We start from the raw sequence: 70,663 nt of genomic DNA on the forward strand, positions 1-70,663 counted from the left end.
CGTCTGGAGCCTTGAAGGTGTTTAAACATTCGCAGAATTTTACATTCGAGATAATTCACCCCAATTTGAAAAAGATCTTCTTCAACACATACAGCACTGTTACTCTTAGGACACTGAAGTGTGCAAGGGTTTTAACAACAAGACACGTTACTGCTTTTGCAGTGAAGGATAACATTTGCGAGGTGCCTGGGTGGCTCAGCCGGCTAAGCGTCCGACTCATGATCTGGGCTCAGGTCATGATCTCAAGGTTCGTGGGTTCGAGCCCCACATAGGGCTTTTCACTGACAGCATGGAGCCTGCTTGGGATTCTGTCTCCTCTCTCTCTCTCTCTGTCCCTCCTCCCGCTCGTGCTCTCCCTCTCTGGAAAAAAAAAAAAATATATATATATATATAGAGAGAGAGAGAGAGAGAGAGAGAGATAATTTGGAAAATGTCCAATTATGGGAAAAATCCTTAAATGGCCAAACAAAAGAATGCATTCAAGCGAAATGCAAAACAAAGATAAACAAACCTCTAAAGATGATTTACTTATCTTTCAAAAAGTCTTTCGGCCACAGCTAAGGAAATCAATCCTTGAATAATTCAGTGACAACACGCACACATATTAACTTTAATGGCTGCTTGTAACTGATTTCCAAGAAAAATATGCAGCTATACTTCTGTGGTTTTTCTCCACCGGGCACTGAATCCATGGCTCATTCATTCACGCGCTGATCGTGGCAAAATTGACCGCATTACCGTGTAAGAAAAAATCCAGAGGGTTTTGCTGTGGGATACGTCCTCGGTAGCAAAAGAAGAAAGGTGTGCATCCATATTTCTCAAGCAAACTGCTTCGGGGTGGGTCTCAAATTGGACTTGTCCAATGTAAGCCATTGTCAGTGCACATGAACCACCAGGGACCTTACCCTTCAAGCCTTCTCCTTCTGGAGATCTCTCCGGAATCTTTGACCAGATGCCACTGCCAAAGAGGCCGGGGAAAATACCACGGTCCCCGAAGTCCTTGTCACCTGCAAATAGCTTGGGACCGGTTTTAGTTTAGAACGAGCAAAAGGTGAACAGATCTTTCCTGAAAATCCGGGCATCTAACAGCAGATTTTTTACATTTTTTGATGTTTATTTATTATTTTAGAAGGAGAGAGAGACAGAGCATGAGTGGGAGAGGCAGAGAGAGAGGGAGACACAGAATCGGAAGCAGGCTCCAGGCTTCTGAGCTGTCAGCACAGAGCCCCATGTGGGGCTCGAACTCACGAGCCGAGCTGTGAGACCATGACCTGAGCCGAAATCGGACGCTCAACAGACTGAGCCACCCAGGTGCCTCTCAACCCCAGATTTTTTTTTTAATTTTTTTTTCAAAGTTTATTTATTTTTGAGACAGAGAGAGACAGAGCATGAACAGGGGAGGGGCAGAGACAGAGGGAGACACAGAATCTGAAACAGGCTGCAGGCTCTGAGCGGTCAGCACAGAGCCCGACGCGGGGCTCGAACTCACGGACCGTGAGATCATAACCTGAGCCGAAGTCCTGAAGTCGGACGCTTAACCGACCAAGCCACCCAGGCGCCCCGACAACCCCAGATTTTAAGTAGAGGACAGTTTGGGGATGGGGAGGGGAGATGTCACAAAGAACATTAAGCACCAGAAGTTGGAACCCATTGGGGAAGTTCTGGGTGTCCTTGGGTATGTTACTTAACCTCTCTGAACCTCAGTATCTCCCTCTATCAAATGGGTCTATTGTCAGCCCTGGCAGGCTGTTGTGAAAGTATAGAGAGACAAAGGAAGCTGGAGAGTTCTGGAAAATGCCCAGTACCTGCTCTTGTAAGAGGTGATCCCTGTTACACCTTCTACCCACATGGCCCCCCCGGGCAGGCCATTTAGGCTTCTCAGCCCCTTATCAGCCGGAATGCTGGGAACACCCAAAATAAGAGCTGGTTGGGGCTTGTCTCCACGAGCACAGCTTAACTGGCTTTTGAGGTTTGGGACAACTGGCTGATTCTCTGATTCTATCTTGATTCTGTCTCTGAAAGGGTTGGTGAGAGGCCGAGATTAGCTATCTGGAGCCCTCTCTCCCTCTCAGCATATGCACATACTAGAGATCGGAAAACAACCCAAATCAGATAGTCTCCTGTCCACACCCAGAAAATGTGCGTCCGGGGAGAAATCGAGAGAAACCAAAGAGACCTGGAACATTTCTCAAGAGATGCCCAGTCCTGAGGGGCAGAGCCCCTGAGAGGCTGGGAGGAGGGGGGAGGGCTCCAGAATCCTAAGCAGGGTATTATTTCTTAGGGAAGGAAAGGTGTAGATGAACAAGGCTGGCCTTTACCGAAGACGTGCCTCTCGGGAGGGCGATCTTGTGGTCTCCTGGAAAATTCGACTCTCGGATGGCCCGTTCAACCCCACCGCCACCCCCCACAGCCCCACTAACAACAACCAAAATCACGGATGGCAACCCTGCATTTCCTTTGAGTGGTAATTCTGTGCAACACATTGTTCTTTCAATGTATTTGATCACTTTATCCTCATTGAAACTCCTGCCCCGGGAGAGTGTTAATATCTTCAGTGTATGTATAGATGAGGAAAGTGGGTAATTGACTCCCGGAGATTATGGGGAGCCCTTGTAGGCAGGAAGGAGAAAGGGAAGCAGGAATGGATTTTCTGGGATGTGAATTTGACTTTGGGGTGCTGGGGATGGATGAAGGGGGGAGGGGACAGGGGACCAGAGCCAGGTAGCTGGGGCCAGGGGAAGGACCCTCTGGGAAGAAGGTACCCAGTTTAATTTTTTTTAACGTTTATTTATTTTTGAGACAGAGAGAGACAGAGCATGAGCGGGGGAGGGGCAGAAAGAGAGAGGGAGACACAGAATCTGAAACAGACTCCAGGCTCTGAGCTGTCAGCACAGAGCCCGATGCGGGGCTTGAACTCACGAACCGCGAGATCATGACCTGAGCTGAAGTCGGATGCTCAACCGACTGAGCCACCCAGGCGCCCCAAGAAGGTACCCATTTTAAAGAAGAAGAACCGGGTGGCCAACAGACACTTGAAAAGATGCTCAACGTCCCTCCTCATCAGGGAAATACACATCAAAACCACACTGAGATACCACCTCACGCCAGAGTGGCTAAAATGAACAAAGCAGGAGACTATAGATGCTGGAGAAGATGTGAGAAACGGGAACCCTCTTGCACTGCTGGTGGGAATGCAAACTGGTGCAGCCGCCCCGGAAAACAGTGTGGAGGTTCCTCAAAAAATTAAAAATACATCTACCCTGTGACCCAGGAATAGCACTGCTAGGAATTTACCCCAGGGATACAGGAGTGCTGATGCATCGGGGCACGTGTACCCCAACGTTTAGAGCAGCGCTCTCAACAGTAGCCAGATTATGGAAAGAGCCTAAATGTCCATCAACTGACGAATGGATAAAGAAGATGTGGTTTATATATACAATGGAATACTACGTGGCAACGAGAAAGAATGAAATCTGGCCATTTGTAGCAACGTGGATGGAACCGGAGGGTATTATGCTAAGTGAAAGAAGTCAGGCAGAGACAGACAGGTATATATTTTCACTCATGTGGATCCTGAGAAACTTAACAGAAGACCATGGAGGAGGGGAAGGGGGGAAAAAAGAGAGGGAGGGAGGCAAACCGTAAGAGACTCTTGGATACTGAGAACAGAGGGTTGATGGGGGATGGGGGAGAAGGGAAAGTGGGTGATGGGCATGGAGGAGGGCACCTGTTGGGATGAGCACTGGGTGTTGTGTGGAAACCAATTTGACAACAAATTATATTATATAAATAAATAAATAATGAAAATTTAAAATAAAAAAAAAAAAAGGAAGAACAGGAGATTCAAACTGAAAAGTCTAGTTGTTGCCTGAAGTCATAAAACCATCAGGGTGAGTCGAAGAGTCTTGACCTTGCAAGGCAATAATCTAACCCAACAATACAATTAAATAGCTAATCTCGCTAATCTCTAGAGGCATCTTGGAGTCAGGGACTACATAAAAAAATCCTGATCTCCATGCAACAAATGGGATTAGCACATCAAAGGCTAGGTTCTTTGTACTGTAAGGAGTCCTGCCCTAAGGTGAGAGGTGGGCCAGATGGGAGATCCAGGAGTTCAGAAATGGCTAACTGGCTCATTTCTTGGGCTTCGCTCCTCACTAGCTGTGTGACTCAGGACAAGTTACCTAACCTCTCTGTGCCTTAGTTTTCCCACCTACAAAATGCAGATGGCTGGGTTCCATACCCTTATGAAATTAAGGTAACATTATTTAGGGAGCGGTTAACGTGTGCCAGACCCCATTCCAAGCTCTTTTCTTATTCCATCTCACAACCACCCCCGTATTAAGTGAGTTATTACATAAGGCAGTGGACTGTTACATGATGCTTAAAATGATGGCTCGATGGGTGCGGAATCTAGTTAGCCACACGGGAAACACACACTGAGTAAAACAAAAATCGTAAATTTCAAAATACTACGTACTCTAGGTCAACGACCGTTCTCATTTCTGAATGCAAGGGCAGGAGGAGGAAGTGGAAAAGCGAGCCCCCGACTTTTGGTAAAATTGTTTGCCGGCCAATATGTCTTGGGCTGTCGCAGCGTGATTGTTTTTTTGCAAGAAATGAAATTGATGTGTAATATTTGGATATTCTCATCGCCGAGTGGGTGGATGAGGTCTGAGAAACAAAGATACATGCAGGTACACACCCACATACACGCACAGCTATCTGGTTCCATACCCACGTGTGCGTATAGGTGCGTTTACTTCTTAAACCCGGTTCTACTGCTCTTATCACTTTGCACTTTGAGAAAAAGTTGGCCAGGAGGCAAATCCTGTAGGAAAATGTGGCTGGAATGGCTTCAGCCCACAACTGTGTGCGTCACAGACCCTTTGAAGACCTCGGAAAGGCATGTTATTCTATCGCCAGGAAGATGCCCGCTCTCAGAACCCAGAAAGTAGGTGGCCCCCCATTCATGGGAATTTAGACCCTCCCTCCCCCCAAAACCCAACCAGTGACCGTCCCCCCCCCTCCGCCGCCCCCCCCGCCGGGATTCTCAGGTGACAGACTTGTGCTTGCATTTAGGAAGTCATTTTTTTTCCCTCTGTAAATATCTATTGGGCATGAACCATGTGCCAGAGTGGGTCAGGGACACTTCAGAGTGTCACCTGGGTAGCATTCACAAACTCTCTTTTCTCTCTGGCTTTCTCCCTTTCTAGTCAATTTCTGACCTTGCTTGTGGAAACAGCAACAGAGATCAAAGAATAACTAACCTCTAGGGGGAGACATTACTGATCAGAAAGGGTTTCTTCACACAGGACCTGACCCGTGGCAACCCCCTGGGCCATGCGTAAGTAGGTATTACTATTATCTCTGTTTAACGAAAAGAACACAAAAACCCGGAGAAGGTAAAATGAATGACAGGTTTATCTGCAAGTGGAGGAGGCAAAATTCCGAACCCGGAGGCTGGGTTTTTGACTGCAGAGATCACAAGGGAGCCTATCGGCTAGTGGGTAAGACCAGAGTTTGAATTCAGACTCCAGCAGGTGCTGTGTGACCTTAGGGGAGTTACTGTCACTCTCTGAGCCTGTGTTTCCCTAGTAAAAAAACACGAATAATAATGGCGACGTTGGCTCATTCATAACAACGAAAACAATAGGAAGAGTAGGAATAACCACTAGCAGGAGATATGGTGCAATTGTCATCCCATTTAGAAACCAGTGACAGCAAGGACTGTGGCATAACTCGTGACACAGTGCTCAAGATAGGATAGCGAAAATTAAAAATCTCCCTTCCGTGATTTTTTTTTCATCGGGAGGGGAAAATCTGGGCTGAATCTGTGACAATTCCTCCTCCAGGCCCCTTGGACCTAAATTTCCATTGTCGTGAAAGGTTTTTAATTAGTGAGGACGCCCTTTTTGTTGATCCAGGTGTCGTTTGGCGTCTCCGAAACAGGGCCGGTCTAACCACCGGACACAAAGTGAATACTTGTCCAAATTAAAACGAATGAAAGCTTCCGTGTGGGCAAAATGTAACTTTATGTCAGCTCGCCAAAGCTCAACTCAATGAACCACCGAAAATTGTATGTATTACGTAACACGGGTGCATTTTAACATGTGGGGCGAGGGTCGCCCCAAAAGTCAGACTGCTAGAAAGGACTCCGTGCAAAGTTATGATAATTGTTGGAACTAGTTGCTACGCATGGGGGTGGGTGGGGGGAGTTCATTATATTCGCATACGTTCCAGATTTTCCAAATCAAATTAGAAAAGGCCCTTATCCCCTAAATTCCATTTCCCCCCAGTTCTTCCCTGTAAAAGACCTTTTGCTTAGTGGCGTTTGACGTATCTTGTATTTTGGTGCGTCCGTTCCTCCCGTCATTAGACCTGAAGGTCGTTTGAGATGGCAGGAGACAACCAGAATGAATGAACGAATGTTTGTTTTCTCCTCTTTTAAAATTCTGGAAGGCACGAGGCAGTAGGTGAATAAACTAGTAAGTAAACTAGTAAACTGTGTCTCTTACCTCTGTTTCTCTAAGACTCTGAGGCTTTGTCCCCAGTCAGTCAGTAACAAAGCCATCCCACCCTTGTTTTCAAAGACAGCAGGTTGCATTCAAGGTCGAGGAAGGTCTCCCTCCGCAGCTGGGAGACCGGACCCCCTGGCGTCGCCTGGGCTCACAGAGACAGAGATGGTTAGCCCCAGTTAAGTCCTCCCCAGCTGGCCCACTGGGATGGGAGGGAAGTCTTCACAAACACGAAGGGAGAAAGTTCTCTTTGGACACCCTCCTCCTTCAGGAGGGTGAACTCCTGAAGGTCGTTTGGGTGAAATGTATCATAAACCTTAAAAAAAAAAAAGGCTTATCTCGCCTCCTGCCCTCCCACCTCTTGGAATTGATCCTGGAGGAATCCAGGAGATGGGATTGCCAAGATGAGGCTCACTGGGGTTCAAAAGAGGGAAAACTCGTGAATTAATTGGGAAGTTAATACCAATTCATATGGATATAATGGGGGACACAAAAAGCTGCGAGTTGCCCAACTTTGCAAGTGTTAAACGAAGGGGGAGGCGCATTGCCGTTGCCTGGGTGGACTTGAAAAAATGTGTTTAGTAGTCTAAAGAAATCAATTCAATTGCAAAACAATAACAATTTTACTAAAAATAAACTATGCCAGGGCTTGTGCTAAGCACTTTTTGGTGCCTATTTTCTTTTCGGTGCATTATTTTCCTTAATCTTTTTAAATATATTTTTTAAGTGTTTATTCGGGGGGGGAGGGGCAGAGAGAGAGGGAGACACAGAATCCGAAGCAGGTTCCAGGCTCCGCACTGTCAGCACAGAGCCCAACGCGGGTTCGAACCCACAAACCTAGAGATCATGACCTGAGCTGAAGTCGGACGCTTAACCGACTGAGCCCCCCAGGCACCCCTAAATCTTATTTAATTTTTAGATTAAAAAAGAAAAAAGAAAGATCCTGGATTACATTTCAATGACAACTAGCAGCGAAGTGACTGGGAGGGGGGTCAGAGAGCCTAGAGATTTTGATCTGAACCCTTCCCCTGGCTGTCTTTTGTCTTGAGTTGTCACCTTAAATGTCATCTCCTGGAAGGCCTCCCATGAGATCGGCCCCTCCCTGTCACTCTCAGGTCACCCTGTTTATGTTCTGCGTAGCACTTACCACTGTCCGTGTTTATCAGGTGCATTTTTCACTTGGTAGTTTACTCTCCCTGCCCCCTCTGCCCTGCCAGCCGTGACCTTGGCCACCTTGTTCACGACTACGAGTCCTCAGCAACCGCATGTCATGTACGAGGTCATGAAGACAATTTATGGACTATTGCAGAATAAATCAGTGGATGAATATGAGAGTGTGTGCGCCTATGAGGGAATGAATGAATGAATGAATGGGCAAATAAGTGAAGGAGTGAATGAATGAAATTTGACTTCAATGTGAAAACCCTTTGTGCAGGACTCGGCAATTTTGGAATCTCCCAAATGTGGTCACCCTGCACCGTGACGGTCGGAACGTGAGGGATGCGTGGATGTCCCAAGAGTCTGGAGGCCCCTCCCCAGCCCCCTGCACCCTCTCAACTGACCGTGACTCAGGTCCAAGTAATGCCAACAGAAGGGGACCTCTGTCCCCTGGGATGGACCTCTCATGAGTGCTTTGCACACACCTCCTCCTTTTGCCTTCACGACCACCCAGAGGGGTGAAGCGTTTCGTTCAAGTTCACAGAACGAACAGGAAGCGGTCAGAAGTCTGCCCTCAGGCGTTAGGGCTGGATTCAAACCCCATCCTTCCCACCTCCCTATTATTGTGGGACTTCAATTCGCCTGAGCCTCAGTTTCCCCATCTGAAAAATGAAGGCAAAAGGCTCATCATGATAGTTAACCAACACAATACTCCATACCCGGCACGACATAATGTCTGAAGACACGGAGGTCTGGAGCCTCTTGTGGTGGATAAAAGGGAGGTACTGTCATTTCTGTCATTCCGTTTCATCTGGAGCCTGTCCGTGCGTGGCACCATCGTGTAGGGAGCCTTGGAATCAAGCAAATCCGAGTTCAAACCCCATTTGCCCTGACTGGCTGAGCGGCCAGGGGCTGCACACGACTTTCCAAGCCCGTTTCCTCATCTGCAACTCCCCAGGGAAGGCACCCCGGACAAGAAGTGCTGAGACGTGGGAAAATTTCAAAGGTGCTCCGCATACAGTCGGCCCCCAGGCAAATCGAAGCCTCTCTCAGATCCCCGTCCCAGCCAAGGAGGCCCGAGAGCCTTGCCAGAATATGTTGGAAACCTGGCATAATTTCTAAAGATAATGAGTGTCGGAATAAAGTGATCGGTAACGGACGGAACTGCGTGTTCCCAGGATGGCCTTTCCAGTAGGAGGGACAGGTCACAGGTCAGAATGGCAGCCGCTGTGTTCCTCGTCTCTGAGTCCCTGGAGCTCAACACACCTGGTATTAACACCTGAATTAGCCAGTCGTCCACTGACGGCATCTTTTCGGTGAAGCCTGAGAACTGAGCTCTGGGCTGATGACCTAGGATTCAAGGTTAGTGGGTCTAAGCACTTTGCGTCGTCTTACATGAAAATCCCAGAAGACAGAGAAGGTGACAGATCCCTATGCATTCTCGATAATGAAAATGACAAACAGGGACCAAATACTTGCTAGTGGCCAGATGCTGTTCTAGTGACTCTAGATGCGTTGAAGGAAAACACTGAGCTCAGAGAGGCTAGGTTACTGGCTCTAGGACACACAGCTAGGAAGCTACAAAACTATGTGTTGAATGCAGACTCTCTGACAGAATCTAGACATTCCAGGCCATTGTTTCCCAGACTTTTCATTGTTTTGTACCCCCTCGGGAGCTTTTTTGGACTTTTTTTTCCCCTAAAGGTGTCATTTTTTTCTCATTTCTAATGACGTTTTAATATCATGGATGCTGTTCTAGGACACGATGCGTATCTGCTTATGTATGTATATGCATCTGTGCTTTCTACATAAGCAGAGTAAGATGCTTGCCCCCCACCCCACCCCACCCCATCTCAAATCCTTCTTCGCCCCGATGAGAACACAGGCTCTAAACTGCCCCCCCCCCCGAGCTAGGAGCTCACTGCCTTTGCTCTCGTTCTGATGCTGGCTGGAGGGGCGGGGGTGGGGGGCATACTGTGGCTGCCACGTCCCCCCCTGCTCCAGATACAGACCAGGGTTAGCTAAAGGTCCCATCTTGGGGGCACCTGGGTGGCTCAGTCGGTTAAGCATCCGACTTCAGATCAGGTCATGATCTCATGGTCCGCGGGTTCGAGCCCCGCGTCGGGCTCTGTGCTGACAGCTCAGAGCCTGAAACCTGCTTCAGATTCTGTGTTTCTTCCTTGAAACAGAACAGGTGTCCCAGTCAACACCTCACGCCCTCTCTCCTCTGCAGCAGCCGCGAGGAGAGGCCCAGAGCTCCCACCACACTTCCCACTTGCCTTTCATGCACCTCGGAAGACTCAGGGGTCTGTCTGAAGAGGTCGTCAAGAGCCCTGCATTCTTACCCCATTTCTGCCCAGCCAGCACTCTCTCTCCTGACCCGCAGAAAAGGGACTGAACACAAGCCCCTGATGGGGGGGAGGGGTTAGGGGGCTGACATTGTAATGCCAGCCTCTGTGACCTTCCCAGAGTCGACAGGATCTGCACCCTCCCCCCCGCCCCTGCTCTCGTGCACTTCCTCCCCACTCCCATTAACTGATGTCAGCGCAGAAAGGACGGATTGTTCTCGGCCCGCCTGGCGGCCGAGCGCACAATCCCAGCCCGGGAGAGAGAGGGTGTGGAATCAAGGAAGCACCCACCACCCTGGAGACGGAAAACTCATTAAACCTCCTGCCAGAGACGCCCCCATCTGCGGGCGCCAATCCTGACATTCAACAACAAAGCCGGGCCTGGCATTCCTGATGAGGGAGGGGACACTTGTCCTTGCCGAGCTCGTAAAATGAACGCCGCCACGGAAAGGAAATGGAACGGGGGTGTTTTTGAAGTCGAGAGGAAAGAGCACATGATAGTTACGGGGCTCCTTGGCTATAAATGCGTGCCTTCCTTTTTTTGTTGGAGCTCTCATGGCCCACCGCCAATGAATCATGGCGCTCCATTGGTGACACAAGAGTTTGGGGCTAAATAGAACGAATCTTCTAGAAGAAGCAACCGACCGACATGGGCAAGACGCTTGGCCTTGGATCTCACGGGGACACGGTCGCCAAGAGCTCTGAGAATCCCACTGGTCCAACGCGCCCGTTTCACGGGGACAAATAAGGAGGTTCCAAGGAAAGAAGGGCTTCCCTGAAGCTGCCTCCCATAGCTCGACACTTGGTAGGTTCTGGTCTCTTATGTACAACCGGGAGGCTCCTTCTTCCCACCGCCTTCCGTCGCACTTCACATCGGGAATTCTGTCCGATGGTGAGACGCAGGGTCGCGGGGGAGGGCGGAGGCTCTGAATCTTAGGCTGCTCGGTAACGGTGTGACTTTGGACGACGGACCTGGCTCTCCCGGTTCCCGTCTTCCCACGTGGGGCAGAGAAGTGCTATCCGTGCTTCACAGGGTCACGGGAAGGCCGAGAATGGCGTTGCGTGACAGGTGCACCCAACGCCTGGCATATTCGTTCACTAGGGCTGCCGGAAAAAAAGAACAACAGACTGGGTGACTGAAGCAACCGAAGCCTCTTTTTTTTGCTTCTAGTGTCTGTTTATTTTTGAGAGACGGACTGAGAGCGTGAGCAGGGGAGGGGCAGAGAGAGGGGGAGACAGAGGATCCGAAGCAGGCTCTGAGCTGTCAGCCCAGAGCCCGACGCGGGACTCGAACTCACGAACCGCGAGATCCTGACCTGAGCCGAAGTCGGACGCTTGACCGACGGAGCCGCCCGGGGCCCCCCAAAACGCCACCTATGTTGCTGTGGCCTGCGAGCTGAGAGTGGTCCTTTCGTTGTTTCCAGGGGTTGGAAGAAGTCCAAAGAAGAGTCATATTTCACGACATGTAAAAAATTATATGTCATTTAAGTTTTACTATCTATAAATCAAATTGTGTTGGGGTAGAGTCACCCCCGTTCATTGACATACCGTGTATGCCTGCTTTCGCCACAGCATCAGCGAGCAGTTGTATGGAATCTATATTACCCGTCTGGACATGTGCAGAAAACGTCTGCAGACCCCTGATTTAGAGAATCGCCAAAGGCACTAATTTAAAATGCGGATCTTGGGACGCCTAGGTGGCTCAGTCAGCTAAGCGTCTGACTCCGTCGAGGCTCCGGCCATGATCTCACAGTTCCTGAGTTCAAGCCCTGGCAGCGTGGAGCCTGCTTGGGATTCTCTGTCTCCCTCCGTCTCTCTCTGCCCCGTGCTCGCTCTCTCTCTCTCTCTGTCTTTCTCAAAATAAATAAATAAACTTCAATTTAAAAACAAAAAGAAAAAGAAAGAAGAGGAAAAAGAAGACACTCTTGGGGAAGGTGGAAGCCATTCAGCAAGTTGAATGAATGAAGGAGTCTGGTCATCACACCCTCGGGACGTGGAGTCAGGGTTAGATGCACCTCGAGGGTCACGGGTGCGGCAGCCCGGGGCCTCACCTTCACCTTGGAGATCTCTTCCAAGCCCAAATAACGAAGCTATTAAGAAGTGTATTTCAGGGGCGCCTGGGTGGCGCAGTCGGTTAAGCGTCGGACTTCAGCCAGGTCACGATCTCGCGGTCCGCGAGTTCGAGCCCCGCGTCGGGCTCTGGGCTGATGGCTCAGAGCCCGGAGCCTGTTTCCGATTCTGTGTCTCCCTCTCTCTCTGCCCCTCCCCCGTTCATGCTCTGTCTCTCTCTGTCCCAAAAATAAATAAACGTTGAAAAAAAAATTTTTTTAAATAAAAAATAAAAAAAAATTAAAAAAAAAAGAAGTGTATTTCAATATACTTGGCTTCCTTTGAAATCCTACGTATTTCACCGTATTCGCTTAAAAGCGTTCGTCTGAAGAATCCATCCACCAATCTAGCAGATGTGTTTGTGGCTTTAGAAAGATCAAGAATTTCCAGGGAGGTGACATTCCTTCCCTCAAGCAGGAACTGAAGAGACATTGAGCTCCATCAGTGTGTATGGTCTGGCCATGACTGAACAGGGAAGGGCTTATAGTAAGTAGACACTCAATAAATACTTACTGAACCAATAAAGAAATGAACTTAATTTCATTCCTTTTGTGGCTATAATAATCCCATCTAGGGGCGCCGGGGGGTTCAGTCCGTTAAGCATCTGATTCTTGATCTCAGCTCTGGAATTTGATCTCAGGGTCCTGAGTTCAAGGCCCACATTGGGCTCCACGTTGGGCATGGAGCCTACTGTAAATAATAACAGTAATAGTAATAACAATAAGAACAATAATTCCATCTATTTGACTGCAGCCTGATTCATTCTCTCCATTCTGGGCTGGGCCAACATTTGATTTCTCATTTTCCTTTAAGAGAGCTGTATCCCTCCAGGATGCATTGATGGGATAGGCTGCTGCCCAGCTTTCCTTGGGAATCCGCTGACCGCCTTACAATTCATCCCTTCAACACGCCTCTACTCATCACTTGGTTACCCCAGTTTGTCATTCGTGCCCCAGCCCTACTGACTTCTTGAGGGAAACCTTCCCACATCCTCCTGAAATGTCCATGTTCTTCTTGGATTTCTCATGGACACATTTGTCCCCAGTGGGACCGTGAATCGGTCTGTTGTGCCTCGACCTGGAACGTCATTCTCTTCTTTCAGAGAAGCTCTTGGCCTATGTGAGTTTACATCCGTGTTTTTTTGCGCAATGACTGTCTTCTTCCGTAGGCTGTAAATTCCAGGAGGGCAGAGCTCTATCTCCCCTGGGCATCTCCGTATTCCTGACGCTTAGCATAACGCCTGGCACAGAGAAGGGGATCGGTAGATAGCTGTCAGAGGGCTGGAAGGATGCGTATCAGTCAATGATACAGGAAATACAGAGACAGAAGGGCTCAGTTTGGGCAGGGGGGAGCAGGGATATTGGATTCCGGTTGAACATACTGCCGTCAAGATATGATTGAAATATCTAAGTAAAGACGACCATAGGTCCATGAGCCTGGAGCTCAGTTCAGAAGAAAGATCTGTCCCGAGAGGGACCAGCTTTGAAATGGCGAATGTGCTGATGACTAGAGAGCCCTGGGAATAAGGAGAACATGTTTACCGAAAGGCAGAGGGGGGCCGAGGATGGAAACTGAGGGCTGCGTCATACAATGGACAGGCAAGGAGAAAGACCTGCCCGTGTACTGAGTAGGAAGACGGCCAGAGATGTAGGGGAGAAGCAGGGGCCATGGGATCAAGGGAATTGAGAGGCTTCAAGGAGGCACGGGGCCAAGAGAATCAAAGGAGTGAAGGCCATGGCCTTGAGCAGTTTGGGCCCAGTGTTGGACGTGATGGCAGAAGACTTGGTGGCATGAGACATAGTTTGAGCCCTCCCCAGTCTCCTTCCTGGAATGTACTTGGTTTGACTTCGTTTTGGAGCAGTGACTTTTATTTTTTTTATTTAAAAAAAATTTTTTTTTTCAACGTTTATTTATTTTTGGGACAGAGAGAGACAGAGCATGAACGGGGGAGGGGCAGAGAGAGAGGGAGACACAGAATCGGAAACAGGCTCCAGGCTCCGAGCCATCAGCCCAGAGCCCGACGCGGGGCTCGAACTCACGGACCGCGAGATCGTGACCTGGCTGAAGTCCGACGCTTAACCGACTGCGCCACCCAGGTGCCCCGGAGCAGTGACTTTTAAACTCTTGGGCAGAAGGGCATAGCTATCCACTTACTCTCAGAGTTTGATGAAAACCATGGGTCATCTTTCTAGAAAAATGTACATCGACATATCGTCAGCAAAGTCTGCATCAGGGCATCAGGGGCCCACTGAACATAGAGCCCAGGGAAGAAAACTAATACACGTTAGGGCCAGGGGCTCAGGTCTTTTTTCTTGTTCTTTTCTTTTTTTAACTTTTTAAATGTCTGTTTAGCTTTGACAGCGAGAGAGAGAGAGAGAGAGCACACACATGAGTGGGGGAGGGGCAGAGAGAGAGGGAGAGAGAGGATCCTAAGCAGGTTCTGAGCTGTCAGCCCAGAGCCCGACACGGGACTCGAACCCACGAACCGCGAGATCATGACCTGAGCCGAAGCCGGACGCTCGACCGGCTGAGCCACCCAGGCGCCCCTGACTTGGAGAACTTTCAAGAAAATCCTGAAGCCAACGCCGATCCCCCAACCCCGGATCCAACCAGCCTGGGGGTGGATCCTTTCAAAGCTCACCAAGGTGAGTCTAGTGCACGAGTGGGGTAAGAGTGTCTGTTCGGATCGGAAGGTTGGCGTGGCCAGGAGGGCTTGGTTTTGTCATCAAGCAAATGTTTTCATTCACGTTCCTCGCTCTCATACCCCCCCTGTGCTTGCTGAGTCGGCCTTATTTTCACCTCCTGCCGAGCCCTCTGGTCCTGACGCGCAGCCTTGACCCTTCTGGGTCTCCATTTCCTTATCTCTAACCACGGGCTCCTGGTTCTACTTGGTGTCATTGGACACCAGTTTGCTTTTCTCCGGAGCCTGTTCCGTTTGAACTAGGCTACCGCAGCCTATAAAACTTTAATGCACGGATTTCCCATTGTTCGGGCGTCAGTGGGGCACAGGCCTTCCTGTATCGTCGTGGTATGCTGACCAGGAAAGAAACTGGCTGGGAGGTCTGGGGTAGTGGCTGCCTTGTTTCTGGAAAGGCGTGTGATTACGTCCACTTTCGCCGATGGGACCTCAGACCCCATCAATAATAATAATATAATAACAATAATGATAGCAGGTGCACATCAGACGTACGGTGGGCCAGCCCCGGGCTCTATGCTGGATCTATATTATCCTCCAACAGCCCTATAAAGCAAGGGTCATTATCAGCCCTGTTTTAAGAGGAGGGAAGTGTAGGTTTCCAGAAGGGTAAGCTTTTTTTTTTTTTTTCTTTTTTCAGGGTCAGAAGAAAATTGGAAGCATGGGTGTGCGGGTGGAGGGCAGTGAGGAGAGATCGTAGGTATCTGGCTCCAAACTTCACTCTCTTTATCTAAGAAATTATAGACCTGATTTCAGTTTTTAAGAAAATTCTCCCTTCATTGTCTAATTTTTTTTTAAACACACACAGGCCGCGGCTTCTTTGATGTTTCCTGCCCTGGGAGCGTGTTCACAGAGTCGACCGTCTAGGGCTTGAGTGTGCCTCCTGGATGGGGTTTTTATGGAAACACAAAGGTTATTGACCTCAAACACAAATTGCTTGGCCCTCCAGAGTTTGTCCGGCTGCCTCTCTCTCCTGGAGTTTTGTTCAGCCCCCTCTCCTTAGCTACCGGCCTTGTTCAACCCGGACAAAACAAACAGGGGCTGTCGGGGGCTGGGGGGTGGAGAACGGCCTCTTCAACCTCACAACGAGAAGTCGGAGTGGAGACAATTACTCCAATAATTCAGACGTGGATGTTAAAACACTCACAACACAACCCCAACGTTTACCTAAATTATCTGGGTAATTGCCTGCATTTTCAGCTTGAATTTGGGTTCTGTAAATCCTGGGGCTTCGCGTCATAAATAAGGAGACCCTCACGTGGGCCAAAGCCTAGAGGGAGGCAGGGTATCCTTAGAGACAGGGCACAGAAAGGGAAGCCCCAAGCTTTGTGACCAAGTCCTGCCTTGGGTGCAGACTCTTGGGCGAATCTCTTATATTCTCTGTGCTCCAGTATCGTCCTCTGCCCCTTGGGGTGAAGGCTGTTATCTGACATAGGGAGGGAAGGAGAGAAGGAGAGAAGGTACAAAGAAAGAGAGAAAGAGGGAGGGAGGAAGGGAGGAAGGAAAGAGAGAGAGGAAGGAAGGAAGGAAAAAAGGAAGAAAAAAAATTTTAAGAAGAAAATTGTCAGTGCACCTGGGTGGCTCAGTCACTTAAGTGTTGGACCCTTGGTTTCAGCTCAGGTCATGATCTCACAGTTCCAGAGTTCAAGCCCCACGTCTAGCCCTGTGGAGCCTGCTTGGGATTCCCTCTCTCTCTCTCTGCCCCTCTCCCCTGCTTTAGCTCTTTCTCTGTCTCTCAGAATGAATAAATAAGCATTACAAAAATTTTTTTAAAAAGAAGAAAATTGGGGGCACCTGGGTGGCTCAGTCGGTTGAGCGTCCGACTTAGGCTCAGGTCATGATCTCACGGTCTGTGAGTTCGAGCCCCGCGTCGGGCTCTGGGCTGACGGCTCAGAGCCTGGAGCCTGCTTCCGATTCTGTGTCTCCCTCTCTCTCTGACCCTCCCCCGTTCATGCTCTGTCTCTCTCTGTCTCAAAAATAAATAAACGTTAAAAAAAAAAGAAGAAGAAAATTGTTGCGGCCTCTTCTGTGTTTTAAGTTGCTAAAGCATTAGTCAAGGAATAGACAAGACTTTAAGTCTCCTCCTTTCAGCGAAAAGAAAAGCGAGTCCCAAAGTCATCCCGGCAGCTTTCTGCACTGTTTTTATTTCACTAAGAGCAGGGTCTAGGGCGCCTGGGCGGCTCAGTCTGTGTTAAGCGTCCGACTTCGGCTCAGGTCGTGATCTCGCGGTTTGTGGGTTTCAGCCCCGCATCGGGCTCTGTGCTGATGGCTCAGAGCCTGGAGCCCGCTTCGGATTCTGCGCCTCCCTCGCTCTCTGCCCCTCCCCTGCTCGTGCTCTGTCTCTCTCTCTCTTTCTCTCTTAAAAATAAATATAAAAAAAAAAAAAGTGGGGTCTACAACAAAGCCGCTTTCACCTCGAGTCTGCAACCATTCCATTCACTCCCTGTCTTCCGACTCCTGCAATGTTCTTTTTTTCTTTCCTTTAAAAATTTTTTTTATATATTTGATTGATTTTAATTTAAATCCAGGTCAGTTAACGTACAGTGCAATAATGATTTCAGGAATAGAATTCAGTGATTTATCAATTCCATACAATGCCCGGAGCTCATCCCAAGGGCCCCACCTAATGCCCATCACCGGGTTAGCCCATCCCCCCTCCCATGGAGGTACTTTCAACAGAAACTTGCCTCTTCTCCAAGATCCTGGGCTCCTGCCCTCCGAAGTGACCTCTGGCGAGCGAACGGCCATTTTCTTGAGGCCCTACTAAGTGCTGGGTGTCTTCATGTGCTGAGGCCTGTTTGCACTTCAGGGCAACTTTTCAATGATTCTTATGAGCTTCACTTAACCCGTTTGGAGTCCAGCCTTCAAGAAACGGGACCACTGGTCTGCCCTTTCTGGTTCCTCCTTCATGTAAAACAGAAACCGGGCTCCAGCCTTTCTCGGGATCTGTGGCAAACTGGGGGCAGTAACCATGCCTTCCTTTAGACGTGGGGTGGGGAAGATGTGTTCCACAAAAATGTATTTAAAACATTAAATATTTCGGATTCTGCCGATTATATCACTTGCTCTGTCACTGTAGAGAGAAAGCAGCCATGGTACTATGTACGTGAATGGGTACGTGGGTATGTATGTGATTGGATTCCAATAAAACTTTATTTATGAACACTAAAATTGGAACAGCAAGTCATTTTCACAGGTCATATACATCCTTTGATTTTTTTTTTCCTAACCATTTAAAAATGTAATGACCTTACCAGGCTCACGGGCCCTGTGAAAACAGGTGGCAGGCTGGATTGGACGCCCGGAGGCCCTAGTTCGTTGACATCTGCTTTAGGCCATCGAAGCCTTGAAGGACATCAGAGAGGGGCTGGAGTGACAGGTGGAAAGGGTCCCAGTTGCCCTAAAAGTGTCCAGCAGATGAAACTCCGCTAAAACAAACTTCCAGGCCAGCCCTAATCAGTAGCACATAACCGTCCCAGAAGCCTTTATTAATCGCCTCTTGTTTGCAAGGTCTCCTCCTACTGAGAAGCTCAGTGAATGAGACCCTTGTGGTCGCTTTCCTTCTTTCAGGGGAGGCAAATATGAAAAACCGTTCTCTACGTACAACTGTTTTCTGCTCAATGGAGGAGACATTAGGGGCTCTGAGAACCCCTAAGAGGGGAACCTACTCTGGTCTGGAAGGTCAGGAAGGGCTTTATGGAAGAAGTGGCATGGATATAGGCACGGCAGTGAAACCAAGGAGAAAGACAGCAAAGGCATTCGGGCCCAGCCAGTGGTTTTCAGTCAGCGGTGATGTCCCCCCTACCGGCCCCCCTCCGCGGGACACTTAGCGATATCTGGAGACATTTTTGATTGGGACCACTGGAGGATATGCTATTAGCATCTAGTGGGGGGGAGGCCAGGGAGGTTGCTCATCACCCTACAATGCCCAGGACAGCTGCCCGCCACAGAGAATTATCGTGTTCAAAATGTCAGTAGTGAACCAGATAATTCCCTATTAAGGAACGACACATTCAAAGACCTTGAGTTGGGTAGAAGGCGTCGGGTGACTTGGCCAAAATAACTTTATTTTGTTTTGTTTTATTTTATTTTATTTTATTTTTGAGAGAGAGAGAGAGAAGCAGAGGGAGAGAGAGAGAGAGAGAAAGAGAGAGAATCCTGAGCTGGTTCCATGCTCCGGGTGGAGCCCAACGCGGGACTGGATCCCACGACCCTGAGATCATGACCTGAGCTGAAATCAAGAGTCAGACGCTCAACTGACTGAGCCACCCAGGCGCCCCTCGCTTGACTTTAAAGAGCAGGGCGAAGGAAGTTGGAGAAATGAGCAGGGTGAGACCAGACCTGCCTCTTGGTGCTGTGGGCCAGGCCTGGGAGTCTCTGAAGCTGAAGGTGATGAGGGTCGTGACAGGAGTGTGGGCAGGATGGCAGCAGGAGCTGGGACTGGCATCGTCAATGGCGACTGCTCTCAGCCCCTGTGTGACTGGCAGGAGGGTCCAGAAAGAGGGTGGGGGGCCTGAACACCAACCTCCTCTCCTTCTTCTTGGACTCTTTGAAGCCCATACCCAGAATCCCCACTCAATAAATACTGGTTGGATTCATTGCTGGAGATAGCGTCATAGGGGTAAGGAAGCAGTGTTCCAGAACGATCCGGAGGAGAGGAAAGCTACCGTAAGCAAACTCTGCTCTCATGGAAGCATAGTCATGTAATTCCAAACAGGGAAGACGGTGTTGATGGAGCTGGTACTTTGCAAATAAAAGTGTTCTTTGTCCTCCGCTCTGTATAGCACACCTGCCTGTGAGTACCGTCATTCCAGGTTTACTTTGGGCAGAATCGAGACCCGGGAAAGTTAAGTCACCTGGCCCAGAGACACCCAGCGAGCCGATGACAGACTCAGAATGCTAGTTCCATATCTCTGGCTCCAACTTCCAGGTCTTACCTCTAACATTTTACTCCCTCTGTAGCTTACTTTCAAGGGACGGCCATGAAGCTTGCTTTCCTGGAATACAAGTCTCATGAGAACAGAGACGGTGTCTTGGCCACCATTATTTGCTGGATGGACAGACGGATGGATGGATGGATGGTTGACAGCCTCCCAGAAATCTTGGAAAGGGCATGCACTTCTCCATAAGACCAGCAGATGGCGGCAAAGGAACGGCCAAGCAAAGGCGCGGGAGGAAGTTGGGGGAAGCAGCTTTTACGGATGGATCCTCCCTTCCCGGAGCTCTGCAAAACAGGTAGCTTGGTTTTTTTTGTTTGTTTTTTTCTTTTCTTCCCCTGGGAGGAACCTAGCATTACTGTTGATTGGAAGTGGAGGTTGTCGGAGGATCTGCTGATTTGGGGGGGGAGTGGAGCTGAGGTGGTGGGGCGGGGGGAGAGGTAGGGAGGCTCAGCTTAAATCTTACATCGTCGTGTTTGAAATCAACCTTGCCTTGACGCCAGGAAGAAATCCATCCCCAAGTGGCCAAGGACGACCAAAGAGGATTTATTTAGGCAGGACGTGGGGTGATGAGGGGCTTCCCCTGGGACCCTATTTTATCAGAGGGGAGGAAAGAGGGACCCTACCCTCTCCCCTTGAATAGTCTGCAATGCGTAGGATGTTCCTTTGAGTGCTTGCGAATTTTCCAGTGCTGTCGGGGTGTCTGCCTGAATAACAAGTGAAAGAACTCAAAGAGGGAAGCATAATAGAGATGCGGAGGGCTTTTTAAAACGTATCCAAAGTAGTGGGATCCCTGAACATGTTTAGACTTGACCCAGACACAGGAGGTGGGTAGGTGTCTACCTTGTGCTGAGCTCTGCTGGGCAGTAAAGGTAAAAAGAATTATCAGCCCTAAACTAGGTCCCAGCCTTCGCCTTGTTAATTTCTGCCCTGAGAAAAAGTTTCAGGTGGCCCTCAGACCCCAAAGGATCCCCCTCCAACACATACACATCTGTAGTACAAATTCCAAGCCCCGGACTCCACCAGATGTGACTTTAATGAAAAAAACTAAGTAAATCCTCCTGAAGATTCTAACAAAGGTTAAACCTGCCGGTATATCACCATATCACCGTGGTGTATGCGGAGGGGGCCAGTGAAGGGGTGTAGAGGCCAGGGAGCCCCCGGCCTGGACCCCAGGAGTCTCTCCGCAAAGGGGACCCCCCCTACAGCTCCCCTCACCCCAGATCTTGAGGTGGGAGGAATGTAATAAAAACTAATTGTTTTATGAAAAGTGGTTTCCTTTTATTGCCTGTGCTAGTGGAGTGAGGGTAAGCCTAGCAACAGGAAATTAACACAGAATTCATTAGGGGTGATAATGATTGTTCATAATCATTTGGCTGATGAGTTAATATCATTAACTAGTCAACTAATTAGACAATGCCTGGGGCCCTGGGGGTCTGGAGGCTTAGCTTCAAAATAAGCAAGGAAAGAGTGTCCTTCTAGAAGGTTAGAAAGATGGAATTAGTCCCTTAAGCTAAGGTTGACCTGGCCAAGACAAGAGTCCCCAGGGACCACCCGAAAACTTCCTCTCATTTCTTTTTGTCCCCAGGGCAGTGAGGGGTTCTTCATTTGGTTGGGCTCACGCGTCTCCAAGACTCTGGGCAAAATCGCAGGGCTCCGTGCCCCCAAATCCCAATATATGCGCAGGAACAAACTTCTGTGATTTCTGCGGCTTCCCTGAAGTCGTGAGCTCTGGCTTCCTTGAAGAGCGCCCACCCTAGAGAATAAATACCCAATTAGCTAACCGGTGCTGGCCTTGGGGAGAGTGGGCGCCACGGGGTAGGCCGGGTGGTGACCCGGGATGATGGGTCCACTGTTCGGCTGGCTCCCATAACAGGCTCACACCTCGGTTCCAAGCCTGTGTTGGAAGGATTGGGGGACTGGGCGACGGGGTAGGGGGTGGGGGGTGGGGGGTGCGACGAAGTTATGCCCACAAACAGCCGGCCCTCTCCCCCTTTCCCGGAGCTACCGCCGCCGAAGTGAGTTAAAGATGCCGACACTCGGGCCGGGGGCGAACCGCACCGCCAAAGTGGTGGAAAGGAAGTCAGGCAAGCGAGTGTCAGTTCCGTGCTTGGGTATCCAGGACGCTTTGGGACCCTTGAGGGGGCAGGGGCGCACCGCGCCGGCAGGAAGAGTGCCTAGGCGAGAGTTGGCTGGCGCGGGCCTGGGGGAGCAATCCCCCCCCCCCAAGTGCAATTCCCCAACCCGAAACCAGAGCCGGGGTCATTAGCGGGAAACCGAAGTGGCGCAGGAGATCGCATTTCAAAAGCTCAAAGAGACCGGCTGACTGGGGACTTTGGACTGGGGCTGGGGTGGGGTGGAGACCCGGACAGCTCGGGATGGTCCCAATGTCCCCTCACTAAGCCCCCACGCGCCTCCCATTCCAGGGACGGAGCCGAAGCTGCTCGATCCAAGACGCAAAGGCAGCCTGACTTCATCTCAGCTGCCCGGCAGGAAGCGCTTTGCGGCTTGGGGCAGAGAAGAGGGGTGGCCAGTCCCTACTCCAGCAGTGTGTCGTTTCACCCCTGCCCGGCCTTGGCTCTCCAGGTGCGTGGAGCCTGCGGACGCCCAAGCTGCAGGGAGCTGGGCCGCGCCGCGCCATAATCAGGCACCCCTTTTGCTACGCAGGGCTGTGCACGAAACACCCCTTCTCCCGCCTCACCGCAGAACCTTTCTCCCCACGAGCTGAGCTCCCAGCTGAGGCCAGAGAGTTGAGCGGAAGAGGGCAGGGACGACTGAGCTCGCTTAGGTTCCGGGAGGCTGGGCAGGGTGGAAGGAAACAAATGGTGCTGATGCCCGCGGTCCCCACCTGCACGCAGTCCCCGGCCTTGGCGCCTGGGCGGATGGAGCGCAGCGACTGTAGGAAGAGAGGGAGGATCCGAGGCCTGGAGTTGAGACGCCCAAGACACCCCAAGCCCGAGTGTCCCTCTCCCACCCCGCGGGGGAGGCGACACTCTGGAGTCAGCGGGGTCACCCTGCCTGGCCTGGCACAGGCCGGCCCCGCTGTCATTCCCTCTGGCTCTCAACTCAGATCAGAATGAGAACACGGTTTCTGCCCCTGGGCCCCGCCACAGGCATTTTTAAATGGGGTTTTGCCCCCCCCCCCCGTGCACCCCTCGCTTCATCAAGCCTTTGGTCTTCGCCCGGATGGCGCCTTCGGGGAGAGAGGGCGGGGGGAATGGAACACCTAAAAGAAGCTGCACTTTTCCCACTGCTAGACCGATGCCCAGAGAAATGAAAATGTTCTCTCCTCCAAAGGGCGCGTGAGACACACGAAATCCCGGAACACGCCCATAGATTTCTCTGCAGCCGGGGACACGTGCACCATAGGTAACGTACATACGCCTCCACCTGAATTAGGAAGAGGGATTGAAGTGGGTTCTGGCGTCCCCTTCGACTGGAATTCCGGCTCCAGTGTCCCAGGTGATCTTGGTTAAGTGACTTAACTGCCATGTGCCTCAGTTTCCTCCTCTGTCAAACAGGGATAAAAATCATACCCACCTCATAGGGGTTAATGGTGAGCTCACTTGGGTGGGGTGCTTAACGGAGCGCCTGGCACGCGCACGTGCCCCTTGCATGCCAGCTCCTTTTATTATCGTTCCGTGTACTTTGAACGCCGACATCTGCAACATATACATCTTGATTATACGCATCTTGATTGTAAAACAACCAAATGCATCTGCATCCGGAACTGTCTTGCGCGTGCACCTCGAAATCTAAATTGGAAGAGACGTCTGCAGACCGGGCACGAGCAAGTACACGCACACGCGCGCCTCAGAACTCACACACCCAAAGAGCCACCCGCAGGTCCGCACATCCGAGGCCACGGACAGAAGAGCCCACGTCCCGGCCTGGCACCCACACCCAGCAGCCTCTCTCTTGGCCGGTTGCCGTGAGGTCGAATTTGGAAACCAGCGAGGCAGAAAGCGCGCGGACGCGAAGCGTGTCAAACCTCTTGCAGCGCCCGAAGGCGGCTGCCCGTGTGCTGGTTTAGGGGAAAGGTCACAACAAGGGTTTTCCTTCTCGGATGGAATTTTTTGGAGGGCCTAAAGGCCGAGAACTTTCCCCACAAGGAAGGAGTGGGTTTCCAGGACAGCGCAGATCCAGGGGGGGGCCCTGCACGCGCGCGCGCACGCACGCTCACTCACTCATACACGCACGCCCGCGTGCACACGCCCCGCTCCTTCGGGCTGGCGGGACCCGGGAGGAGGGAGCGGGAGGAGGGAGCGCACAGGTCGTGACCCCTGCCTCTGCCGGAGCGCGCCCTTCGGCCCCTGCAATTAGCGCCGGGAGGTCAGCAGGAACCCGGACGCCTTTACCCGCGGCTCAAAGCACAGCAAAAGGCGACCCCACCCCGCCCCTCCGCCGGTCTCAGACGCCAGGGCGCAGCCAGGCTTGGAGCCGACCTCCCCAAGCGGCGGGGGCCGCAGGGCTCCGGCCGGCACCCGCATTTGTCACCTTAAATTTACAAATCACGAAGTCGCTCGGCCCTGCCGGCTGCCGCAGCTCTGACCCCCGCCGAGACGGACTGCTGCTCCCTGGAGCCGCGCGGCCTTTGTCCCTGTAGACGCGGCCAGTGTAAAGACCGAAACGTTCCAGAGTTCTAAGTAAGAAAGAGAGAGAGAGGGCGCATCCAGGCAAAGGGAGGTCGCATCCAGGCCACATTTTAAATTACGTTATTTGGGGGAGGAGGGAATCCTTCCTCTCTCCATCTGCCCACTAAGAACTCAGGTTATCCCCCGCCCGGCTGGGTCGGGGAAAACTGCTGGAGAGGTCCACGCCAAGCAGGAGGGCGCTTGGCCAGAAAACGATGAGCAGGGTCCCCTCACTGGATTTCCTGACTGTCTTTGGAAACCCAGAGACGGGAAGGACTGTTTTTCTCATCTGAGGCCCAAAGAGGAGTGAAAGTGATACCCAGGAAAGCGACCACTCACTGCTTCTTCCGACGCTGGGACGTGGGGAGGTGGGGGGGGGGTGGTCAGAGAAGGAGGGGAGCGCAGGTTGGGGTGGCGAGGCTGCGAAGGGGCAAAGGTGAAACGCCCGGGTTCCGGAACCCGGGAGGCGCTGGGGTGCCCAGCAAGCGGCGGCGACCGGGGCGCATTCGTGGGCCAGACAGATAGGTGGCACTCGAAGCCCGGAAAAAAAAAAAAGCCGAAGGCGCCGGCCCCGAGTGGCCTCCGCGGCGGCCGCCGCCACCATAAAGCCCGCGGCGAGATTGCGACCGGCGCCAGGTGAGTAATAGGCCACGAAATCCAGAGAGATTGCGAGCGGTTCACCCCCCGTCCATCAGCGCCACCAGAGTTACTCATTAACATCACTACATACAAATAAGATACACAGGAGATTAAGGGGTGGGGGGGGGGCGAGCGGTGGGAGAGGCCGGCCACACGTCTGAGCACTGTCCGAGAATCTTGGGGCGGGGGGAGCAGATGGGAGCTGAGAAAGAAAAGCATTCCTTCCCCCTCCGAGGCCGAGGCTCTTTGCTCCCCGACTCGGGAGGGAGAGCGCACGGGGCACACCCTGCCCACTGCCACCTTCCGGGGGCGCGGGCTCCGCGCCGAATCCTTGGGCCAAAAGCCGGCCCCGGTGGGCGCGCACCCCTCAAATCTCCCAGCCTTGCGGGGAGCCAGCGCCCCAAAGGTCCCCAGGCCCTATAAGCCACCCCCCCCCTCCCCCGGTCGTTTGCCCTCTCACCAGGGAAGACAGCACTGGAGAGGGTGTGTGGCGCCCCACGTGCCTGGCTGGAGATGCAAGGAGCTTGCCACTCCACCCCCCCCCAAAGGTCCCGACCTCGATCCCCTTCCAAGTCCGGGAGGAGGGAGGGGAGAGGGATCCTCTTTGCCGGCCATTCAAGAGGCCCGAAGGTGACAGGGACTTGGGGCCGGGCTGGCGGGCTCCAGGGAGGGGGAGGGAGGCAGCCGCCAGGCAGGCTCCGGCTGGGTCCTCACGTCACGGCCCCCAGGGCAAGAAAAGGCCTCGAGAACCTTCCCTTGCCCGCCCCCCTCCCACCCCATCCCCCCCCCCCCCGCACAAATACACCTCCACGGCGAGGGTGGGGGTGGGGACACTAGGAGACCAAAAGGCTGTCACGGCCTCGCTATTTTTTATTGAATGTTTCAAAAATAAATTGAACTTCAAAAGGCAACTCCCCAAACAGCCTGGAGGCTGGCTGGAGGGGAGGGCCGGAGGAGGGTGTCAGCCTCCTGGGTGACTTTTCCCTGGGAGGGGGTCAACTATGCGCCCTCGAATTACCTTTCCCTGGCGGTGAAAACCTGCCTCCCCCTCGCGTGACACAGCTAAGTTTGCGCGGAGCTGGCCGCATTCCGCACGCACGTTGGGGAGCCCTGGGTCAGCAGGGTCCCAGCAGAGACACGGGGGACGTTGGGGCCCTGCCAGGTCTCCCACCACCCGGGAGGGTCGCTGCCTTGCCCAGCCTGGTCTGGCGGCGAGATCTCGCTTTTTTTTTTTTTTTTTTTTTTTTTTTGCACACTGATGCAAAGAGATAGTTTTGACTTGCATTTTCCGGATCGACGTGAAAAGGGACAGCGAGCCTAAAACGAAAACGTTCTCAGTCCTCGACCGTATTTTTGGTCGGACTCGTGTGGGAACCACGGACTTGGGGAGGGGAGCATTCTTTTTCCATTAAAACTTAAGTGTCTGAAATTGCAATTCAACCCGATTCTAATCAGTCTTCTCTTCCCGTCTCTCGTTTTGCTCCCTGATTTAAAGGAAAAGTAATTTCAGATCGGAGCGGCTCCCTTCGCCCCAGTAAGGGACTTTTGTTTTTAGCTTTGGAACTTGAGTGACAGCTCATTTGGGTTCCGTGGGGGCGGTCTTAATTACTTAAAGGCGAAGGGAAGGGGATTGAGGAAGCAAGAGGGGACAGAAGCCTCCGCTTGCAGAAAAGTTTTCTAAAGAAAGCACTTCACACGAGGCCCAGGGACATTTCAATAAAAATTTATTGAAATTTCAATGCTGTTTTTAAAGAGAGGGGAAGAAATACAGAAAACCAAAGAACTCATCAACAATTATAACACAAAATATACCTTCATGAATTTTTGTCTTTAAACCATCCCTCAGCACCTGACTCGTGAACTGGGTATATAGCTCTATAGGCACCAATTCAAAACACCATCAATATTGAAGACAGTAGTCAATCCCACTTCGTTTTGAAGAAATCAGACTAGCAAATACAAATACAAAAGAAAAATTAGAAAATCAATCCACAGCCTCTGCACTCCCGGTCCCCCCCACCCCCCAACCCCCCCCCCCCAAGCAATCTCAGAAACACTCTTAGGGTGTTATATTTTAAGGAACTTAAGGTAAGTTGCACACCTCCCCAGTTTGGGGTGAAATAGACAATGGTGCTTCCCCCCCCCCATTCTTGGACACTAAAAAAGAAAAAACTTTTTTTTTTCAGACAGCTCTTTTGAAAGTCTGTTGGTGTCGGTGCAGAAAGTGTGTTTTCTAGTTTTAAAAGCGATCCTGTGGCCTTGAAATAAAATTGACGAAAGGAAAACAAGAACACAAAACCAGGCGGCTGCGATCCTATTTACATAGACCTATGTACAACATCAATAAATTAAAGTTTAATTTTCCGAGCATTCATATTGCACCTATTTACAAGAGTTATCAAATAATTACATAAATACTTTGTCTAATAGTCTCACTTCTTCTTTATTATTTTTCTTAAAACCTTGTTATTGCATATAGAGGAAAGAGAATTAACTGAGACATAAATCCTGCTACAAAGATGAGATAAAATAAATTCACTTTGTGTGTGTGTGTTCTCCCCACCCCTTCCCTTTAAATCCTCCCCCCCCCCTTGGGATTGCCGATTGGAGGGTAGAGAATGGGGGGGGAGTATGGGTTCATGTTCTTTTCTCTCTAAAAGCAAGCATTCAAATAAAAACCACAAATACATTACTGTGGATCATGCAAAAAGAGACCTATAGCGGCTCTTAAAACATCACAAGAATATTAAAAAGACACAGATTTCCTTAATAGAGACCAAAGAAGGATGGCAAGGACTTCCTTCCCCAAACAATGCTGCTCAGTCATTTATTTAGAACTGATACGCAAGTCACTATAAAGTTTTAATGTTCACAAACAGAATCATGTTAATGTATTCATTTGTCCCCAGTATATTTTTTTTAATTTTGTTTTTGTTTCTACTTGACACGGTGAAGGAAAAAATATATATATATATAAATCTGCACTGGGGGAGAAGCCTTTCAACACCTCCCCTCCTGGTGGGCCTGGCTACCTCTTTTTCTCCCCACAGCAACCAGACCAGCCTTGTGGCGGGAGGTGCTGTGGCTATAAATGGTTTAACTCCTACCCCAACAGCTCAAGGCAACAGACATTTCTGGGCCCCAGAATCTGAGTCAGATCCTGGATATATAAACCACGCCAAGAAGACGGGGCCTGTTTCTAGCACATTCTCGAGGAGTCCGGCACCCCTTCCCAGACAGGACTGCACAAAGGGCCAACCCCACGGCGCGCCCGTGGTTTATTTTACATCCGACAAAGTGCACTGCAGACTGGAGACTGGAATGAAGAGATTTTTTTCTAGGGAGGGCTTTACGGGGACCCGCTGCGGGACCTGTCCGGCTTGGCCTCCAAGCCGCTGACCAACCGCTGAATGCTCTGCAGTTCGCTGGTGGCTGCCTCCTTCTCCGGGCAGAGTTTGGGCGACAAGGACACAGAGCTGGAGGAGAGCGTGGAGGAGCGGCTGTTGAGTTCCGAGCCTGAGTCCACGGCCACCGAGGCCGGGCTGGCGGCCAGCGCGGCGGCTTTGGCGTCCAGGGGCCCCGCGGCCGCGGCCATGGACGGCAGGGCGGTGGTCAGCAGGCCGCTGCTGTCCGGGACCGGCATGGGGATGGAGTAGGGGCTGTAGCGCAGCCGCGGGCGCATGGTGTTCAGGTTGAGGAAGGGGTGTCGGTGCACGGAGCTGGAGGCCGCGGCCGAAGACGCGGCCGCCGCCGCGGCCATGTACGTGTAGGGGTAAGGGAACAGGCTTCCGAAAGGCGACATGGCCAGGCCCTGCGGGGAGAAAGAGAAACGCAGGCGGTGAATCGGCCCCGCAGGGCCTGCGCAGCGGGGAGGAGCCAACCTCGACCGTCCACCCGCCCCCTCCCCCCAACCTTGGGGCCTTGGGCAAGTCATTAATCTCTGGGGCTGGGGCACTCAGCTTTCCTTCTCTAGATCCACTTTACTCCCTGTGCCCCAGCTTTCTTACGGAGGAAAAACAACAACAACAACAACAACAACAACAACAACAACAACAAAAAACCCAGGGATATACGAGATAGTTCGTACCCTTACTGGGACTTTGGATATTGAATGGGCTAAGGCCCGCAACGCGCTACATGGGGCACCTGACCAACAGAACTGTTAGAAATTCTCCCGCTGGGGTCAGTCGGTGCACCTGATAAATGGGGCTGCAGGCTAGCCCAGCCACAAAGGTAGCAAAGGGTATAAATTATGGGACATACATTTGCTAAAGGCAATTGGGGGTGGGGGGAGCGAAAGGTGTTTGCTCTAAACGGGGACAAAGAAATCATCTGGCCTGATACACTGGTATTACAGGTAGAGAAACCGAGGTAGGCCCCACGGGTACAGGAAGCCACTCAGCTTCAAGTTCCAGAAGCTGAATTTAAAATTCAGGCCCCCTGGCCTGGGCCAGTTCTCTCTGTCCTTTGCCTTGGGGTAGGTACCCTGACTACCTACCTGTTTGCCCAGGCAGCCCCTCCAGGACAGGGTCTCCAGAAGGAGAGGGGAGCAAGGGGAAGGGCCAGAAGCCAGCCCTGTTCTCAGTTCCCTCCTCCCCTTCCCCCCCCCCCACCAGAGGGGAGCAAACCCTGCCTCTTGGCTCAGAGAAGGGAGACGAATGTACTCAGACAAAACAAAGGCAAGGGCGTGCAGAAAAACCCCACAGAACCTTTCTCGCTGGGTTCAGAGCATTTCCAGCGGGCCCGACTTCTCCCCAGCTGCCCTGAACCCAGCACAGCTGTCTGACCCGTATAAGAGGCCGCCAGGCCTGCCACAGCCAGCCGAAGAAGTCTGCCCCTATCCTCTGACATTTCCCACACAGGCACAAACCATTAACCCTTTGGGGGACAGGCTGGCCGGCTTGGGGTGAGGGACAGGGGACAAGCTTCCCACTGGAAGGAAAGGCAGAAGGCTCAACTCCCACCCAAAAACAGTCCCTGCCCCTCCCCAGGCCGTGGTCTCCCCCTTGTGTGATTCCTGGCGGGGCCGAGGCATTAGAGCTCTGAAGCTGACATCATAGACCCTGAAGAAGGTCCTGAAGTCAGCGCCTCTGCTCCACCACTTACAGGCTGTGTGACTTTGGATAAGTGACTCAACATCTCTGGGCCTCTGCCACCTCGTCTATAAAGGGGAGGTGACAACAGTGCCGCCGAAAGCAGAACAGACCGAGCACAACCAAAGTGCCAGATAGAGCCATTAGCATGATTACTGCTTAGCTACTCTACTAGAAACAGCCCTTAACTTAGAAAAAAATTTGAAGTTTTTTTTGGGGGGGGAGGGAGGGAGTGTCAGGTTATGCTGAGTCAGTGAGATAAACCTCGACCTAGCAATTATTATCATTATTATTATTAATTATTATTATTAGGGCTCCTAAGCCAGGGGGACTGGTGGGGGTCTGGCATCGCACGCAGGGCGGGGTAAGCAGAGCCACCCCGAGGGAGGGTCTGGAGAGCCCGGTGGATGACCCCTAATTACCTGCGAGGCCAGGACGTGCTGCTGGAGGTGGAAGGGCAGGGTGGCCGCCGACGCCCCCGACAGTCCCTGCGCCGCGGCCGCGGAGGCCATGGCGGTGGAATCCAGGCCCGAGACGCCGGTGGAGGCCCCGGACACGGTGGCCAGCAGGGGCCCCATGCCGGCCGCCATGCTGGAGAAGGCGCCCCCCATGGCGAACTGGCCGGGGTGCAGGAAGAGCGGGTGCCCGTTGAAGAACTGCTGACCCGCCAGCCCGGGGGCGAAGCCGAGGCCGGGCAGGGGGCCCTGGCCCAGGTGCGCGGCGGCCGCGTCCGTCTGCACCGTGAGCGGCGCGAAGGCCTCCTTGCCCGGCAGCGCGCGCGCCTCCTCGGCCTTGGACGTGGCCGCGCCCTCGCGGCCCGGGCTCCGGCGCTCCTCGGCGCCCAGGCCGCGGGTGCTGGACGAGATGGTGGCCGGGCTGTGGCGCGAGTCGGGCGACGCCTTATCCAGCCGCCCGCTGTCCCGGGGCCGGCCGCCGGGCTCGGCGGCGAAGAGGTGCGCCTTGACCGCGGGGCTGCCCTTGTCGCGGCACGGCTCCTCCGACGTGGTGGTGGTGATCTTGGCCGCGTCGCAGGCCTCCGGGCCGTGCTCGTCTTTGCTGTCGGCCTCAGCGTCGCTCTCCCCCCTCGCTGGGACACAGATCTACCATAGGAGGGGCACAAAAGCCAAGCGGAAGGGCGTGAGCTCCAATCTGGGCCAGCGGGGAACTCCGGTTGCCTGGTCTGAATCCCAGCTCGGGCCATGTACTAGGTGTGTGGTCCCCGGCCGGCCCCTTAACCTCTCCCGGCCTCAGTTTTCTCATCCGCAAAGTGGGAGTGATGACACCTCACAACTTTCCTGGGAGGATTCACTAAGCTAACCCTCAATTCACAATATTTACATAGAACTGAACCCCTTCCCCACAGAACTCCCCCTCCCCCGAACCGCTAGTGGACTTTTACTATTTTTTGCCATCATCCAGTTGAGCTCCTACCCTGTCAAAGCCTTTACTCGCCTTTCCCCAGTTCACTGCCTTCACTTTTTAGAAACAGAATTAAACGTATCCTAAAACTCACTTCAGGAACACCTCCTAGTTACTATCCAGAGTCTTTGTGCAGTGAGTGTCCAAGATTGGCACCTTCCAGAAATTTGTGAATTCTTCCAGAAGGATCCGTTTGAACCCTGCCCTGGTGGCAGTGGCAGAAATCCACACCCTCCCTCCACACACACATTCAACTGGAACCTTCTGTTGCCCCTGTCCCTGCAGACTGATGGGGGCAGCTCGCTCACCCACCCTGGGACAATCACAGATTCTTTCACCACACCCTCTGTGGGTCTCCCCCCAGGGAAAAAAAAAAAAAAGGAAAAGAAAAAGGGATCCTATTTTATGTTTAAAGTTTAAATGGACTGAAGTCATAATGGACTTTCATTTTAATTCACTTAAAAACAGGTTTCTTCCCGCTGAGAGAGTGTGTGTGTCTTTCCAAATAAATAGTTCTTGTTCTTTAAACAGGAACTAACTGGGGGTTTGAAGCATCTTGTCCGCTCTCTCTCTCCCCTACTCTCCCTACTTGGATCCCCAGGGCCTCCTCTGCTTCCCCAGTGCTGTTTTCCCATTGTTGGCTCTAAGGCTGGACGTTTTCTCAGCCACTGTCCCTGTTCCAGGTGGCAGAGAATCCCCTCCCTGCCCCACCCTCCCCCCCCAACCCCCCCCCCCCGCCTCAGGCCAAATACATTTTAATCTAGAGCTCAAAGATAGTAAAAAGTCAGCAGTTGCTAGCTTGTTGCTAGCTTGGAGAGAGTTGAGGGAGAGAGACACGAGACAGAGACGTGCTCCGCGCAAGTTTTCAAAGATGGCCCCACCGAGAAGGAACAGCCACCCCGGCCTCAGCCAAACCAAGGTTTGCAGGAAGGGGGTTCGGAGTTCTCCTTTATACACCTGAGGGACGGGGACACACCTGGCCACCCTCTTTGAACTGTGGCTCCTGCTTAGGGACTTGAAGAAGCATCTGAAGTTTTTGAAGGGCAGGGTCCCTGGTGGATACCCCCACCCCTCCCCAAATCTCCCAGCCGCGCCCCACCCCCACCCCCAAACCTGGAGTGGAGAAACTGGAGGCGATCAGGTCCTACCTTTGAGGTTCGATGTCCCTACGGTGGAGACAGCTGGAGACGAGGACTGAGCAAAGCAGTTAAAGGCTGCCTGTTCGCTTGAGGACTCATCTGAGGTCCCATTCTCCTTCTTCTGTCTGTCATCGAACACCCTCATAGACTGCAGGGTGAGCTGTTTTCTGTACCAGAAGCCCACACCCAGCGTCACAGAGCGGAACAGACATTTCCCCTCTTTGTCCGCCTCACCCTCTCCAAAGAGGCGCACCGGGCACACCTCACCCTGCCCACCACCCACGGTTTCTCTGAAACCTGCTTGCCCCGAGGCAGCCAGAGACCGGAGCGGCATCGTTCTGGAGCCTGTAAGGAGGCCTGAGTGTGGCACGGAGGGGAGGGGGCTGTTGGAGGAAGAAGGCTTCAGCTCCACTCAAGATCAGCAGTTCATTAGGGCAAGAGCACGGGCCACAGACAGCTGAACGGCCGGCCTTACAGAAGGAGGGTGAACTGGGTGCCCCAGCTGGTGAACACACACAGCCTCCAAACTCCCCACTGGTTGCTAAGACCGCGGTTGCCCACTTGCTTATTTCATGGTGCACTTTAATTGTGTTACCGACATCCCCATCGTAACCGGAGGGGGAAAATAAAAATCTATGTGGATGTTGGAAATTATTTTTTAACGCTCACCCCGCCCCCCCCCCCACACACCCTGCAAGGGGAGAGGTTAAAAATCTGGGCTGATCTTCTGGATTTTGGAAATTCTTTGAAAGCGGGTGGGGGAGGGGAGAGCCGCTTCCATATACTATCCAGCTGTCTGCTTAATGCAAAATGATATGTATACCCATGAAGGAGAGCATCCTAGATTTCTCAAGGGGCCTCAGTTCTGTCGGACCGTATTTGCAAGACAAGATTGCAAAAATTCCAAAGCATTTTGTGAATGGTTTAGTCCTTTCCTGGGACCTGGCTGGGATGAAGTTCATTAGGAATGAATAGGCGACTGTATATGATCTGTTATCCCTGACACTTTTCTTCCAGAGACCGCTATGGTGTGGCCTAGTTCATGTCCTTGCGAGCAGGTAGCAGAGAGGCGGTCAATTCTTTTCCACCCCCCCCCCCACACACACACCTTCTTAACATAAGTGCCTGCATCCCGCTTCTAACAGTTGAGGCTTGGGTCCAAGGGAAATAATTCTCCAAATTACCTGAGAAAATACTGGTTAAGGGTCTCCACTCACCTTTTTTCTCTCCTGCCATTTCCAGTGTCCCGGAAACCTTTTGCAAAAGGGTTGTTGTCTATTTTTAACTGAGTTATCTAGAGGAGGAGACACAAGCAAGAAAGAGACATTGGCTTCATTTTCTAGAATGTTTCGGGGGGAGTTCCCGCCCCCCCAACTCAGTCTACTAGAAACTGGACCGCCAAAAGAAGTCATTTGTATATGCCAGGTTAAAGAGAAAGGGAGAGGAATAACGGTTGTAAGGGTGGAGGGGACCCGGAGAAAAATCAAGAATCTACACCATGGCTTACACCTCCCATAGGAAGCCACAGCAGGGATTCCAGACTGAAATTATACCGTCTGGGAAATGCCTCTCTCTGTTCTGCAGGCAGCCTTGAGAGCTTGGGTTTAGAAATGGAAAGACTGTCAAAGTTGTCAAAAGAGACAACCTGTAGATCTTAAAATTATGCTTTCATTTTGTTTTTTTTCATACAGTGCAATTAATCATAAAATATGTTATGGCGTAAATCCTGCCCCCAAACACACACACACACACACACACACACACACACACACACACACAGAGCATACACTCCAAACTTTTCTGTGAATCTAATAAAATGATTTATGGGGTTTCGCTGCTCTTGTGCCAGAGTGGGTTTGATTTTTTATTTATTTATTTATTTATTTATTATTATTATTTTTTTGCTGGGTTGGGGTCGGTGCGGGGGAGGAGGGTTGAGGAATTACAATATTGACAATTACAGATGTCAAAGGACTGAATGACCACTGGAAACATTTGTTTTCATTTATATGCTCTGCCACCCCCCCCCTTAGGTTGGAGAAGGCCTGTGGCCTCTTTGTCCCATCAAAAATGCTATGTTTTGTTATTACTTTAACAACTCAGATTCACAGGATTCTGGGTCTAGAGGGAGCGTGCATTTGCACGCTGGGGCAAAATGCCATAGTATGTAATCTTTCAAATCCCTTCCCTTAGAGGAAAAAAAAAGAGAGAGAGATCTAGAAAGTCAGAGGACCCACCCAGGGGGACAACGTATTCAAATGCAAAAGGAAACAGGGCTCAGAAGAGCAGGGGTCCTCTGCTGCCCCCACCCCCAGAACAGCCTGCTGACAGTCAAGCTGGGAGCTGGGGAATCAGCAAGCTTCACTTTCCCCGGGTCTCTCGGTGCACATGCCCATGACCTTCAGGCCAGCATAACTTGACATACCAGGTGCTGCCTGCTGGTCCATTTGGGGGTACTTCTAATCTGGGCTTCAGGCCCAAGGGAGAAAAAAAAAAAAACCTTCAAATGAAGGGATGACTTTGGTCATCTCATCTCAAAAGCCTCAGACAACTCGATTAGCATGACCCTGTGATCAGAGGAGGTTTTTCCAACCACACACACACACACACACACACACACACACACACATACACACACACACACACCATAAAAAACACAGCAGCATAAAAGGTAATAAAAACCAGACCAGCTACTCAGGGTTTCTGGCTAGGGGAGAAAATCTGTTCTCCAATGGGATTCTCCTCCCAGGATATCCCAAATGGCTTTTGCCTTAACTTTTTAGCTGGTGCCTTTAGAACCTGGAACCTGGTTTTTGATGCTTCTTCCAGAAGGAGAGGAAGCTGAGCCTCAAAACAAACAAGAAAAAGCCAGGAGTGGGAAGCCGGTGGCAACACGGTTATAGGAGCTGCTCACTAGCAAAGTTAGTTTGGCATGTTTTCACTCCGCGTTGGAGTCCTAGCTGGTCAAGTTTTTGTTTTGTTTTGTGCGTTCCCTGCCTCTTGGACGCGCTCAGAGCCCCTTCCCCCTCAAAAGCTCCCCTGAAGGTCAAATCACAGAAGAAAACCGAGCCTCTCCCATCCCAATTCTTTTGTAAATCCCTCAGTGTCTTCCCCAGGCAGCTTAAAGGTGAGGGGAAAAATATCACCGTGGAAAAGAAAAAGCGCCTTTTGGTTACCTTGTCATTCTGGTATGCTGTCACGGCGATGAACTCAGTTTCGGGGAACAAGTATGTCCGAAATGTACTATAAGGAAGTTTCAAGATGTCATTGGCCCTCACAATGTGGAACCGTGGCTGGTATTTGTGCATGGAGTTCAATATGGTCTGCGGGGGGCGGGGGGGGGGGGGCGCAGGGGAGAGGGGAGACACAGCAAAAAAAAAAAAAAAAAAAAAAGGTTTAGTGAGACAAACGGGACCTTAGGACCCCTGCCAGGCTGACATCTACCCCACCGAAGGGTACCAAGCTTATCTGGAGCCCACCTCCTCTCCTCGGAGCACCTCTTTGGGCACACTCCGCTCCACACATGTTATCTTCTGGAGAATCCAAACTGCTCCTGGGTTTCCAAAGGGTCCCCCCCACCCTCACCATCTAAGGTCCGTTCGTACCTTGAACCCTAGCCTACCTGAGTACCAAAACTATAATTCCCCTGCCACGTTGCGTGATCACTTGGGAAGGCCAAAGTCTTAAAAGATAGAGAAAAACATGCATTTTAATTTACAAAATGATTCAGTCCTTTAAGCGCCCACTAATTGACGAGCCCAATCCACTTAAAGCCCTGAAAGGTTGAACTCTAGAGAGGAATATTTATGCCTTAATCAAATCAAAGGCTTCAAATGCAATTCCTGCCCGCTGAAGATATTTCCGCGTCATTCACATCTTCCTGGGCCTAATCTTTCTGCTTATTCCTCGCTTATCACTCGGTTTATTTTATTGAAATGTTGGGGAGGGGGAGGGGCAGGGGGCAAAAGGTGTTTTGCTTGACTTTTACAAGCAATTCCAGTCTCCTCAAAGTTTCTAAGGACTCTCCCACTGACTCCATGCTTACACTTCCAACATGCACATCATTTTTATCCTGGAGAGCTCCGTCTCATTTCTAGCAAACCTGACTTTCACCTAAGCCCGAGTTTCTTTTCTTCGTAGGAGAAAAAAAAAAAAAAATCTTTCCAAAAATGTACTCACACCCTTTTAACCAACGTAGCCAGGGCTCTGAACCTTAACCCCCCGCCCAAGAAATAATAAGGCTCGTTTCCAAACAGAAGTAGGATAGCTCAAAACAAATTCCTGGCAGACACATAACTTTAAAATTGATTTTGTAGCTTAACAATTGGTTTTTAACTTCACTGTCAGGCGTTTACCAAGACCTGGAATTGCCACAGAACGCGAGTGGTGAGTGTTCTCGCCCTCGTTTCTTTTAGAGCGCCAGGCCTTCCATTATCCAAAGAGAAACACCCCGGAATCCTCTCTCTGGCTCTGTTTCCGATCGAACAACTTTTGCTACACTTAGCAACAGAGGGCAAGGGAGAAGTCTGAGCAGAAACCTGTGATTTTACAAGGCCAGGGGAAGCGCTGCCTTTGCTAAGGTGAAGAAAGAGAAAATTTTACTGAGCGGTGAAACTTACAAATCCGTGTTTGTCCGAAATGTTGTTGGTGAGTTTCAGTTTGTGGAAAGTGACAACTTTGGACATCCACTGTTCCCCGGTAGCCGGGCTGTCTGGGTGAATGTACATTCTCTTTGGCATTTCAGGGTCAGCCTTACCAGCCACCATCCACCGAGAATTATGGAATTTATATCGACAGTCATCAGCAGCTATAATGTCCATCAATAGAATATATTTGGCTTTTTTATCCAGCCCAGAACATCTTACTTTAAATGGAGGAAACATTCGCCTACAACAGCAAGGGAAGAGAAAAAGAAATGGCTCAGACTCTTGGGTTTGAGTCCCTGTTTACCCTGAAATATTTCAATCAGATTCAAAACTTTCTGCTGTGATTGACTGAGGAGTTTCTGTTTCAGAGGAAGGCCACTGAGGGCAATATTATATCCTTCCACGACAGAAGTGTTAAGTACCCTCAATTTCTCTACGGTGAAATGTCTCAAGGTTCAAAACAAGTGAATTATGGCACTCCCTTTCTCTACAGCGTCTAATAATCTCTCCACAATTTTTTCCTCTTGTAGGACTTCACAGATGGCCCTCTTTACAGAGAAATTCTGGCCTTTCCCCCCTGTCCCCGGAGTGTCTACTTCTAAACAGCCAGGGGTAGGATTTTACTTAAAGTGGGGTCAGTCAAGGCTAGAATTGGCCACTGCTGAGAAAAAGTTAAATTTATCAAGGAAATAAACGTCCAGCTTCCCTGCTACGGAGCAGCGAACCCGCCTCTGGGGGAAATGAAACCGGCCTTCAGTGAGTTCTCAAAACGAATTCTGTAGTTTGGGGTGGACTTCTGGGCCTGATAACCAATCTGCCTGGCATGCTGCTAACCACATTTCTCCCCTGGCTCGGGCCCGTCCCGAAAGGCAAGGCTGTACCACCAACAGCCTTTTATTTCCCAGAAGCGGTGGCAACCCACGGTCCTGACTCGAAAGGAAGCACTTCGCTGTGAAACCGAGGTAACGTCTTCTGGGTTTAGAGAATTTTTATGCCCAGCTTTGGCCTCATTTTGCTAGGAAAGATACCGAAAGCTCGAGACATCCCTCAAGAGAGGGAGTTTATTTTTATTATTCCAACACTATGCCTTGATGGACTTCAATGCCATAAAAAAAAAAATCATTGATTTTAAGGGACAGGCAGGTTTCGGTCAGGCAAGGACCTTTTCGTTATATAAAATATGGTTGGTAATATAGAAAAAAGCAGCATGTGTCTCTCCAGGGGCCTTGGATCTGCAAACATCATCTTAATTATCCAAAATTGCCTAAACTCTCCCTCGGATTACGGACACGTGAAGCAGTGTAGACAAACAAACCCAAATGCCCTTCCATTTCTCTGTGACCCTGCCGGAGGCCAGCGCAGGCCCCCCTGCAGACCCAGAGGCTAGGCTGGAGAGCAGAAAGGGCAAAGGGAGAGCCAGCTTCGGGGTCTCCCACTACCACACAAAAGAAAAGGGCAGTGAAGTTTTTCTCGCTGGGAACAAAATGAAACAAACAAAACCCAGAACATCAACAAAGACATAAGGATGTTCCAGAAAGGTTTGAACAGCGAACTTCCTGCCATGGGGTGGTTTTCTTTCTTCCTGCAGGAGATGTCTGAGTGCCTTGGAAAAATCCTATCTAGCCTGTAGGGAATCCAGGGTGCGGACCGAGGTGGGAAAAACTAGGGCTGCAAAGGGCCAGGTAAGCTGAAATTTCCGACCCGTGGGGCAGGGGCCGGGGAATGTCTGTACCTGGTTCCAGGGGAACTAAGTTTTGCCTAAGCCCGAGTAACTGGCAAACCGGGTATTCTGGGAACAGAGAGAGATAAAGGCAAAGTGGGGGGAGAAGAAAACACCTCCATTAGCTTGGGGGAGGGGGCCCTGCTACGTGCTTACCTTCCCGACTTGGTAATGACCATCTCGGTGCCCCGCTTGTGGAACTGATCCCAAAGTTCTTTGGCCTCGAGGTGCACCTTGGGGTCATCCTCCACCTCTTCTTCGGGCTCCATGGTCTTCAGAGGCCTCAGATGCGCCTGGGGCCCCAGGGACGAGAAAGGGATGCCGGTCTCGGCCGCCCCCACCAATTGATCCATGATCGGCTTGGCCAGGGCGCCCGGCAGCGAGAGCGCCGCCGCGCCGTTGGGAGGCAGCGTCAGCGCGGGGAAGAAGGGCGGCTGGTGACCCAGCACCGCGCTCATGGCGAAGTCCGGCGCCCGGTGAGGTAGGAACGGATGGTAGGCCATGCTTGTCCCAGGAATGACCGGATCTCTCATGGAGAGGCTCATCCACTCCAGGCGGGGCGCTGGGCTCCAGCCGGGGACAAGTCCGCAGCTGCTGTTTGGTTTTGTTTTGGTTTTTAACAGCAGCACATAGTTTGAGAAAGAAAAAAAAAAAAAGAAAGAAAGAAAGAAAAAAAAGGGGGGGAGTCACAACTAAAGCACCCTAAGGAAGGGGGGGGACGTGTCTTTTGGGGAAGGGGGAATGCCTCTTTTAAAGAGGGCAAGGCGAGAAATCAGGAGACATAGTCGCTTGGGTGACTGTCCTTGTGCCTTGCGTTTTTTAAAAAGCCGCTCCTGGAAGTCGGTTTCACAGGCGAGAGCAGCGAGCAGGGTCTCACTGGCGCCCGAGCCCCGCCGCTTAGCCGAATCGACACTTCAGCCCCCGGTCCCAGGAATCGCTCCCCGGCCCCCGGTTCTTTGTTGCGATTGCGGACGACTCAGCTCCGAGAGACTTTTTACCTTCTCTTCTCCTTCTTCCCCGCCCCCCTGTCTCTCTTCCTCTCCCTCTCTCTCGCTGGAGGCGTCTGCTGTAGCGCTAGACCCGGCTCCGCCAGCGAGCGAGAGAGCGGAAAAGTCTCTCGCCTTAAAAAAAAAAAAAAAAGAAAAGAAAATCTCTGATTCAAGCTCTCTTCTACCAGCGCTATCAAAACTTGAACTGCAAACTGGCTTCCGTCCGCCCTCCTCCTCCTCCTTCCTCTGCTCCGAGCCTCCGGAGGGTGTCCTGGGTTGCAATCCGAGTCCCGCGGCGCTCCTCTCCCGCGCCTGTCTTCCTTGTCCTAAAACGTGAGCGAAATCGCTTCCTAAATCTGCGTCCAGACGCGCAGGGCAGGGAGGATTGAGTGGGGGGAATGAACAGGGGAGAGGGGGAGAGAGAGAGGGAGAGAGAGGGAGAGACAGGAGAGAGGGAGAGAGGGACGGAGCGGGAGAGGGAGCGCGAGGAAAGGGAGGGAGCGAGAGCGAGCGAGCGAGAGCTCCGCGCCACCCTCCTCCGCCTCTAGAATTCCCCGGGCGTCTGCACGGCGGCTCTAGAAGGTCGGGCTGTGCTGTGGGCTGCGGGGAGCCGGAGGCCTCTTGATTGGCTCTTTGACGCTTTCGGACCAATTGTGTTGCTGCATAGGCGTGGTTTTCACAGGTCGAGTGCTGGGGGATAGAGCCGAGTTATAAAAAGAAGGTGTCGGAAACTGTAACGTCGCAGCGCCGCATCGGTACTACTGCCTGTCCTGTGAATATGTCAACATGATCAGAGGGAGGGCGGGGAGCCACTGGGGAGCGCGCACAGAGTCGCCTCTAGGTGGCTTATCGAGAGATCGCTGCAGCCCCTGAGCTCGCTCGCTCGCGCTGGCTCAGCCCACGTCTGAAATGCCTCAGTCATCCAGCCCCGGATCGAGGGAGGAGGCAGGGCCCGGGGAGGAAGGGGGAGGAGGAGGGAGCGAGCGAGCCGGGCCAGGAAGGCGGAGAGCGCGCCGGGCGCCGGGCAGGGGCGCTCGCCTCTCGCGCGCTCGGCTCGCCTCTCCTCGCCGGCCGCCGCGGCCGTTTCCCTCTGCGGCTCACCCTCTCGCCGCGGCCCCGGGAGGGCCAGGCGGACGGCCGAGCCCCCGGCGAGCTGCCGTTCGGCCGCCGGCCGCAACAAAAGGCGGCAGCGGCGGAGAGGCGAGCGCCGAGCCTCCGGGCTTGCGCGCTCCCCGGCCCCACGTGGAGCCCAGCTCCGCCCGGCCGCCGCTGAAGGGCTCCCGAGCTCGGGTGGCTCTCGGCGCCGGGCTCCCGGCTCCTGGGCTCGCGGGCTCCCGGGCACACGCGTGCGGGGGCTCCCTCTCCCCCGGGCCCGCCCCGAAGCCGTGGGCGGGGACCCGAGCGCCCCGCCACTCCCGCGCGCGGACACGCGCGGGCACCCCGGGACCGAGCCACCCGCGCGAAAACACGTACACGCAAACACGTACACAGCCTGCGCCTCCGGCCCTGGTTGCGCTCACCCCGGGAGGCGGACTCGGGGATTTTTTTGAAATGCATTTGCCAGCCCTTTTAGATCTCGTCTTCTATCCGAATCCGGGCTCCCCGAGTTCCACCTGAATGTGTGCGTGAGTGTAGAGGAGAGAATGGAGATCGGGACGGAAGGAGCGCGGCGAGGGACTAGGTTCTGGGCCTGCCCCGGCCCAACCTCTGCCCTCACCTCGGCGGCCCTGGGAGAGCTGGTAGGGGGAGGCGCGCCCTCCTTGTATCTTCTCCGGGCATTGCACCTATCTCTCTCGTGCCTCAGTCCTTTCTCCACCCGGGGACTTATCTCACCAGAAGTCGGGGGTGAATTTGTAAAACAAACCGTGATACGCCCCCACCCCAGAGGCGAGGTGACTGGTTCCAGTTCAGGTAGGGTGTGTGGGGGGAGGGGGGGGCTCAGCGGGGGTGAAGGGGAGGGAGGCGTCTTCCGAATCAGACCTGTCGCCGAATTGGTATGTTACCACAGGTTCCCTGTCTGGATCAGAGGCTTCCCCAAACCCACGTTTCTCGCTTCTGGGGTGGGGGGCAGGGAGTTGGGCCGTCCCTGCCTGGATGGATGGAAATCTTGGGTGGAATGTTCTTTTACCCTTTCTGGGTGGAGAGCTTCCTTGAGTGTAAAGGAACGGAGAAAGGTTTGATTTCAAGGCCTAGGGGGCTAAGAAACCCAAGGCTTGGGATGTGTGTGTCTGTGTGTAGGCAGCCAGCGCGGTCCTCTCTTAGTCCGCCCTGTATATCCCCACGCCCCCAGCTCCCAGACTCCGAAATGGGAGCAAGTGGAGGGTGAAATGCACTTCTATTGTGGGCCAACGGCCTCGAGATAGGGGCGGAACTTTAGAGGCGACAAGCTTTTCCAGCCTCGCATTTTTGACGCACATGGTTAAGAGCGCTTGGCGCCAGCGCTGAGAATTCCCTGAAGTCACCAGAGAGAATGGAGTGGTTTTTCGAACTCCGTCTGGCTCGCCATCTCACCCCCTTCTTTCCCTTTCGGCCTGTCTTTCTCTGGTGTCTCTCTGCCGGTGGTGGAGAAGAGAGAAAGAGGGAGAGAGAAGAAAGAGGCGGCAGGGCCCTGGGGTGTCAGACGCCCCCTCCCCGCGTCCCTAGCGGCCGATCCTGGAGGGTGCGAGAGGCCAGGCCTACCCCTCCTTACGCCTTCCACCGAGGTCACTGCAGGGTTTCACGAGTCTCTGGAGGCCCAAGCCCACCCCCTCCCCCACATCGCTCGCCTCCTGAGCCCGGGGCAGCTCGGCGGCGCTTTCAGGAGCGGCCCCAAATCCCCGCGATCTGGTTTTGCCTGCACTCGCCAGCCAATCTCTGCCCGGCCGCTCCGTGTAGAAAGTAGTTCTGCAGCCACAAGGCGACTGACACCCCCCCCCCCCACTCCTCACTGTCTCGGTGCCCTCAAGCGACCAGATGCACGGGAGAGAGATGTTTCACTAGGTCCTCCGCTTTCTTGGCCTCCCTTCTGTTTTGGACTTGGGAAGGGAGCTTGCTAATTTCACTCGTAAAAATCTCGACTTGCCTCTGGCCCCAGCGTGGACCGAGCGGGATTTCTGGCCCTCACATGGCCCCCTCCCTCGAATGCCTGTATTTTGCCCGTAGTTCTGACTTAACCCTGGGGTCACCCCTGTTACCGCTCCATAACCCGTCCCCCATTCTTGCTCACAAGGGGTGGGGGGGGAAGAGAGGAAAGTTTGCGGGGTTCTGGATCGAAAATGTCGACATCTTGCTAATGGTCTGCAAACTTCCGCCAATTATGACTGACCTCCCAGACTCGGCCCCGGGAGGCTCGTATTCTGCTGGGAGGCCGCGGTAACTCGGGATCAAAAGCGGGAAGGTGCGAACTCCTCTGTCTCTGCTGGGCCGTCGCGCCCCCCTCCCGGTGGGTGATAAACCCACTCTGGCGCCGGCCGTGCGCTGGGTGATTAATTTGCGAACAAACAAAAGCGGCCTGGTGGCCACCGCATTCGGGTTAAACATTGGCCAGCGCGTTCCGAAGATTTGTGCCAGGCCTGGCAGCCGGGGGAACCCACAAGGCTAGCGCGCCCCGGGACCCACGGCTTTGGCCTCCAGACGCGGGGTCTACACGGCCTTCTCTCTCTCTCTGTGTTTGCAGACCCCCACGATAGTCTCTCTCTCTCTCTCTCTCTCTCTCTCTCTTTCCCCCGCCTCACACTCAACAAAAGACATACGGGAAACATTGAAGGAGCCTGGCCTTCGGTAGAGTCTGGAAAGCGGTGTTTTAAATGTCGGAGAAGGCGGGGGGGGGGGCTTGCAAAGTTCGGAGAGGACCTACGGAACTTCTGGTGTCCCCCCCAGATAGTCCTGCACCTTGTTGCAAAAAAGAGTTTTCACTTAATTGCAGGCCTGATTTTTTTTTAATTTAAAAAACAAAACCTACCTCTATCTGTAATGCCTGCAGCGTTTAAGGAGAAGCTGTGTGTGTGTGTGTGTGTGTGTGTGTGTGTGTGTGTGTGTGTGTAGATGGTAAAGCGGGGAAGGGGCAGAGGAGCCTCAGAACAAATTTCGTGTAGGCACACACAAATGCGAATCCAAAGCACCTATCCTCATAGTCCGGGCCACCGATGCGGCAGAAAAGTTAGCCTTCCCAAAGAATCGTCCCGGGAAGCCTCTGGTTGATCCTACTTCTTCCCTATGGCACTGCCTGCCTCCAACTATAAAAGGGACAAACCGACCCCTTTGTGACCGAATGGTGTTTATCTGAAGTTTACAAAAAAAGGGGGGAGGGAGGGGGAAAGGTTGGTGGGTAGGCGGGGTGGTTTACTTTGGCAAGTTTGCTGTAAATACTCTCTTCAGCATGTGTGAGGTCTGGCGAGGGACTATTACACGCTTATTCCCTCTTAAACTTTCACCCCCCCCCTTTGCCGCCCAGCTTTTTTCAGTCCGAGGTGTCGGTAAATTGGAAACTCTGTTGACATAAAGACATCCGTGTTTCTCTAGGGGTCTGAGGCCTAATTAAGAAGTTTCCTACAGTGGTCAGGTCAACGCAGAAACTTTTACTGGGGAGGGGTTCTCTGATCGCCTGGCAGTGTAGAGATGGCTCCCTGTTTCTGCCCAGTGCCCCCCCCCCTTGCACGAGGATCTGGCCTCTTTGTTTTTGTTTTTGCTTTTGAAATTGACAAGCGTTGAAACCCACTGTATGTGGCTATAGGGCTCCCACCCCCTTTGGCCGCCCCATTCTGCTAACTGGGGACTTGATCTTCCTGTCAGAGATCCCAGGGAATCCGCTGTCTCCGGAGTGCCTAGCTTAGTGTTCGTGAGTCCTGCAAAATGCTGCCAGCAACCTCCTCCCCACCTTAGCACTCCTGTGCTACCCCAAACCCTGACTCTGCCATATGCAGCTCCGAACCCACTAGAGGACCTCAGCACAGACCACGGAAACTAGATGTTCCTCCTGGAGCTTGACGGTCGCTTCACCCACCCACCCCCTCCCCAAAGCTTGCTTTAAGAGCTCAGTTCCTCCCTGGCCGGGAGTCAGGAATCAGCCTCCCTATCTTTCCCCCCTCTGGGGGCAGGCACAAGCCTCTAGGTTGGACCAGACAGGACACCCATCTTTTGTTTCTTTTTTGGTTTTGTTTGTTGGCCGGTTGGTTGGTTGGTTGGTTGAGGTCCCGGCCTCTGTTCATCCTTCAGGACTGTGACTGTAGACCTGTATAATCTTTTTTGCTCTGTTTCTTTGACCTTTTCTCTTCTCTCCCTTGTCTCTGTCTTGTTCTGTTTCTATTTCTCCTTCCCGGCTGTCTCTACCCGCCCCCCGCCCCCCGCCCCCACCAGCCGTTAACTTCTCTTGTTCCTTCTGCTTCTGATTTGCTCTTTTCCATCCTTTCTTCATCTTCTTTCTTCCTTTCTATTTTCTCTGACTTTTTTTTTTTTTTTTGGCCCTCTCTGAATTCTCTCCTGCTTTTCTGTGTTTCTGGATTGCCCCTGTGTTCCCTCTCGCGCCCCCTTCATCTTTGCCAGTGACCAAAACAGGCTGCAAGCTCTTCTTAGGGTTCAAGCAGACAGGCCCCCCCCCCCCCCGCCATGCCCTTGGCCAGGAAGAAGACACAGTGTCCTGAGAGAAATAGGGTTGGACCCATCTGTGTAGGTTGGAAGGATCACCCAAATCACCTCCCCCCCCCCAGAGGATCTCTCTCCCTCCCTTTCTATCTCCTTTGGAAAGCAGGAGTCCAGGGTGAGGGGAGGCCCCTCTGCCCTAAAGCCCCAGCTCCTACCTCTGCCTTGCCCTAGCAGCACAGGGCCTTCCCGTAAGGCACATTTCCCTGTCCTCTGACAGCCCTCTAAATTATTGATCAGGGCGATTCAGTGCTAGAGTCTGAAGTGTGTGTGTGTGTGTGTGTGTGTGTGTGTGTGTGTGTGTGTGAAAAGGTTGTCAAAGTTGTCTAGCTTGGGGAAACAGTATTTTTAGTACGGAGGCTCACTTTGGTGCCAGTCGGTTTATGCTGTTTCTAGAGCATCATCTGTTATTCACGTAATCCCTGCTCATCATATCTCCTTTTAATGTAAATATGGTTTTGGCTGAAACAAAATGGAAAGATTTCACCCTCTGCATTATTCGTATTAGCACCTACCTTTCATCAAAGCCGATCACCCTGGAAAATGGCAAATTTGCACATGGCTAGTGAGTTAGATGAGTTGGAAGGGAAACAAGGGAGGGGGGGGATGAAGTGGGTGTGTGTTGGGGGGGAGAGTGCCTTTTATACATCTGTGAAGGGTTTTTTCCTCCCTCTCTCTCTCACAGGAAAAGGAACTAATTGTGGTTTCCTAATTTCAAACCAATCTACATCTTCAATGTTCCCTTTGTGTGTTTTACCCAATTACTTAAAGAAAAAAAAAAACAGATAATGTAATGGACGTTTCTTAGGCCAGCAGCAATGAATTCAGGAGGAAGAGGGCAGGGAATTTTTCCTCTCGTCTTATCTGACCCAGAATCAGCGAGACGCAGGCCAGAGCTGGCTTGGGCCTCAGGCACCTGTGACCACCCAACACCTTTCTTTATTCAACATCCTCTTTCCAGATTTTCAGTCCAGACAGGTAAGCAGGCAAATGGTCCCTCAGCAGTTCACGCCAGGAATTTGGCTTGTGGGGGGGGGGGTGTGTCTGAGGCTGAGGGACAGAATACTCTAAAAAGGTGGAAGAAAAAGACAACAGTACGTTCTCCAGTCCCCACCGGCAGATGGGAGGCTTCATCTGGACGGGAGAGCTTGGTTTTCCACGATTTCCCGCTTCTGCTCCTTCCCACTATTGCTGGCGGGGCTGTCTGGTGCCAGCGGCTTGGGGGCGGTGGGGTCTTGCCCTCTGAGAGCAGACGGGGCAGAGGGAACAGGGGGATGTGTAAGCGAGGGGGCATGGCTAATTAAATGGCCGCCACTGTCAGGAAGGTTGACGGGGCCAAGAAAGATGGGCTCCTCCAATTCTGCTGAACTAACCGTCCCCTTAGAGCTACAGACACGTTTTCTCAATTTGAGCACAATATCCATTACTATTTCCCGTACTGGGTTTCAATTAAAGAGGATCAGAGCAGAGAGGGAAGGCAAGAGATAAATGAAAGAGAAGAGTGGGTGCAGAAGTGTGTGTGTGTGTGTGTGTGTGTGTGTGTGTGTGCGTGTGTGTGTGTTTCCTCTCCATTTTCTTCTAGTAGCTGCTCCTTGTGAGCCATCCAGTTGGCCTATGTTCTGAAAGTCATGTTTTCGTATCTCCCCAACCCATTAGGAGATAACATACTCAGACAGTCTTTCCTATCCATTGGAGCCCCCAAAACGTAGCTGTCCCTGGGAGAGCTATGGCTTTGGGGAGGGATTGGTCTTTCCTATGTGGGCGCGAGGTTCCAAGGACTCGAGGGGTGTGAGCCTGGAAGGCTCACACGTTTTACTGTCACATTGAAAGCTGCTAAAACCCTATCTGCCTTGAACAATCCTATGGGAAACATAACCTCTTGTGGGTCTGGGGCAGAGGGTGGCGGGGGAGTGATTTCACCTGCTTCTCCGGCTCCCTCGCCTGGCAGGTGGGGGACTTGGAAACCGGTGGCCAAGGCTAGGGTGTGAGTCTTAGGTTCAGGATGGTGACTCCAGGCCTGGTCTATCCCTGAGCAGCTAGCTGCCTCACGCCCAGGGAAACGCTCTGGCCCAACTCACTCCTCACAGTTTGGAACCAAGCCCCAGCTCCGTCTCTGTGATCGCTGACCCCGCGCCGTGGCCACTCAGAAAAGGGGGCGGGGGTCGCTGAACCTCAGTGTCAGTCTTAATTACCTGACAATCTGGGTAGCCTCCTCCTCTGTGTCGCTGAAACAAACTTGAGGCCTCAACAATGTGCCTTTAAGTCGCTGCCTTGCCTGCAAACTAATCTTCCCAGCCTTCAAATAGTACATAACAAATCCTGCCTGAGTCTCGTAGAACATCCAGGGAGCGATGGGGGGGGGGGGGGTGCAGCGCAGCTGGAGGGACTGTTGTCTCTCTCCCAACCTGAGCCCGAGGTTTGGGTGACACTTGTGACCTTAGAGACCCCAGAAGCCTTTCCAAGGTTCCAGCTTGGGGTTTGAATAAATAACCGAGAGCTGGAGAAGTTTCTCTCTCTTTTCCTTTTACCTTTTAATTTATTTTTAAGAGGAGGAAGACAGAGGCAAAGACACACACATACATAGAAAGAGAAAATGTTTGCAATTGTCAAAGCGCTTTCCCCAAGACCTGCTTTTTTTTCTGGTGCCCAGACCTCAGTGCATTTCATCTCCAAGCCAAATATTAAAAACCCTGGCAGGCGCGCGGGCAGAGAGCAGCGGCCTTCTCGATCTGGGAACCTCTCCTGGCAACGTCCTTTCCTCCTTTCCCCTGGAAAAGGAAAACTTGCGGCCCCCAGGAAGGAGCGTGAGGCAGCGACAGCCCAGAGCTCCCCATCCAGGTCCTGTGGACGACGGGGTCCGGCCCCCGGGGTGCTTCGCCTCGCGCGGCAGCCGCCTTACCCCGGTTCCAAATGCGGAAGCTGGACGCGTTCCGTGCGGCTCCAGGCCTCGCCCAGCACGGAACCCGAGGAGACACTCGCTGCCTCGGATTACACCCGCACCCAGGGGTGGAAGGGTCGAGACTCGGGTCTGCCCCCCCGCCCCCCGGAACGCCGCACCGGCCCTCCAGGGAGCCAAGAGGCCCCGGGCAGGCCGGCCTACCCCGATCTCCTGTCGCCAGGAGGTCCCGCCGGCCGGGAACGCGCGACCCGCGCGCACTGGCTCCCCGCGCTGGTTACCTGCTCTCCCTCCGCAGCTACCGGGGCGGGGCGAGGCGAGGCGAGACGAGGCGGGCTCCCCGGCGCGAGTGCAGAAAGCGCGCCGGCCCCGTCCGCGGAACGCAGGCCCTTTTCCCGTAGCTCAAACTAGGGTTACAGGGGTTCCGTGAGGAGCCCTCCTTCTCCCCCCCCCGCCCCCCACCAGCTCCGAGTTGTCCTTTTCCAGCATTGACTCCCACCCCCACCCCCCTGCTTGCAAAGGACAAATCCGGGGTGGATACTAAAGACCTTAAGTGCTGGGGGTGCAGGGGTTACCAAAAATAGAGGAGAAACGCAGCGCTCTCCGGCTCTCAAAGTGATGGAAAACCCACTGCGAGGAGATAGCCTCCCGGGGAGAAAAGCAGGGCTCGGAGGCCGCCGAGCAGAGCCGGGAGAGAATCTTCGCGTACAAAGGGAGGAGGGTGGGGTGCGAGGGAACTTCTCCTCTCCCACCGCTGGGGTGTGTTTTTACATGTTTTCTTAGCAGCGAGTTCTATAAACAGGTCAGCCCTACACTGCCAGCCGAGGGAGTTTGAGGCCGTGCCTGGATCCGAGTGTAGACGCCTCTCTTTCCCACTCGCCCCCCTGCAGGCCAAAGGCGCTGGGGGCGCTGGGGGCGAGGGCCGGGAGCCAGAGGCGGGTGCGCTGCCCCCCACTTCTGACTTGGAGGGGTACAGTTGCTTTTGAAATAGCTGCTCTCGTCTTCAGACGGTAAAATATGAGTTCCCCACATGTCTGACTCTGGTCTTCTGGTACCTCAAGCAGGGTTTGGGTAGTTTGGGGGTGGGGGGGGGTCGTGGTGCTCTAATTACCTCTGAGCTGAGTGGGGGTGGGGCGGGGGGATTCTCTCTTTCCAGCTCGGCCCTGCTGGGGTGCCGGGGCGCATTATTAAACCCAGACGCTCCGTCCAGGAATTGGGGCCATGAGGAAAAGATTTACAATTAAGCCAATTGGGGCCGAATGCAGCCATCCAGGTTTGCAGGTGTAAATAATGCCTTGGGTTTTCTTTCTTTCTTTCTTTCTTTCTTTCTTTCTTTCTTTCTTTCTTTCTTTCTTTCTTTCTTTCCTTCCCTTTCCAAGTGACTTCATTTCACCCCCACCCCACCCCGGCAAGATTCTAGTATTTTAGAGCAAAGTGAGGAGGAGGAAGAACGGTGGGGTCAAGTTAGGAGTTTTCTATTAGACAAGTTAAAATATGATGTTGGACTCACTTTTACGTCCGTGTCTTAATGCCGGGATTAACCAGGACAGGAGCCTCTATTTCATTTCTCCATCTAGAATTCGAGAATTGTTGGGGCCCTTGAAACGCCTTCTGAGGGTGGGTTATGATACTTTTAATTTTTAGGGAATGAGACAGATTTCTGTAACAGGGATATTGGAGCTGACTTACTATAAACTCTTTTTGGTCGTAGAGATCAGGTTCGGGAGGGGTGAGGGGCGAAGGAAATCCCTCTTATTTGGGATATCAGAAGATCGCCCCAAACTGAATCTGGAGGAGAGGAGGGGCCGAGCTTTCTGAGAACAGAGTCACATACCTTTCTAGCGTTCATTTTTAGATCTCCTTAATGCTTGGGAAGCCACGTATGGGTCCCACTCAGAGGCTATATTCTATTGCATTATTTAAACAGAATATGCATGTGTGGGACATTCCAGGTAGCTCCAAATATGAAATTAAATCTCAGATTTAAAAATGGCATTGCAATCACACCCCACGGGCAGACTCCCATTGGATCAACGCAGACGGAGTTAAATTTGTTTTTCAGCTACACAGTTACTCCTTTTCTCTCCCAGCAAGAAAGTCTGCCTGTTACAAATTACCAGGCAGTTGGAGCATAGGCCCCCCACCTCCACAACTGTTGTTCGGTATGCTTCGTCTTGCACTAACCCTCTCCATAATACATGTAATATGTGTATACACAGGCAGTTTTCCAAAAAATTAGCGATAACATCCCGGGCGTATAAAGAATGGTCTGTCTCTCCCTCTGCATTTAAGATTCGGTGCGCGCTACGTTGCTCCCTCCGGAGCCCCCGTCTCGGGGGATTGGTGCCCACGGGAATCTCGCGGGGAGGAGGTTCCCCAGCCTCGGTTGCACGCAAGGGCACGGAGTCAAAGCGGCTGACTCCAGCCAGGATAAGGTCATAGGTGTAGAATTAGGGAGGCAGGACTTAACACGTCCGTCCCGCGGCGAAGGGAGAGCAAGCGTCACCCAGCCCGGGCTGAAACCCCCCAGCCGCCACCGGAAGGTTTTCCGGGCAGTGGTGGTGCAAACACCTTTTTTTTTTTTTTTAATTCTTTCTTCTTTCTTTTCTTTTCGTCCGCCTTTAAAAAATTCCCAGCCCAGTGCATATGTTGGGCATAAATAAAAGGGGGAGGGTGGTGTTGAACGCTGGGTGAACCCGAATCAGCCTGAAGCAGCGCGGGAAGTACGCGGGGAGGCGTGGGAGATAGATGGGCCCTAATTTGGGGGGGGGGGAGGAGGGCAGGTGGGGGGTGGGGAAAGGGGCTGCCGCTCGCTTGGAAACCTGCGCGAAGCTCTCCGGCGACCTCTGCGAAGGGTGCCCCTGGCGTCTCGCCGCTGGATGGCGCTCGGCGGAGACGCGGCGGGCGGACCTCCGCCCTCCGAGCGCCCCGCAGGGCCGGAGCCAATCTCCGCCGCCGCCGCGCGGGGTTGGGACCTCAGTTTTGAGCTTCCGCAGTGGCAGTTCCGGAGGCACCGGGAGGCCAAAGCTGTTCCTGGAGGCTGCGGCGGGAGAGGGGGCACTCACGGTCTGCCAAACCTGGAAGGTGGATCCAGAGAGGCCGGGCTAGAACCGGGATGTGGGGGAAGAGGGTTCTCAGGGCAAACTAACGCCTCGTTTCCTAGGCGCCACGCGCGCGCGCGCGCGCGCGCGTGTGTGTGTGTCTGGGGAGAGTGGTCTGCAAAGGAGGACAGCCGGGTGCATGTGGAGTTGCAAAAAGGGAACACGGTTTGCGGAACCTGACGGTCCCGCACCCCCTCGTGCAAAGGCCAATCCGGTTCTCACCGGCCCCCTCCAGACAGGCTCGATGGAAATCAGCGTGGCTGGCCTTACCAGCCTGAATTGTACCTGTAATTGGGAATGTCAGGGTTGGAGTGCACCCCAGCCAAACGGAGCCCTCATTTGGAAGTGTCCCTGAAGGTGCGGGAGATCTCTTGCGCAGAAATTCACCCAGCACCTGGTGAGCTCTTACTGTGTGCCAGGCACTGCGTTAGACTTTATGATCTGGTCAAAAGTTACTTAAAGAGCTAGAAAGTGGGGGGTAGGGGGGCTGGGGGTGGAAAATCAGCCATAACCAAAGAGGTATATTGGCTACATGGTCCAGCTAGGCGTGGCTAATATTAGGTCTTTATTTTCCAAGTTCCTGGAAGGGAAGGAGAGGACTGACTCATCCTTTCTCTGACTCCGATCACAGTGCTTGGCAATTGGTAGGTGCCCAGTACATAATCTTTCCATACAGGAATAAAAGTCAATGAAGAAAGGGAGAGAGGGACTAACGGGGCTTCTCCGCGCTTTTGAAAACAAATGACTATTCCCAAAGTGCACTTTTAAAAAACCAGCATCAAACTGATTAGTTGCCCCCCAGACGGATTCTGATATGTAAGGCGAAACAGTGAAAATGTGGTAGTGAGAAGACAAGTTTGGTCCAATGGATAGACACATCCACTAGGTCATTCCCCAAATATTGACTGGGGGGCTTTCTCTGTCCACGCAGTCTGCTAAGCCCTGGAGACCCTGGGTCCCGGCTGGCTTGATGCTTGTTGTCGTGAACTTTATCCACTGCGGTGAGTAGAATATATATACATTTCCATTTCAGAGAGGAGGAAAATCGAGGCCCAGGAAGGGCGGGGTGGGAGAAGGTTTACATTCAACATCTCAGGCAGGAAGGCCAAACTCAGTCCAGCCCCAGCTTTTCTGCGTGCTGGGGGGGGGGTCGGGCCAGGTGGTTTTTCCGATCCTGGGAAGAGGCAGCAGCGTCTGGGAGCCCTGAAAATGCCAAAGGGCCCTCGAGGTCGTCGCAGGTGCCAGGCAGTTTTCAGGAATCAGTCTACACCCTGATGAGGTTTCGCAAAGGACTTCCCCAGATCTGCTCCCTGAAGCTCTGCGCTCCGGGCCGTACTGGAAGATGTAACCTCCAGACTCTCCCATCCGTTTCTCCCAGACAGCGCCTACACCTTGCCTAGGACTGGGCAGTGCTGTGTCGCTCTTCACGGATAGGGACTGTGGGAGAGAGTCTGGCCCAAGGTCACAGTGCTAAAAGTGACAGCGAAGAAGCCTTTACAACGCCCCCCCCCCCGCCAGGATTTTCTGTTTCTTTGCAGACCTCTTCCCTCATTAGTAGCCCAGCGACCAGCTCAGTCTGGCACGCGCCGGGCGTTCATCCAGTGTTTGTTGATTGAATAAACGAATCCTTGTTTGTTTGTTTTTGGGTTCTAAATATAGAACAGAACTAAAAAATGACACCATGATCGCGTAAAGAGGAGTGAGGTGAGAAGCTCGTTTTCCCGACGCGCTGCGCGAGGGTGCGGCGGGCACGGGTCACCCGGGCGTTCTGGCGCCCAGGGCCACTTGCCACTAGCTTTACCAAGACGGCGGCTGTGATTTCCTTTCGTCTCTAGTTCAGTCCCAGACTTCGTTCGGTTGATCGATGATGGAGACGAGCTGACCCACCGTTGAGGTCAATACAATCGATGAGGTCCCCACAAGCGCTGGGAAATCAGCCTCGCTGCTGAGCGCTGGCTTCCAACTAGAGCTTTCGGGATTTGGACTTTCTCACTCTCTCGCAGCCGGGATGGGGGTAAGGTGGGCGGGAAGAAGCCTCCAGTCCCACCCGAGTGAGCCTCTGGGTCCACCGGGCAGGGAGAGCGCCACTGGCACCCAGCCCCGCCTAGCCCTCGAAAAGCCCCGCTGGTAGGTTTCGTCCGCCAGCATCTTGGCCTTGGAGTCAAACACCAGGATCGCTACGGCAACGGGTCTGCGCTCCTTAGCCCGGGGTTCCCTCCTCATCTTCGAAACGGGGTTTTTATGAAATGCCCTTTTCCGAAGACAACATTTGGGAAAGGCTCAAGTGAATGGTAATGTTCTAAGAACGTTTCCGCCCATCAGCTCATCAAATACAACAATCGGAGGAGGCAGGTGTCTTCCCAGTGAGCTCCAGTCTCCAGAGAGGAGGAAACTGAGTCATGCAGGGAGATATAAAGACTTGCCCCGGGTTTCACAGCTCTTTCGTCTCTTGTGGAGCTGGGATTCCACCTGGGGATGCTCTGGTTCATTTTTTGGCTTTTAACGGGGAGGCAGTAGGTGCCCCGCGCGCGCACGCACAGTAGGTGCACAGTGGCCATCTATCTCCTTTCCTTTTTTGCCCTTTATGGGGAGAAATTCCATTTAACCCTCGCCCAGGCAGATCTGGAAACTGCCCTAGCCCGTCGGTCCCTTCCTGCTGGAAGCAAATGCGATTGGTTGGGCGGGGTGGGGGGAGGAGGGAGTGACAGGCTGACAATCCTTCTTAAACTCTGGCAATCCAGCGCTTTGAAGACTTTTTTTTTTTTTTTTTATACGTAGGAAGGAGGGTGAGGGTGTGTGTGTGTGTGTGTGTGTGTGTGTGTGTGTGTAGAATCAATATGGTCCAGACGGCCCTTCACAAAGGGGCTCCAGGCGGGCGCCTAGGCCTCACGGCCCCCGCCCCACCGCCCGCGGCGAATTAATTGGGCCCCGAAAGAAGAGGCGACCTAGCTTCCAGTTAATTAGTCAAGAAATGAATCAAGCCCCAGCGGCCAGGCAAAGCCCCCTGGGGCGCGGGTTTTGTGCAAGCCAAATTGGTCGGTGGGGAGCTCCCCTTGGGCCGGGTGGGGCGCGGTGGGGAACAGAGCTGGGGCGCCTCTGGCCGTCCTGCGCCCGGCGCCTTGCGCCCGGAGCGGGTTCGCGCACTCCCGCGGGCTCTCGCTTCCGCCGTCTGCTTCCCCGTTTCTGTGTCTCTCCTCTTGCTTGTCTTTTTCCCCCCGCTTTCCGTCGGGGCCTTCGCCTTCTCTCCGGCTCCCTCAACGTTGCTCGGGTTTCGGGTTTCCTGCTTTCCCTCCCTCGGCGCAGCGCCTCTCGCCAGGATCTCCGCCCGGGACGTTTCCCTCTAAAGCCCCAGGCTCAGCCCAGCAGGAGCTGGAGCTGGGTGGTTTGGGGACAGCGCTGGGGATGCTGCGAATCGTTGACTTAGGGAGACGAGGTGGAAATGAGCACCGGCTTTGGATCCCTGAGGCCTGCAGTGTTGTGCTGGGGACACGGACTCTTCGTCCTGCGACACCTGGCAGCCAGGCTCTTAACGGCGGTTCGGGGAGCCGTCCGCGCGGTTTTGAAAGGGTCTGTTCACCAGTCCCCTGTGTCCGCCTATGAGGGACAGTTAGCGCAGACCCGCAAAACACGAGGAATGATTGGGCGCTGGCTGTGTGCATTCCTCCTCCGGCATCTCCAGTCATACCCTGTCAGCCCAGGCAGGGCAGCTCAGGGGTTTTCGTCAAAAGCAGTCCCGTTGGAGGGAGCGGAGGGGAGGAACAAACAGTAAACCCAATTATTTCAAGGTCTTTGTGCGCCCTGTGCCAGCTTCCTGAACTAAAGGTATGGCGTCCAGGGCTCAGAGACGGGAAGTGATTTTCCTGGCGGTACACAGCAAAGGGGAGGCGAGGCTGAGGATTCTATCCTCTAGGGAGGCATTGAGTGCCCGGATCATTTGTCCTCCTGGCCTGGCCTGGCCCAGGATGTTTCCGGACAGAGCGAGGGTCATCAGGACCACGTTGCCTCCTCCAGCGTGGCGCTAAGGCTCAAGCCTCTCCTGAACTCTGCATTTCTCTCCCTTCTCTCTGTCTTTCTAGCCGCGTCTCTGCTTTGGACTCTCTCTCTCTCTCTCTCTCTCAATTGCGCATGGAATCCGGACTCAGGCTGAGGTCAGGACGTCCATCTGCCGCCTACCGCCAGGATCCGAGCTGCGGAAGCAAATCCATTTCGATTCCATGCCCTCCCGGCTGTGCCCACCGCCCGGCCCCATTCCCAAGCCGCATCCATGAAGTCCTAGACCCCGGCGGATGCTTTTGGTGAATGCACGGCTTCCCACCAGCAGCCCCTAACCGCGATTTTTCTTTCTTCTTTTGCCGACTTGGCCGACTTAGGCTTCGCTCAAGGCCCAGAGGTGCCTGCGCCGCGCTTGGCCACGCTCCCCGCGTCTCTCTGGAGGCCCGGGACTGTGGTTTCCGCTCGCAGTGTCCCTGCCTGGCGGGCATGCGGCAACTTGGCCAGCTTCCCGCGCACGCGCTTGGCGCCAACCGCTTTAGGCCTCAGTTTCCCCGCTCCTTTCGGGTTGGAGATGAGCCGAAGTACGCGGTTAGAGGAGGAGGAATGGCGATTGGATGGATTGGATCGGTTAGCGGCGGGGCTGCATTGCTGGTTGGGGGCAGGGGGGCGGAGTCAAGGCGAACGTTGGCCGCCTTTCCCTCTCCACCTCTCCGCGCACTTTTACCCACGTCCCCGCACACAGGAGATGAAACGCTCCCCACACTAGGAATGGAGCCACCGACTGCCATGACCCCCGCCATGCCACCCCACATCCTGATGGAGCGCGGCTGGCAGTGTGGGTGGGTCCTGCTGTAGGTGAGGACAAGCCAGGTCCCAGCCAGCAGGTGCACGTTTGCTGAGCGTGAGCGCAGGACAGGTTCCGCCTATCGCCGCCTGCTCCCCTGGGGAGGTTGCTGCTGCTGGCCTTGGTACATTGGCGGAGCCCGCAGTCAGGTTCAGCGGGCTCATTCCCGCCGTGGGTTCACACACCTCCTACTGACCTTTGAGAGGTGGCCTCTCTGAGCCTTAGAACTTCGGATGGGTCCCTCAGTCCTTCTAAGCCTCAGCTGCTTCCTGCCACAAAGGACACGGCCGGGGGTAAATGAGATCGGGGGTGGACGTTTCTCAGCTCCACCTTGGCACATAGTAAGTGCTCATGAAACATTCGCTGTTTGGGCACCTTCCACTCTCTGTGTCCAGTCTCTATCTCATCTACTTTTCGTATACACTTAGTATAAATCATATACATTTACTCAAAGTATATACTCAAAGTATATATTTAGAGTATCTTGAGGTATATATCTACATACATAGATCGTCTTAGACGACTACCTAGCGTCTGTTAAGTCCGGTCTCTCTATTAGTATTACTCTGGCCCAGTTCTGTTCCCAGCGCAGCCAGAGGAAGCCCCATTTCTGGCTCTTGACGCTGAGGTGAGTTGCTTCGTCAAGCTTCCCATTCAACACTGCATGCCCCTGTGGGCCCTTTTCCCAAATCCCAGGATCTCAAACCCGGAAGCGGCCCAGAGATCAGAGTTAGGGTCCCAGCTGGGCTTAGAGACCCGGTGTCCTGAATTCAAATCCGGAGCCGTTTCCACCCCACCCCAGCCCGAGTCCCGGATCTTCTCCACCTCCTGAAGTGAGGGAAAGTTTCTCAGATCCACTGAGGAAAAGGAGTTCGTGGAGAACGCAGGACCGTTCTTGGGTGCCTTGCGCGCTGTCACTGAGGCCCGGCTGCCCGCGGAGGGGTTTCAGGCCCCCTGGTGGGGCCCTGAAGGCCTCTTGGTCCTGGGTGCCGCTGCGTGTGGCTGAGGTCCCCCCTCCCAGGCCCAGACTTCTAATCAGTAACAGGAGCCCACCGTCCTCTTGCCCAGTCCTCTGGGGCCCTGCAAACCGCGGCAGGGGCTACAGACCCGCCTGAGGACTTGGGGCGGGGTGGGTGGGGTGGGGAGGAGAGAGGAGTGATGGAGAAGGACGACGACAGGGGGGAGTCGGGGAGAGAAGGAGGGAGGGGACACTTGGGGAGAAGGGGGGAAGGACAAACCGGAAAAGAGAAAGACGGGCAGACACCGAGAGATGGACAGAGCCCCATATACACCTGGAGGGGTGGGGAGGGGCGCGGAGGTGAAGGCAGAGAGAGGCAGTGAGGGGGCGAAGGGCAGGACACAGGGCGACGCGGGGGAGCGGGGGTCGAGACGGGTGAGAGCAGAGGGGGGAAAAGCGGAGAGTGGACACCAAGTGCAGAGACAGGGCGAGGCGCAGAGATAAACAGAGACGGGGAGACAGAAGCCTCCTTCTGGCGAAATGTGGGGGCCGCGGGAGGCGCACGGGGGAGGCATGGCCCCGGGGCGACTGGAGAGGCGGCTGGGGGCCGGGGGGCGCACGCACAAGGCCCCGCCACGCCCCGGCCGCCCTCGGGCTCTATTACTTAACGTTTGGAGATAATCAAGCCCCGTATAAATGCCTGCATTAAATCACGGTCAAGCTGTTCCGAGTGACCAGTTCCCGAAGTAGCTAGCCTCCAGCCCGCGGGGAATATGGTTTTCGAAACCACCCAAAGCACCAGATACCAGCAACGTAGCAGATACGTTATCCTTCAATAGCGGTTTCCGGGGGCCCCCTACGAGGCCTTCGCGGTGGGGGTGGGGAGGGCGGGGCCGAGAGCCTGGGAGCCAGCGGGGTGCGGGGAAGGCGCTGCGTTTCCCTCTTTTGCCAGTGGCCTGGCATAGAAGCCCCTCTCCTCCCCAGCACGCGGCTGCTCAAACCCACAAGGAGGAGGGTTTGGTTGGTGGGGTCTTGTTGGCCATGAAGAGGAAGCATCCCCCACTCTCGACCCTCCCCAGTCCTCCTCCAGATTCTCAGAGTGCATTTGGCGAGCCGGAGAGGGGGAACAGCGCCGCGTCCTAGAGGCCCCCTCTGGAGAGGGACGGGGTGCCCTGCGGCGGGATGGCGGGGAGGAGCCCCCGCTCTTTGTGGGAAGGCAGATCGTTGCTCATGGGGTGGGAGGCTGGTGAGAGAGGAGGAGACGGGTTCCTGCTAGAGAGGAAGCTGGTTAAGGTGAAGGTCTCTTCCCCGACCGATCACTCAGGGCCGAGCAAGGAAGCCAGAGTTCCTCTTCCGCGTACCCTGCCTCTTCCCTTACTGGCCTCCTGGTCTGCCCCAGTGGGGTTTTTTTAAAGAACATTTTCATGGCAGCAACGAAAAGGACTTCTTTTCTGCCCCCCCCCCCGCCTCTTTTTCCTTCCTTGCCTTGCCTTGCCTTTTTTTTTCTTTTTTGTTGCAAAGGCTTGTGTTTGCTTTGCTTTAACAAACAGCTGACAGAGTTTGCTGTAAGGGAGCTTTAAAAAAAAAATGTACCCACACGGCAGGCCAAGCATTAACTGTGAGCGTGCACATTCGTGTGTGTGTGTGTGTGTGTGTGTGTGTGTGTGTGTGTGTGTTTAGGCCTCTTGAGCGGGCTTGCAGTAATGGGACCTGCTTCAGGTGCAGAAAGCTGGGAGGGGTAGTGGGAAGGAATGCATGGACAGATTTACACCTGTCCCTACAGCTGCCATCAACAACACTTACAGCCTCCAGAAGTGACCCTTGGTGCCGACTTGTCTGGAAGCCATCAGGGCTAGTTTTGAAGCAGGAATCCTCAAGTGGACCAGAGGGCGAGCTTTGCCCCCCCCCCCGCCCCCCCGCCCCCTGTTGCCGTCCTCAAGTGCTGCCCAGTGGAGTAGTCTGGCTGCCTCGGCTGCCCACCAGCCCCTCCCTCCCCATTTCCTCTGTCAGACAAATACCATCATTGACTTTCAGCTGCCTTTGGTCCCGCCGCCTAATGAAGGCTGGGGGTGGTGGGGGGGAGGGGGGGGTTGCAGCCAGCGCATCATGACCGCCCTCCACCCTCCCCAGGAGCTGGGTCTGGTCCCGGGAATCTGTGTGGGCTTTCTGACTCCACCCTTCCGCCGGTTTCTGCCCCCTGCCACCAGCCCCACCCCACGCCACCGGCCAGACAGTTGAGTGACTGATAATATCCAGATGCCTCTGGAATCTTGCTCCCAGTCTTCCCAGCGCTCTGCCTGGTCTGCAGAAGTGGGAGCAGTGGGCAGCAGGCGTCCTGCCCTTGAAACTTGTTGCCACCTCTCAGAGGCTAATGAAAGCCCCACTCAACCGGGCCCTTCAGGACGGGGGACCCTGGAGCCAGGCCACTCAGAAGGCATGTTTGACACCCGTGCTGGGAACTTTGAGTCCCTGGCTTTCTGCCCCTGGCCCCACAGAGGTCTAGGAGGGCCGAGGAGGGGGCAGAGTGCAGGCCCCGGCTGCCAGACAAGCTACAGGGGAAGGCACAGGCGCTGGGGTGAGTACCTGGCCTCAGTTCCCTCACTGGTGAAACTGGAGGTGGGAGGGGCCTCGTGACACAAGCGCACTCACGCTTGACAGAGCTTGGTGCCGCCGGCACGCTTATTTCCCTCATGTGTATTTTCATAACCGGCTCACTTTTGCACAACAGCCCATTTGTCGGAAACGAAATCCTCATCCAGCTGGGGTACACGAGCGCCCGTCTCACCTCCCAGCAGCAGAAGGGAAGCGGAAGGCGGTAAGCAGGGAAACCAAGGCAATGTTACGAGGCTCCCGGCCGGAGGCCCGCTGGGGCCTTGACGATGATGCGGGACTGCGGTCAGAAGGTCCGACGAGCACCCGATGAGCACCAGCCTCGGACTGGACTCCACGGGAGGGTCTGGAAGAACTGTTTTCTGGCTCCGTGATTCAGAGCCGTCCAAAGCCACGTTCAGCTCCTACGTGCGTGCGTGCGTGCGTGCGTACGTACGTACGTACCCCTTCGCTGTTTCAGGGAGCTTGCCCAATGTGCTTTCCTGGAACTTTTTCAATAGCACAGCGGCACTAACAATCATTTTGGGTTTCAGGGCTCCGGGGCCGCCTTCTGCTCAATCACGGTCAAGGCTCTGTTTCATTGGTTCCGACGCCAGGAAGGACTTGGCCGCCTGGTGGGGCCACGGACCCCTCGAGGCAATCTGGCGAGGCCTACGGATGCCTTCTCAGAATAAGATTTTCAAGAGGCATAGAATCACAGTGTTGAAACAGAAGCAATATTAAACCTAAGAGCGTCGTAACACGTAGGCGCCCAATGAGTACGTCCGATTGTGCAATCTACCGATGGCTATGGCATTGCCCTTCGCGAGTCAGGATGAGCAAGGCGACATTTCCCATTGCACCTGTAATAACATCGGTATGAAAATACCTGTGGTTTTCTTGGCGACCAAGTCCCGGCCACTGCCAATCCTCCTGGGTGTGGTCACCTACGTTTCTAATGGAAGGAAATACTGATTTCGCTTCGAGTTGAGCAAAAATGAGAGTTGAGTGAAGGCCCAAGTTCACAGACCCCGGAATTCGATCCTTGGGCTCCCGCGTTCCTATAGGAGCCTGTTGGAGGACATCAGGGCAAGAAGCAAGAATCTCTGAGGTGTGGATGGAATGAATTGGGCTCTTGGTCTCCGTAGGGACGGAGGAACGGTCCCATGGGAAACAAGGTCCAGTTTTGAAAGGTGGCACAACCTGCTGGTATGTGGAGCAGGGAGGAGGGAAAAAGCCATGATCACCTTTCCCAGGGATGTTTCTCAGTGGGCCCAGGAGGGAGCGAGGTCTGGCCTGGGGCAGTTTTGGCTCAGAGAGGGTGTCTGGGGAGGGAAACTACTCCTGAAAGTGCTTATCAATACTCCCATCCCAGGGCGCCCACCCTCCTGCCCTGGGTTCTCCTCTGGGGTGACGTTCAGCACGGCTCTGGCCCCTCTAAAACCTCAGTTTCCCCACCTGAATAAAGGATCCTTGCCTGCCTCCTTCTCTCTGATAACACCGCGCACATTTGCAGCTCTCGTGCCCCCAGAGGATCCGTGGGCAAGTCCCACCTCAGCAGTGGGTAAACCCTTCGTAAAGGTTAAGTCAGGGAGCTGAGCCATTTATCTGTCTTGAAACAAAGCACGGAGTCAAACATCTGTGCTCAGGGAAGGCAAGTTGCAAACGGCCCCCGAGGATAGTGGCACTCGTTGCCCTTGGTGAAATACGGTTTCAAGAACTCCGAGCTCCTGGGACGAGCACTTGGAGGCCGATTTGAGGGAGAGCCAGAATTAAGAAAGCTGGACACTGTCAGAACTCTCGCAGGTTAAATTGGGTGCTTAAAGGTGAGCAGAGTGATCTCAGGGGATTCTATGTTCCCAACGAAACAAGTACGAAAGCACTGATGGACCAGCTACTTGGTGTAAGACCAAGTTCTTTGCCTGTCTTCAAGCTGCCATTGCCAGATCCCGTGTTCATTCATTCATTAGCTCACTCATTCATTCATTCCACAAAGGCCTACCGAGGGCCTAATAGATGTCTCAGGCTAGGGAGTTAGCAGTGAGCCAAACACCTAAAAACGACTGTCCCCAAGGACGTTTGAGCAGGGGACAGAATGACAATAAACAGGTGGCAAAATGTTTGATGGTGAGGAGTCATATGGAAAACGAAACGTCAGGAAGAAGGGGGTTATGAATGGGGGTTCATGTCAAGAGGCGGTCAGAGAAGGCCTCACTGAGAAAGTGCCTTTTCAGCTACCACCTCGGGGAGGTGGGAACAAGCCGTGGGGATGACGGAGATCTATCCTTACTGGAGCACCTGTCACCCCCTGGACCCTGAGCCGGCCACTCTGTCCGCTGTCCTGACCCCTCCAGCAGGGCTCAGAGGTGGTTGCCGTTTCCTTCTCTGTTTGATTCGAAGCCTTTGTTCAAAACGAACTCTTCTCGTAGCACAAGGCAGAACACGAATTGGAACCCAGGGCCCAGTTTTCCTTTTTCCTACACCAGGCCGCCTGTGACACCTTCCTGGGAAGACGGAAGGAAGCAATAGGGCGCCTGGGTGGCTCAATTGGTTAGGCGTCCTACTCTTGATTTCTGCTCGGGTCATGATCTCACGGTTTGTGAGTTTGAGCCCCTGTTTGGGATTCTTTCTCTCTCCCTCTCTGTCTCTCCCTCTCCTGTTCATGGTGTTTCTCTCTCTCTCTCAAAATAAACTTAAAAAAATAAATAAATAAAGGAAGAAATGAGAAGGAAATGGAAGACTGGCAGAAGAAAACCTAAGAGTAAAATTTCCTTTTATGACTCATTAGCCTGGTCTTACAACTAGAGAAACTGAGACCCAGGGAGGAGAGGACAAGTACTCGTTCAAGGTCACAAAGAAAAAAATGAATAACTAGATGCCTTAGCTCACCAGCGGCTCTTTTTCTGGTCTTGGCACCATATGGCAAGTCACTTTGGTTCCCTGAGCCTCAGTTTCCTTATCTGTAAAATGGTCTTATAATGGTCAAACCAATCATACGAATCCCCCCACAGCTGCTGAACAGGAAAGACAAGATTGTTCATGAAAGAGAATTTATTCTAATGCCTGGCATAGAGTTAGCGCCCAAGAAATAGATTTCTTCTCTTCCTCCTCAGCCAACCTGCTACTTGGCATTTTGGTCCAGAATGGAGTTGAAGTATCTGCTGATTTTCAAGGTCTGTGCTAACGATCTCCAAACCTTTCTTTCTTTTTTTTTTTTTTCTTTTTTAAGTTTATTTATTTATTTTCGAGAGAGAGAGAGAGAGAGAGAGAGAGAGAGAATCCCAAGAAGGCTCCCCCCCACTGTCAGTGCAAAGCCCAACTCGAGGTTGGATCTCAAGAACTGTGAGGTCATGACTGAGCCACCCAGGCAACCCCCCCCCCCCGCCCACCCTTTTTAATGAAACATTTCCAACATACAGAAAGTAGAGAGACTGGCAAAGTGCAGTCCCATATACCGGCCACCTAACTTCAATAATTATCAACTGGTGGCCAGTCTTGTTTCATTGATCGCTACAGTGGGTCGCTTTACCGCAAATCTGGACACCATATCATTTCATTGGTAGATATTTCGGTACGTATCTCCATAAGATGAGAATGCATTTAAAAAAAGACAACCACAGGGGCGCCTGGGTGGCTCAGTTGGTTGAGCGTCCGACTTCAGCTCAGGTCACCATCTCGCAGTTCATGGGTTCGAGCCCCGAGTCGGGCTCTGGGCTGACCGCTCGGAGCCTGGAGCCTGCTTCGGATTCTGTGTCTCCCTCTCTCTCTGCCTCCCCCCCCCACCCCCAACGCTCATGCTCTGTCTCTCTCTGTCTCAAAAATAGAGGAGCATAAAAAAAAGACAACCACAATACTGTTATTACACCCCCCTCCCCAAAAGACAATGATAGCACACGCTTATGAAATACTCGGTTCGGACTCAATGTTTCCCAATTGTCTTCATTCTTCTTATGATTTCATTCCAGTTGGTTTGTTTTCAACATTTATTTACTTTTGGGACAGAGAGAGACAGAGCATGAACGGGGGAGGGGCAGAGAGAGAGGGAGACACAGAATCGGAAGCAGGCTCCAGGCTCTGAGCCATCAGCCCAGAGCCCGACGCGGGGCTCGAACTCACGGACCGCGAGATGGTGACCTGGCTGAAGTCGGACGCTTAACCGACTGCGCCACCCAGGCGCCCCTCCAGTTGGTTTGTTTTACAACGAGGACAAGGTGTCTGCACTGTGTTTGATTATGAATCTCTTACATCCACCATCGCCCCCCCTTTATTTCCCCCTTCAGAAGTTTTTAAATTGAAATAACGCAATCATCCTGGCTCTTTCTGTTTGCATCCCTGTGGTGTCCACTGTTTGTGTCTCTGTCCCCTGTATTTCCTGCAACCTTGTGGTTAGAAAGGGGATGTTTGAGGATTCAGCGTTGATGCTTTGGGCGAGCCCCCTCTACAGACGGCCGCGTATACTTCCCTCAGGGGATGTGTGATATTACTCCCTTTTCTTCTCCCTTTGTTGGAAGCTTCTGATGACCGTTTTCTAGACGGATCCACCATGCCGTTAGGGGGTTGAAAGATGGTGAGATTTTGCGCCTTTCATTTCTTCTTCATTTATTAGACGGGATACTCCCAGATTTCTTTGGAAGACGCCACATCACGACAAACGAAGGTTTAAGAAGAACTTGCCAGTTTCTCTATGTTTTCGCGTTTCCAAATTACGTACCGCTTCTGCCGACTTGACAGATTGTATGTTGTCGAACCGCGCTTGCGTGGAAATTAAACCGGATGATGCGCGTGGAAGTTCCTCCTGTGAGTTCGGTGGCCCGCCTGCCCAGTCCAGGGGCGAGAACCGCTTTATCAGGGATTCCCTTCTTAAATCAGCCAGGATGTCTCTCGAAAACTAAGAGAAAAAGGAGCCCGTAGAAACCCTGACAGTGTTCATCCATCCGATCTCCCCACAGTTCACTGATGCCGGGTGGGAGAATGAAAGGAAGATTCTGCCAAAGCTGGGTCCATGTGGGGACGGTCCTCTGCAATTAGGCTTTACAAACTGGAGACTGCGTTAGAGAAAGGCGTCCGCGTGTGTGTTTGATTTTTAATTTTAAAATCTTCACTCCCTCAGAGCAAACGGGAGGCAGGTCAATCGCTCAGCAGAGAGACTTTAAACAAACCACATTGCCCGCAGGTCTGCTTGGTGAAGGAGGGGATTTACTTATTTTTCACCCCTCTGCCTGAGGAGTGTTAACAGCGGAATTAAGGCTGGGGAATCTGGCAGGGCTAGCTTGCTGCGGGGGGAGGTGTGTCCTCTTTGCAAGGCATTAATCACTTGTTTATAGAGGGGGAAGGAAGAAAAAAAACACAACAGCAGGGGGAGAGGGTGGGGTGCTGGGGAATCACCCCATCCCTTCCCCACGCCCCATTCTTCTGGGATCAGCTCAGCTTGCATTTGTCCTGGGTTCCAGAGCAATGGGGGGGAGGGCAAACCCTGGGGGGCGGGCAATGCAGAGGGTGATGATCCCTGCAGCGTTGGGCATACAGCTGGTGGGTGCCAAGGGTTGGGCTGTCCCCCCCTGCCCCCCCCCCCCGCCACCGTGTGCACATCTGCAGGTCTGGGCTACCTTGAAGTATTATTTATTTTTTTAATTTTTTTAAATCTTTATTTCTTTTTGAAGGAGAGAGAGACAGAATGTGAGCAGGGGAGGAACAGAGAGAGAGAGGGAGACACAGAATCCGAAGCGGGCTCCAGGCTCTGAGCTGTCGGCACAGAGCCCGACGAGGGGCTCGAACTCAAGAACCGTGAGATCGTGACCTGAGCCGAAGTCGGAAGCTTAACCGACTGTGCCACCCAGGCGCCCCCTACCTTGAAATATTTAAAGTATAATGTACTCCTTCTCTTCCTCCCGACTCCACAGGTACACCCCTTTTCATATATCTGTCTAATCACGGTATTTCTCAAGCTCACACTCTGGACCCATGTTCTGGGAGCGGGGGGGGGGGGGAGCAGGGAACCCAAGCTGTTATTTTCACACAAGTATTTATCTGGAGATACTGGTTTCCCACGGGGAGCTGAGCTTGGAAACCAGAGCTGGAAGGGGAACCTACTTTCAACTGTAAGCTTTTTGGGATTGTGCGACATATACGTGCATTAGCCACTGGTAAGCAAATTAGCAGATGTTGTTTTCTGATTAAAAAAAAAAAAAGGTAAATACACTCTATAGTGTACAATGTGCAGAATAGCTTGGTCACAATTCCAACAATGATCACTTTCCTCCCTCCCTCCGCCGGCATAGAGTTCATCAAAAATACCCTTTTCTCTTAACTATGTCCTATATGTACAGGCCATCAAATCTAAGGAGTAGAAAATGGTAAATGATGAGTCATCCTCTCTCTAAACTTTCCCATTTCCATTCCTCATAAGTGATCACCGATATCAATGTGTATCTATCTAGTTATGTTAAGATATATACATTAATATATATGTATCCTTCTAGTTATAGTAATATATAGTGTATATTATATATAGTATATGTAATATATGCTATCTGTATATACATTACTATCATAATGCAGATAGATCTTTAGATCTATCTACATTATTTACATTATATGCAGATATGTGTGTGTGCGTATATGTATGTGTATATATATGTATATGTATGTGTATATATATATGTGTGTGTATATGTATGTGTATATATACTACATATGCAGTTTCCCTGATGCGTTCCTGTCTTTTATTGTTTTTGAAATACATTATTTAAGGGGCACCTGGGTGGCTCAGTCGGTTAAGCGTCTGTTTTATAATAAAGGATGGGTTGTTTGGGCGGGGTGGGGGGGAGAGTATGAGCTGAAGAGAGGGACAGAAGGAGAGAAAGAGAGAGAGAATCTTAAGCAGACTCCGTGCGCGGTACAGAGCCTGATGTGGGGCTCCTTGCCACGACCCTGGGATCCTAACCTGAGCCGAAATCAAGGGTGGGACGCTCCATCTGACGGGGCACCCAGGCGCCCTAAAGGATGACTTTTTATTATGCATTTATATACATGGAATGTATGTTTAATAATAATTCATATTGAAATTGACACTTAAGGAATCATCCCCGTAGAAGAAAAGAGAGACTAAATCAGAAAAAAATGGATGCTCCGCAGGGAAATGGCAGCCCGTGGCAGCCAGGGGTAAATTACAAATATCCTCTGCATACACAGAGAATCTGTTGGGCCAGGTGTTACCCAGACACAAGCCATTTTTCCTTGGCCTTTATCAATAATAAATGCACTACCCCATCAACCGGACCTCAAGACTTTTGCCTACGCTGCTAGCCGATCTTGCTAAATGGACAGAAACTGCCTGGCTGAGCAAGTGTGTTGAAAACATTTACATCTTGAAACCCTCGGCAGTTTGGCCGTGTGTGTTATAAGAGCATTGGCCCCCGAAGGTTCCAGCTGACCCCTTCGTGCTCTTCTCTGGCAAGCTGTGCCACTTTATGGTGTCCGTGATGTTGGCTGGGTCTTAAAATGAGCCTTCCACGGTCCCTCCGTGGTCAGCTCAGTCCACTCCTCTGCTGTCTCCAATCCATTTGCAATGGCTGTAAAAGGCTGTCAGCCGCCCCCCTCGCCCCCACCTCCCGCAGTAAATCTTCCCCTCCCATTCAAAAAGGCTGACAAGAGAAGCTGCTTGAATTTTCACCCCAGCTTTGCAAACTTGCAGTCCTGCTGTGCTGGCCTTGTTTCTCCCTTGCTTCTCGTGTGCCACTAAGTGACTAAGTAAGCGTGCGTTTGATCTCCCCCACGGTGGCCCGGGTTCAGACCTGAGCCGTGGATCTGTGGTTTCATGGTCATGGAAGAGAGAGGGTCAGTCTGTAGTCCTTGCTCTTCGGGCCGATCGGCTGATTGCTGTTCAGATCACATGGCCCCTCTCTCTCTGTGTCTTGGTGAAAAATTGTGAAATTGTGCTGGCAAACAGGTTTTTCTGGCTGATTACCCTTAAGATGGATGTTTCCCTTGACTGAGGGCAGCCAGTGACTTTCAGGAATGTTTGGAGGCAAAGGAGGTTCAATGGTGTTTGGAGAAGTTCCAGGACTCCTTTCTGAACCTACCTCTTAGTTTAGTCACTGTCCCAGCTCATCAAACAATTCTAGAAAACAGAACATTGGCTGGACTTACTGATTGGAGTCTTGTGACAGGCAAGAAGGCAGAGAAGCCAGCTATGGGGTTTGAACGCAAAAAAAAAAAACTGGCCTCGGACTCCCCTGTTCCTGACGTTTGTGAATAAAGTCAGCCAGAGAACCTCTCCATCCCTTTGTACTTATCCAGGGGCTGAAGCTTCCTGCTCTATCTCCTGGGGGCCCGTGGATGAAATCCTCAGCAAACTTTATTATTATTTTTAAATGTTTTCATGTTTATTTATTTGTGTGAGAGAGAGAGACAGACAGACAGACAGAGCTCGAGAGGGGAAGGGCCAGAGAAAGAGGGAGACACAGAATCAAAGCAGGCCCCAGGCTCTGAGCTGTCAGCCCAGAGCCCGACGCGGGGCTCGAACTCACGCACCGCGAGATCGTGACCTGAGCCGAAGTCAGATGCTTAACTGACTGAGCCACCCAGGTGCCCCCAAATCCTCGGCAAACTTTAAAGCACAGCACGTTTGGAAGCTGGATGGTTTCGATGGCAGTGACAGCGATAAGGGAAGGAAAGCCTCCTGGGAGTGAAATTCATTGCCATTTGTGAAACATGCCGGAATCGTCCTGTTCTCCATGCTGGAAAAGTGTGAACTTCTGGGAGCTTGAGAAATGGATCAACAGTATTGTTTTTTTTAAAAAAAATTTTTTTTTCAACGTTTATTTATTTTTGGGACAGAGAGAGACAGAGCGTGAACGGGGGAGGGGCAGAGAGAGAGGGAGACACAGAATCGGAAACAGGCTCCAGGCTCTGAGCCATCAGCCCAGAGCCCGACGCGGGGCTCGAACTCACGGACCGTGAGATCGTGACCTGGCTGAAGTCGGACGCCTAACCGACTGCGCCACCCAGGCGCCCCCTGATCTTCAGATGGGTGGAAAGATAAATCCTAGGGTGCCACATTCTCCAGGGAAGAGCTGGGCATGTAAGTGTGCAGGCCTAAACACTTGCACACACACACACACACACACACACACACTGAAACACGTACAGAACTAAAGCCATACGGTATGGGGAATTTTTATTATTTCTTACTGTTGTCTGCCGTGCTCTCTCTCCGACAGCACCCGGAGGACGATTTTAATTTTTTTTTTTCAACGTTTATTTATTTTTGGGACAGAGAGAGACAGAGCATGAACGGGGGAGGGGCAGAGAGAGAGGGAGACACAGAATCGGAAACAGGCTCCATGCTCCGAGCCTTCAGCCCAGAGCCTGACGCGGGGCTCGAACTCACGGACCGCGAGATCGTGACCTGGCTGAAGTCGGACGCTTAACCGACTGCGCCACCCAGGCGCCCCCGGAGGACGATTTTAGAATCCAGATCGAATCATCGTTCGGCACCTCGCTACAGATCTTTAAGAACTCCCCGTTGCCCTTCAGGGAGAGACCAGAAAATTTTAAATAGACCCGTGAGGTGCTGCAAGGTCTGGTTCGGCCCTCTTCTCCGATTGCATTGGTCTCGAGTCCTCACCCATTTTTCCTCTGCTCTTGCATTGTGGCAGATTGAATGATTGAACCCAAACCTTCACACTGCTGTCTCCGTGCTCTTTGCCTCGTGTCTTGGCAGTTCATGTTTGTTTGCTTTTTTTTTTTTTGTTAAGTTTATTTACTTATTTTGAGACAGAGAGAGAGAGACAGAGAGAGAGAGAGCACGAGCAGGGCAGGGGCAGAGAGAGAGGGAGTGAGAGAGAATCTGAAGCAGGCTCCTTGCCATTGAGCCCAGCCAACCTGGGAACCAACCTGGGAACATATGAGAAACAAATGCTTCCTGTTTGTTTCACAGCAGTAGCTGACTGATACAAGACATCTTGCTTAAAAAAAATTTTTTTTTAAATGTTTATTTATTTTTGAGAGAGAGAGAGAGACAGAGTGCGAGCAGGGGAGAGACAGAGACAGAGAGGGAGACACAGACTCCGAATCAGGCTCTAGGCTCGGAGCTGTCAGCACAGAGCCTAACGCGGGGCTCGAACTCATGAACGGCGAGACCGTGACCCGAGTGGAAGTCGGACGCTCAACCGACTGAGCCACCCAGGTGCCCCATTTTATTTTTGTGGGTTTTTTTCATACTCATTCTTCCCATGCTCTCTGAACCACTGGACTCAGGATACTGCCTCCTTATCACCTGAGTGACTGTCATTCATGCTTCAGATCTCAGCTCAAAGTTTACTTCTCTTGAAAAGCCTTTCTTGACCCTTCAGATTAGGTGTGAACCCCCTGACGTACACCCTCTACAGCCCCGTGTTTCTCCTTCAGGGCCCTTATCAGAGTTGTACTTTATGTGATCATTCAGTTGTTATCTGTCTTCCTCCCTAAAGCCCGGTGAGGTCAGGAACCTTCTGTCTGGTTTCAGTTTGTATCCCCTGTCCCTAGGACAGCCCCTTTCCAGGCGCATAGTAGCTACTCAATACAGTTTGTGAGTGGGTCAATGAATGAATGGGTTGAGTGCAATTTCTCCAGGCTACAGA

General features: G+C 52.7%; 1 protein-coding gene across 1 annotated transcript; it reads right to left on the bottom strand.

Annotated features, from left to right (window-relative positions):
* Positions 1 to 28,387: 28,387 nt before the first annotated feature.
* On the bottom strand, positions 28,388 to 39,600 carry TBX3 (T-box transcription factor 3). The gene is given in 9 exon segments (XM_047088552.1): positions 28,388 to 28,849; positions 30,554 to 31,213; positions 31,215 to 31,231; positions 32,699 to 32,856; positions 33,907 to 33,983; positions 35,866 to 36,012; positions 36,312 to 36,371; positions 37,309 to 37,576; positions 39,212 to 39,600. Coding segments are annotated over 9 exon segments (2,238 nt in total).
* Between the last annotated feature and the right edge of the window lie 31,063 nt (positions 39,601 to 70,663).

The sequence above is a fragment of the Lynx rufus genome, unplaced genomic scaffold (assembly GCF_022079265.1).
Source record: "Lynx rufus isolate CCGP_SWC_20201006 ecotype Redwood Valley unplaced genomic scaffold, mLynRuf1.p SCAF_24, whole genome shotgun sequence".
Lineage (NCBI taxonomy): Eukaryota > Metazoa > Chordata > Mammalia > Carnivora > Felidae > Lynx > Lynx rufus.